The following is a 72,089-nucleotide window of genomic DNA, read 5'->3' on the forward strand; positions in this document are numbered from 1 at the left end:
AATGTAACATTCATCAATTATAGTAAGCCTACAAACGTAATAATGGAAGCACAATGTATGATATGAACCAGTTTTATCTTTGAATGTAAAATCATTCAATGTTGTGCACGAAGAGATGACCTTTTAATATAAATATTATATGCCATTTAATTATAGACCAAACAGTTTGTACAGGTCATAGTTTTGTATATCTATCTTTACCAAATAGTATGTACACGATTGTGTACGTGTACATGTTGTATGTTTGTTGTGGTGTTAGACATGATTGAGACTGTACATTGTATGTTGTATTGTGCAATGCTTTAAATCCTGAACGTTGTTATTGTTTTATAATACAAAGGTCTTGGTTTGTACCATCAGTGACATTTATAGGGAGGACTGCCTCCTTAGATACAACATCATGCCCCTTGGCTGCTGAGATGGCCACTGTGACTGAAGAGTCTTCTGTGTCAGGGACTTAAAGGACAAGTTCACCTTCATAAACATAAGGATTGAGAGAATGTAGCAATATTAGTAGAACACATCAGTGAAAGTTTGAGGAAAATCAGACAATCTGTTCAAAAGTTATGAATTTTTGAAGTTTTTGTGCAGTAACCGCTGGATGAGAAGACTACTGCAGTGTATGTATAACTTAGATGTCACATGCGTACAACAATATAAGGAAAATATAAAGAGAATTTCACAAAATTCCATCTTTTGAAAAAGTACACATTCCCCTGACTCGCTACCGACAAATGTTATGGGTAATATTATTCCCCCCGCCTTTAGAAAGAGGCAAGTTAAGTGCTCTTTTATTATGCGAAAAAAGTGAAAATATGTTAAATTTTCTTTTACATTTTCTTTATACTGTTGTACGCATATGACTCACAAGCTGTAGTAGTCTCCTCATCCAGTGGTTCCAACACAAAAATTTTAGAAATTGATAACTTTTGCATCGATTGTCCAATTTTCCTCAAACTTTCACTGATGTGTTCTACTATTATTGTTGCATTCTCTCAATCCTTATGTTTATGAAGGTGAACTTGTCCTTTAAGACAGTGTGTTCAATGTCGTGGTGTTTTCTGTGCCAATCAGCACTGAAAGCACACATGCTATGGGGTTAAAAGTGCAATGGGGATCATGTTCAAGAGTGCAGTGACTGAACATTGGTGCTGCTGATAGAGTTGGTGCGTGATTTATAGGTCGCTGGGTTCACTGTTCAGATCCTGTTTATTCCCTCAAGTGCAACTGTAGTGTACTACCTGTAGTACAATAATTGCTCCGAGGTTTTCAGAAAAAAGCATAAACCCATGAAAAAAAAAAAAAGTGATTGATGCTGCTCTGTCATCAAAAACACACAACAATGAGCCAGATATCAGTAATGGGAGGACTTGTTACTTCATAATTCCTTGGTACTGTATACATGTATAATGTGTGAGATTGTGTGGACATTCTGTAGTGTACTTCATTGCCTTTCTGGTGACTTTGTGATATATGAAACTAGAGCAGAGTATCAGTTGTGCCAATCATGCAGCAAATGACCTTCAGTAGTTGGGTTCATTTGTGTATGCCTGGTTTGTTTGGTTGCTTTTTACTTGTTGTTCGTGGCACAAGGGAAGTTTTATGACCAAAGAGGTGCAGTGTAGTCTGTTGTCAAGGTCATTGAAATAATATGCAAGTGTTTTGTAAAACCCATGGTATGAAAACTGAAAAGGGCTAGTTGGACATTATGATATTATTCACTAAAGAACAAGTGCATTTTGAAGAGTACAAACATTGTATGTGGACTTGTATGGGCTGTTTTGTAGTGCTGCCTTTCTTTTGAGAATGCAAAACGAAAGGGCCATTCTACAACATTGTACTAGAACGTTTACAGATGCCACCTTATAGTAAGCGTAATCCTTTACAGCAAGAGGGCTCAACTTTGGCCTCTTTTTGTGTGAAAAATCGCGATGTGAGAAGATATATTATGTGGGACATACTATTGGTGAAAGTCATTATTAAAGCAACTGTGCCAAAAGCCACCCAAAACATTGTGAAATTTGAAGAAAATTCCTGTGAGGTTTGTATGTAACTGGTATTTTGCAATGTGAATGCTCACTTTGAGAAAAATTAATTTTTTATACAATTTCGTCAACTGACTTCCAGATTCCTCTTCCCAACCACGACCACAGTGCAGGTCTTCATGGTGTTATAGCCATAGTATCATTGTGAAAGACTGCCAAGCCAATCGTCAATGTGCGTAAATACTGTGGCGAAAAGCCTTGCGATGCATCTCACGCGGTAATCTCTGTACATGTATCTTGCCGTGTGTATAGAAAGCTCAGCCACTGCAGATTTTTTTTTTTTTTTTTTGTATGTGTTTTTGATGCTCCACTCTTTAATATGCAGTAAGAACGTGACAGCCCCAGAGAAAGATTTGGCTGCGACCCTTTTATCCAAACTTGGCAGGCTCCCAGCCAGAGAAAGGTCATTTTACCATAGACAGGGTTCCCACATGAAACCACAATGTTGCACCAACAACAACAACAACAACAACAACAACAACAACAACAGTAACAGCAGCAGCAGCAGCAGCAACAACAACAAAAAAACCAACAAAACAAAGAAAGAGGTCAGGGGAGGGGTTTGAGAAGTACATTGTATGTATATGAAGACACAACATCATTATCTAGCCAAACAAATTCAAATGGTTTCAATCATGGTGCACATGTTGTACAGTAGTAGTACATGTATAGAGTTTTCTGCAAGACACAATATTTTTGCAGCATGAAATTTTCGCAAATTAGAGACGACCTTTTTCTCGGCATGAAATTTTCACGAAGTGCCTCTGGCATTCAATGCATATAATGTAGACAAGAACTTTTGTGTGCATTTTAATTTCGCGAATCTCAGCTCTCTTGAAATATATGCGAAATTAAAATGCACCCAAGCATTCCTTGTTTTACAGTATGCTGAACCGAATATCCAACTCCACCCTGCTGTGCCCCTCCATCAGTCATAAGAATGCAATGTACCAGTCGTCTTGCAGATTAACTCTTGCCAACAGAACATATCATGTACTTGTATACTGTGTAAATCTTCATGTGTTTTTGCATGCATTGTGATCCTTCACTCAATTTTCACATTTTTACCTCCGCCAATGGAGGAGGTTATGTTTTCGTTACCGTTTGTTTGTTTGTTTGTTTGTCCATGTGCAAATAACTCTACAGCTCGGGAACGGATTTGGATGAAACTTGCAGGAAAAGTTGAGAATGACACAAGGAACAAATGATTAAATTTTGGTAGTGATCCGGAAACTTTTATGGATTTTATGAAGGATTTTCGATATTTTGGCAGGTACGTGTAGGGTCAGTGAACTTGAGAGTTCAAGCTGCACATTTTTTAGGTTTTCAAACGCGCACTAAAGTGAGTGCTCTGATGTAGTTTCTGCTAGGGCGATGCGCGCCATGCAGTAGAGGGTTTATGAAGTACAGTGTAACAAAGGCTTCTATATTGGGAAATCGGGCGATTTTTCAGCATGCGTATACAATGTATGTACATTGGGTGGAAATCACTGATCACCATGGATCATCGGTAGAAAGTAGCTGCTTGGCGGAGGTCTGCGCTCTCAGAGTGCTTTTCTAGTTTTTTTTAATGCAATTCACAACATCTAAGTCGGCACTGGTGTTCATCTCGGTAGTACACCAAATCATCGCATGTTTTGTAAGATCAGCAAGTCTCTGTATTACAATGTACTGTAAGTCACAATATTTTTGCCTCACAAAATTTTCGCAAATTGGAGCCGACGGTCTTTTTCGTGGCATTAAATTTTCGCGAGTTGCCTCTAACATTCAATGCGTATAGTGTAGACAAGAACTTTCATGAGCATTTTAATTTTGCGAATCTTGGCTCTCGCGCAATTAAAATGCATGCGAACATTCCTCGTTTTACAGTAAAAGGTCATCTCCAGTGCCAAGATTCCCCAGGTTGTGAGAGAGGGACAAGAGACAGCTTGTTTAATGTTATGGCTTGTATTATTTCTTTTCTCTATTTTTTAAAGAAGTGAGACTGCTTTAAAATATTTGAGGACCAAAACAGTTGAAAGTGAACGTTGGTATAAGTCGGATCTTCAAGTGCCCCTGGCAGTCAAAATTGGCCACTTCTTTTCTGTGGAGTTATTGAATTATGTCGCAGTGAAAAAACAAAACAAAAACCCACTTGTGTCTTCATTTGCCACTATGAGACCGAAGACTCTGAAATCGCTTGATGTTGTAGTTTCACCCATCTTGTGTACGGTGCAAGGTAGGTTTAGAAGTGTTTATCATGTGATTTCTCACAAAATGTATGTAATCTCCTTGTACCTATTCACTGCTATCTAAAGTGTTTGAACATATAGTCACAGTAATGCAAGAGTGTGTAGTTCTATGATACAATGTAGGTTGATATTTTTTGCCCCCCCCCCCCTGAGTACAATGCATGTGTTTCCATGGGGACTTAGTTTACAAGTGCAGAAAGTATGTGCTACATTGCCTTGTTACGTGTTTTGATCGGTATTCACTTTTTTAAATGGATTCAAATAATTTCTTAGAAATCGTGAGGTAGTGAAGAACTACAAAGTCAAGCACTCATATTGCTAAAAGTCATTGCATGAAAGATTAGGCAGCGACTTTCTTCGTGATTAAATTGCTTGCGGCAAAGCAATTGTAGATTTGAGATGCAATATTTTTAGGAAATGTCACATGAAAGGAGGCTGTACTGTAATGCGTCTTTGCTATCAGGAGAATATGAATATTTCAATGTAATAAAAATGATTGAATTGAGGGATTTGAGTACTATTTATTCCATCTTGTACACATGTTTTTCTTTCGATAGTTATTATGAAATGAGTATAAAAAACCATTTCACGAAGAAGGGACAAGTTCAATCTATATTGATGATACAAGCACTAATCTTGAGTAGCACTGTCTGCATTCATACTGTGTATGAACTTAAAAAAAACCCAATATCTTGTTCTTTCTTGTTGTGCTGATGTTCTATGTCATGGTACATTGTATAAAGATTAAATACTGTTGTTGTGTGAAGAAATCTCAGCATTAGGACATGTGCAGTGTGCATACATATCATAGAACCTCTGCAAATAAGAAATTTAACATTGCTACAATTGTATGAAGCACTTTCAAGTTCAGTTGCACATGGAGATCATTAAAACTGCATCTACAAATGTAGATATATGGGTCATTCCATGAAGTTGGGTACACAATGGGCAGTACTGTTCATCATGTTATGTATCTGTTTTCAGAGGTCCCAACAAAAGTTATTTTAATCTAATATCCACATTGTCTGATTAATGAGGAGTGATAGAATATATTATCAAAAGGGCATAGTTGAGACTTTATGAAAATCCCGTTTTTTGATGATTAAAAATGTTATTTTTTTGTAATTTTTGTGTTTCTTTTGTGACATCAAAACATTGTTTGTGTTGTTTGAATATTAAATAAATACAATTTACAGTAAAGAAAAATGAGTTGTGTATTTATTCACATTATTAACTCTCATAGTCGGCACTAATAGACAATTCCCCAATGAAGAGGTTTTTCTTGGAAAATTACCTCTTATGAGATCATGTTACTATCGTAACATTTCGTGTCCGCGAAATGGTAATGAGGATTAAATATTTGCGAGTGGAAAACTGCAGAAATACGAGAGAAACATGGCAAGAAATGTCTTATATATGTTTGTTGTCAATGGATCTTTAAAACTGTGAAAAGAAACAATCGCGTTTGACTGCTTTTGGAAAATACGGAGGAATAAGGTGCTTGTATATTTTCTTCGTGTCCGTGGAAAAAGTTACGATGGGAACAATTCTCCACGATCCATTCGGCAAATGACGTACGCTCACGAGTTGACGACACATTGCCCGGGTTTCCGGATGATGCGACTTGAATGTGACGAGTGCGATCGGCTTGCAGACGACCGGTTAGAACAGCTCAAGCCGCTTTTGTGTTTCGTGGGCAGCTGTTACGATGGAAACGACGTGTCGCTTTTGACAAGGTAGGCTAGCTATCTTTCTCATGTTCTGACATGATCGTATCGTACTTATATTACACTTTATGATCGATATTTCGTAGATTATACCCACAGTTAACGAAATTGTGTGGGCAGAGCCTCGAAGAATATTTCATTAAAAAAAAAAACCACAATCGGCGCGAGTAAAGTAATTCGTAATGATATTGCATCTTTAGTCCCACTCGTGTCTTTTTATGTAAGTAAATACATGTAGTTGATTACACATGGAAGTCTGGTGGTAAACGACGACATCAGCGCCCTTTAGTAGTATCGAGTCTAGACTAGTATGACCAAGGAGGTACTACGCTTGCCTAGTACCTCCTTGGGGCTTGGTATGACCTCTTGCTGTAGTATAAGACTTCCTTATTGAGTTATCACCACATAAACCAAACGTAATTTATTGGTGAGATAGTTTGCTGAGAACAAGGTTCCACAAGGACAGGCGCATGCAGAAGAACGTCGCACGCTATTCTCGACGATATTTCCGTATGGGATGACCTCATCGAGAGTGTGACAACACGATGTCAATATGCAGGATTTATAGCACATTCTGAGCTAAATTTTAGGTCATTTAGAAAATAAAATATTTCACTAAGGAGGCTGACAATCGCTAGTTTACCGAAACTAGGGGCCCTCAACCATACAAGTTACTACTAATATGACACTAGTCTCTGTCTATCTTACAAACGGCAAAATTTGCACATGAAGTTTACTTCGCTAGTGTTTCTAAGTTTAAAAATGACCATTTAATCGCAGAGGGCACCCTTCAAAATACAATTCAAATAATGCCATTAATATACAACCCAATATAAATTTGAGGTACAGTGGAAACTCGATATAAAGATCAGTGTTCTACTGTTCTTTATAACAAGATTCCCCTGTATTAAAAAATGTAGTGTTCATATTTACCTAGAAGGTTGCCAGAATATATATTGTAATCTGCAAATCATATTTGAACTACATTTCAGTTTTAATTTTATTTTAATTTTAATGTTGTCTTTTCCCCCCTACAGCCCCCCCCCCCCCCCCCCCCCCCTCCTTCCAACTTATGATTACTTCAAGTTCAGGCTGGTTAAACACCGATAGACATGGCTAAGAAAAAGCCTTTCCATCTTCGGTTGCGATGTAGTATTGATTCGGAGGCCCGGAAGCCCTCAAAAAAACAGTCAACAGTAAAGTTAGTAAACAGTAATGAAGCTGCTTCCCGAACAACAAAGTGGCGACATAAGTTGAAGGCCAACAACCCACAAGAATACACAAAATTGTTGAAAAAAGCTGCGGAATATAACAAGTTACAGAGGATCGAAATGTCCCTAGCGGAGTCCACCTTAAAGAAGAGAAATATCTCCACTGAAGAGAAGGAAAAGTCTGAAAAGTTCCTAGAACAAAAGAAGCGGTGTAATGCGACTGCAGCTCTGCGAATGAGGAAAATGAGAGCAAAGAAAAAGGAGGAGCAACTACGGCTTCAATCAAACAAAATGAAACAAACACCTAGCACCAGAGCTCAAGACAAAAGGCAAAAAGAAAAATTACAAGCACAGGCAAGAAAGAAGCGAGAGAGACGAGCAGCAATGTCAAAAGAAGAACATGAGCAATACAACGCAATGCGACGAGAGAAATACAAGCAGAAAAAAGAAAAAGAAAAGCTTATGTGGATTGAATCGCAGAAGCTCAAGGCTCGAGAAGCAGAGCTAAAGAAAGAAGAGGAACGTTTGAAAGAAATTGCAGAGGCATTCGATCAGAAACATGCGGAGTTGGAAGTCACTCGCAAGAAACTCTCATCTGCAGGATGTGACGTGAGAAGTTCTTCGGCTAGAAGAAAAAGTTTGGAGAGAGTAAGGGCAGTTATGCCACAAGACCGAGAAAAGTGTGTTTCTACGATGATAGATCTATTTCAGAAGTCCTCTCCAAAAAAGCGTGCAGCACTGAAGAAGAGAGGAATGCACACTGGCCTTGAGGATGCCCATCATGAAGTCCAAAATCTCCTGACATCAAGCATTAGTGAGGAAATGGGCAGACTAAAGAGGAGCAAGAAGAAGAAAGACCTAGAAAAAAGAAGGAATATTGCTGCATCACTAAAGATCTTGAGCAAGTACCGACTTCAGAAAAAAGGATCGGCTCTCTTGCAGATGGGCCGCAAGATCATCTCCTCGGCAAGCAAGAAGAAGCAAATGCACGACAAGAGAAAGCTGTCCCCAGAGGTAGCAAGCGCAGTCATCTCGTTCTACGAAGAATCAGCCATCGACCTGCCTGATAAGAAAATGGTATCCATGAAGACCATGAAAAATATTCGATATCTTCAACAGTCAGTGGCGGCTTTGTTCTTGAAGTTCAAATCACAGAATCCAGACATGAAAGTAGGTGCAAAAACATTCTACAGCCTCCGGCCACATCATGTAAAGCTCCAAGGATCAATCAAATTCAGGGCATGTTTGTGCGAATACTGCACAAATATTGAGTTGAAGGCAACAGCAATTAATAATTTAGCACACAGTTACGGAATGAAGTCCTTCTTTGATGGCGTTCACTCAGTGAATCGCGTCACAATGTGTCCCAAGTCTGAAGGAGCGAAGACGTACATGCGACATTGCTCCGAGAGGAAATGCAAAGAATGTGGTCCCAAATTGTTGAGATCTTACCTGAGACCGCTGGTGGAAAAACACGGCCCTAAGCATATGACATGGAAGAAATGGATTCGGGTCAGAGTGGACGAGAATGGGAAGACGATCACCAAGCAACAGATTGTCACCAACGACGGGACAGTATCTCAATGTCTGGAGGAACTTGAAGGGGAGACGGTCACTATCAGTAAGCATCTGCATAGTGCGTCTTGGCAATCTCAGCAGTTTGCTACACTTACCAAGGACATGCCAAACAACTGGGTCGTCATGGTCTTGGACTTTGCAGAGAACTTTGTATGCAAGTACCAAGACGAAATACAAAGCGCACATTGGTATCACACAAACGTCACAATCCACCCTATTGTTTGCTATCACAGATGTCCAACATGTGATGAGACAATGCAGGAGTCACTCGTCTTCATAACAGGCGATAATCGACATACATATCATGCAGTGCACCAGTTCATGTCACAGGCAGTACAGCATCTCCGGCAAAACATGGAAATTGACAAGATCATCAGATTTACAGATCAATGTGCAGCCCAATACAAAAGTAGAGGACCATTCAAGGACATTGCTCTTGCACAGCAACATTACCAAGTTCCAGTAGAGCATCACTATTTTGGTGCCAGACATGGGAAAGGTCCGAGCGATGGGGAAACGGCTGTTGTGAAACGACAAGCTTCATTAGCTATTAGTTCTGGGCGTAAAGTAATGAACAATGCAAAAGATGTATATGAGTTCTGCCAAGATGAATTGACAATACAACCAAGCCAAGCCGAATGTCTCCACTTTCAACGGAAAGTGTTCTTCGTAGAGGAAATGAATCACAACAGAGATCACAAGGACGTCCAGACCATCAAGGGCACCAGGCAACTGCACTGTGTAAAGGGTGAAAGCAGTGGACGGCTGTGGACAAGGAACCTGTCTTGTTTCTGTAAAGGCTGTGTTCTCGGGAATCAGCAGTGTGACAGCAGAGGGACTGTAGATGACTGGAAAAGTGAAAAGCTGTTTGCTGCTACGATTGAGACATCTCATGGTAAGAACTAAATTAACCTTAATATTTACCTAGAAGGTTGCCAATATATATATTCATTTAGTATTATTGACTAATGCTAGTTATTTGTGATCCAAGCAGAAAGTTTTCAAACAGACCCATCTTATTCATTGGTTGTTTTAAAGTCAGTGGTTAATATTGTGGGTCGATTTAAAAAATTGTACAACTGCGATGTCTAAGCAGTGTAACAATGTTCAAGTGGATGAATAAACGGCCAAGAATATAAAAGTTTTGAAAATCCTGCCTTCACTATCCAGATTTCTATGAATAAAGAATGAACCATTTCAGTAACAGTTTATTCAACACTATAGCCAATGGGGAAATTTGAGCATCGTAAAACAGTCATTGCAAATTTACATTTTTGCAGTAGTATTTAAATTATCATTTTCACAGCAATTTTTGCAGGGCTTCATTTCTACACTATATCAGATTTACTAGTAGCACGTGGGACCATGTAGCTCAGATTTTTTTCAACTGGATTCATTGTTAACCAATGCCTTTAACATATATTTCTGTAAGTCCAGGGTTTTTGAAAGATGTTCTTAAACTTATAACTCATGAATTGCTGCTGCACATTACACCATTGTCTTGCCATACGCTGCCACGATGACCAAATGTTGTTCTATACTACAGAGTTAAATATGTGCGCACTATCTGTACATATTTTTCTTTGGATAGACCAATGTTTTTGTTCGTTACAGAGTGGTACAACAGCAAAATTGTGTAAGTGTGAGGTGTTCTTTACAGATACAGGTGATACTGAAGACCCGTCTTCCATGACTGTTGCAGATGATGACTTGGATGCTGACGGCCCGTCTTCCATGACTGATGCAGATGATTACTGGGAAAGCGAATCCTCCCCTTCCTCTTCACCTGTGAAACAACTGCATGTTACCGGTTTGTACAAATCAGTAATATCGCTGTTTATGTTTTCTTCAACCCTTTTTTATATTAGGGAGTTAATTTTGGCGATATGAAAAACAGTTTATTTGTCCCTCGGATGAAACATTTAAGGTAGCCAATGCCTTTTGCAGAGCCCACAAAATGCCCCAATCATTGTTTGAAACCAAAGATATTAGTATTTGGGCAATATCTGTGAAATTTCGAAATCAAAAGTTGTGTAGAATTCAAAAGATAACAGTTGTAGTGTAGTCGGCATTCAAGCAACAACAGTGCATTTATCGTTCGGGGACTGTAATATAATACTTAAAATCCAAATAATAATGTCAGTAGGTATACGAATGTCATAGTAAAGAATTCACTTATTTCTTTTTGCTGTATTTTTAGTGATAAAATATACCATGAACATGATCAATCGATCAAACAGGTCTGTAAAAGGTAGACTAAGTCTAGAATAAATGTAAGGCCTTATAATAAATATACCAAAATAATTTGAATCATAGTTTTCAACTTAACTCCATAAATAAAGTTGCACAGAGGTTTCACAATATTGTCTGCTTGAATACTGTAGTGTTCCCACTAATTCTGACAAATTTCATGCAAAAGTCATTGTCTACCATTAAGGTCTTTTTTATGTATAATCTTCAACTTTCACAGATAACGTGGTCATAGGTGTTCCAACTTCCCACCCGCCTTCTACGTCTGACAGACAGCTTCCCGTTGAAGTCCCAACTTCTAACTTGCTGTCTACTGGTACTGAGCTTCATGTTGAAGACCAAACCTCTCACTCGTCAACGTGTGACACACAGCTTCACATGGAACTCCCTACTTCTCACTCGCCATCTACTGCTGGCACTCGGGTTCATGTTACAGGTTTGTAAAAATTATTTTTTACATCTCAACTTTCAAAGTTCAATTCAAGATTCAAATAATTTACTATCATGCACTGAAGCATAGAAATCATTTCAAATTTTCTGATATACAAAGGAAAAAAATGGCAAGTGGTATAATGTTAACAAATGTACTTAAGATTTTACTTGTTCTAATCATTGAAATTGGTCCCTGCACATGTATTGATGTTCTTGGCAATTTAGGTTTTAACAATCATAGCGCACATGGATTGGAACCCCACCAGCATGAACCCAAACACATGCGCACACACACACATTTATACATACCTCACAAATGAACACACACCTGCAAATGTCCCCATTTTTAACGCTTAAGTCCACCCACACCAAAATACTGATGTGCACTTAAACACCTCAGTGACCTCACCCACTGCAATGCGTATGTATCCACGTGCACTTACAGCATGGAGTCAGCATGAACACACACGTGGGACACATGCTCACCTGCACCCAATTCTAGTCCCAAAATGTCTGTGTTATTTATGTTTAAAGTTAATATACCCAATTGCACATGCAATATATTATGTACATGTGAAGGGATATTTTTTTCCCAACAAGTTAATCACACCTCCACTTTATGCATATTTAGGGAGGCTGTTACAAGATTTATGGAGAGACATACCAGTTCAATTCTGTTCAAATGAGTTTTTCTGTGGATCAAAATTCTCTTTCAGAATAACTATGTCTGAATGCAGGAGGATGTATGTCTTCTTTCATATTAAAGATCACTGGAGATCCTTTTACTGATTATGTTACGTGCAGTACTGGTTATCTGAGAATTGTCTATTGGTGACAGTTTTCTTCTATTTTGCAAAAGCATTGTTACTTTATAATTTTAGATATTTTATCTTTATTCATATATACAGCTTATCGCCAAACTCAGGACCTTCAAACTGGGGATTTTGTTGCCGTTGTATATGGTAAGACGTGGTGGGTCGGAGAAGTCCTGGAGCTGAAAGGAGAAGATGCACATATCAACTTCTTACTCAATAAGGGTGATAACAAGTACTCTTGGCCAGACAAACCGGAGCAAGACTGGATTCGGAGAACTGGGATCTTTGCCATCTTCCCCTCTCCACCAATTCCTGTGTCCTCAAGACATCTTGGATTTGAAGAAAACACTTTTCGTTCACTGGCAACTAGAATCGACACATTCATCAATCTTGAAGAATAGGATTAGTAGGACAGGATGCTGCATTTTAGAACAGGAACAAGTATATGTGAATTAAAACAGCCTCAGGACAGCTTTGGCATTCTTCAAATTTTCTACAATGTTTTATTGGAAGAGTATATGTAAGGAATAAAATACAATGTTTAATGGTGAAAATTCACCTTCCGTATCTCATTCCATTGTATGTTTGCCTTTTTTCATTCTTCCCATGAAAGATATTAAAATTAGCAAATGCCGAAGCTGTTTCGATCCTTTTATGTTATGAGGCACTACTGGCCAGGATCTCCTGCACATCATTCAGTGTAGAGTCTTAGTGCTGTAGTATTCGGTTATTTTAAAACCCAGTTAACCTACTTCAAAAATATGGTTGTGTTTCGGTCATATAATGTACAAATTTTTATACAGGTTGTACATATTCCTTCATTATTTTGCAGGTAATATTTATAGTGATAATTTTACTCGTAATTCTATTTGTAATAATATTTTCAGAACATAATGAGAATCAAAACAGTTATCCAAACCCAAACCATTTTGACCAAAGACGGTTTGGTTACTGCTTTGTTAACCTTTTTACTACAGCACTAGTGTAGACGTGCAGGACTGCGCTGCAGTCATCAGCTGAGGAGCTAGTAGCATGTGGCCTCAACTAGAACAAAATGCAAATGAAAGTATGGGTTATTTGGAATTTTTCATGTGAAAAATGAAGTTTGAATTCTGAATCAAAACATTGATTGAAAAACAAACACACATGCTCATATAAAAAACTGTTGACAACTCATGAGAAACAGGAAAATCTTAAATCAACAAGATATTGTTATAATTCATGGTTTAGGAACTTAATTTTTAATTCATTTAATAGAATTGATATTTGTATGCTAATCAGAAATCAAGTTTTTATGTGACATTACTTTAATACTAAATAGAATGACACAAGTTAACAATACAGGGGAACCGAGAACAAGATTCTTAAATTTCTTGGGACCATCAAAGTTAGATTGCTGTATTGAATCCTTGATAGTATCAGGGCTATTATACATAAGTATTATGAGTATAGGGAACTTCATTATAGTGAGGTCCTTAAGACCATATAAATTAGTGTGTTATATTGTAAATATGTTCTACTAGTAACACAAAAGAATACAAAGAAGTGGGACAAGAAAGATTACATTGTAGTAGTGGAGTTCGTCAGATCAGTGTTCTACTGTTCTTTATAACAAGATTCCCCTGTATTAAAAAATGTAGTGTTCATCACAACGGTGATGGCAAAGAAATTCAAAGTTAGAATTCCTGTAATAACTTCAAAACTTGAACAAAAGCAAAATGCAGGCACTATGTGACTAAAATTAAAAGTATTGTAATAAAATAGTATCAATATAATGTACATGCAAGAATATGGATGTAAATATAAAAGTCACTGTAACTTGAAAACGCATTGATAAACCAATACAAGAACTGGAGTGCCAAAAATATTAGTAAGGTAACATGCAAGAAAATGTGAATATGAGTTGTAACAAAATCTGAAGATATTGGGAATTTCATTTTGAATTAATGAATAAAATTATAATTCTGTCGTTCAATATGTCATTGTGATAGGCATGCACATTAAATTTGAGCCTACCCAGACTACATGCATCAAGTTTTCTGTAATCTGTACATTGTGTAGGAGGAAAGATAATCTTTCAAAGAAGGGTAAACGATTGTAATTAATTAAAATTATCCATGTGATTGCTTATTTTTGTTCAATTAAAAGCTGTTCTTGAAGAAAATCAAACAAAAATAATGAGATACATGCATTATTTGAGTAAAACTAGCAATTTGATGTTTCACGTGTAACAGGACGCCGGTATCTTGGTGTCTTTGTTACATGTGAAACCACCAAATAAACTTTGGGACAAATACATTATGATTATAAGAATAAAATTCTTATATATATCTTTATATAATTATTCTCAGTCATTACTTGAAATTTAAAAATGTTGAAAGTCTGATAAATCGAAAGACAAATTTATTGTTTCACATGTAACAGGACACCAGAATCTTTGTGTAATTGTTACATGTGAAACCTTAAAATGAAGTTTGGGCAAATAGTCATTTTGTATATGTGTCCGCATCTTTACTCTCCGATCTTATTTAAACATTAACCTGTCCTCTTATGCTTCACTCTATTTCCTTTATTATTCATGCTACATTTAAAAGAATATTAACAAATAGGACACTATTTTAGTGTTTCACATGTAACGGGACACCGGTATCTTGGTGTCTTTGTTACATGTGAAACCACCAAATAAACTTTGGGACAAATACATTATAATTATAAGAATAAAATTCTTATATATATCTTTATATAATTATTCTCAGTCATTACTTGAAATTTAAAAATGTTGAAAGTCTTATAAATCGAGAGACAAATTTATTGTTTCACATGTAACAGGACACCATAATCTCTGTGTAATTGTTACCTGTGAAACCTTAAAATGAAGTTTGGGCAAATAGTCATTTTCTGTATGTCCGCATCTTTACTCTCCGATCTTATTTAAACATCAACCTGTCCTCTTATGCTTCACTCTATTTCCTTTATTATTCATGCTACATTTAAAAGAATATTAACAAATAGGACACTATTTTAGTGTTTCACATGTAACAGGACACCAGAAAATCTGTGTAATTGTTACATGTGAAACCGTAAATGAAGTTTTGGGCAAAGTAGTCATTTTTGTATGTCATTTTGCATATTTATTTTCTGATCTTATAAACATTAGCATGTCCCCCTATGGCTCACCATATTTCCTGAATTATTCATGCTTCATTTCAAAGAATATTAACAAAAAGGACTATGTTTCAGTGTTTCACATGTAACAGGACACCGGAATCTTTGTGTAATCGTTACATGTGAAACCTCAAACAAGGTTTTGGGAAAATAGAGTCTTTTTGTATTTGTTAACCTTTTCACTTTCTGATCCTATTTAGGCATTAGCATGTCCTCTTATACTTCACCCTGTTTCCAGTATTAGTTGTGCAGCATTTCAAAGATATATTTACATTAAGATTGAATTTCAAAATTGACCCCTAAAACTGTCTGCAGACCTTTCTAATAAGAAAATGTTGTAGGATTTTTAAAATTTTTAACTTTCGATTGGTATTTTTTGCTGTTGCTGGTGTGGAAAGAGTCACAACATACTTTCCAAATATTTCTTGATTTATAAATATCTTGTGGCAAACTAAGAGAAAAAGCAGATTTTCTTCAGATCAAATTGGAAGGTTGGTGTCCCTGTTACATGTGAAACAAGTGGGCGTTATCTTGAATGTGTGATGATGTGTAGTGGCTACGCTGCAAGATTCAAACTTCTAATAGTTTGTTTGATATACTCCATGTATCTATGTTTCTTGAGATGACAATAACTAAGCTCTGCATTAGTTTTGAAATTTTGAGCCTCATGTCACACTTTGTGTACCCAACTTCATGGAATGACCCATATGTCTATGTAATATTGAATTCAATTTTTTTTTTTTTTTTTTTTTTTGGGGGGGGGGGGGGTAGGGCTACTTATTTTAGAGTTTACGGTTAGGGTTAGGGTAACATTGATCTCGGTGTCCTATACTCCTCGGGTAATGTGGAACCCCGGAGTCCAACACACTGTATACAATGTACATCTGTAGCCTACATGTAAGTTAGTGGAGGGTACATACGTTGGCTGTATGGAACTATTTCCAACATGCATTTTTGTGCTTTGTCGTCATGCACGCAACATTACTGTAATTTTTAAAGCTTACTTTAGATATGTTAGAGAAAAGTTAAATCATGAAAGAAATTGATAGCATTATTGATTTTGTTTATTGTCTTATTTTTTTCCTGCCACAACTACAGGCCGTCAAGGTTTGCAGCCTATACTCTCTTCACCTATCTTGTACACAACCGTCTGGGCAAAGGAGTGCCAAGAGTGATACCAGCCTGTGCTGTGACCAGGATAAGGGATGACTTCCCGGAGCAGTCTGGAACATTAAAAAGAGTGAAGCACTACCACAGCACTACAAATGTGACTTCAGCTCAGTGAAGAAAGCACTGAATGGATCAGTCACAAAATTTCAGAACGGTCCCTTCTGCCAGGAGTTCATAGGGAGACACATGGACAAACGTCTGGAAATGATCATCTTGTCACAGTGCACCTCACACCACTATCATCACTGCATTCACAACCGCCCAGCACCATCTGCACAGGAAATGGAAGTCTTTCCTAACTTTCCCACACCCACACCCTCTAAAGAGCCTGTGCCCCGTTGCATAAAACAGTTACCGCTGCGGGAAGTCTAAAATTTCAATGGTAAGTCACAAATCAGCGGTAAGTCACAAATCAGCGGTAACTTTCCGTTGAATAAAAAGTTACCACTGATTTTTTGAAGGTAAGACTTCCAAAAACAGCGGTAACTTTACCATAGTTCTCAGGGGTGTGGTAAGTCAGCAAAAACTGCGCTTTCCATGTCATTCCATCATGGCAGCCATATTAGGAGAAGCCGTGCTAGGAGAAGAGAGCGGATTTTCCGAGATAGGAGGCATCCTCTGGACCTGTACACCGACGAGCAAATGCTCAAGGTGTACAGGTTCAGCAGGCATGGATGCCTGTCTATAATCGACCGTATAACGGAGAGACTAGAACATCGAACACGAAGGAACCAGGCAATTCCACCTAGCCTTCAAGTGTTCACAGCACTTCGCTTCTATGCAGGTGGCTCTGTCATGGATGCAACAAGTTGCATCCATGGCATCCACAAATCTACAACATCAAGAACAATTAGAAGAGTCTCTTTGGCACTTTGCGACATCCGGGACGAGGTAAGAAAAAAAATATGATTAATTTCACAATCAAATTTGTCTACAGAGGTCTACCATACTCTATTCTATCATTAAGACTACTGCCTATGGAGTATGATACATACTCCACTGGCCACAGGTGCAGTACGTTGTTGCGTAGGTAACCCTTCGCCGATGCCCGGGCGGGCGGGCCGGGCGGGCGGGCCGGGCGGCGATGGCATGGCCTACTACTAGGCTAGAGTAGAGAGTAATATCAACGCCAGAATGTATGCGCCGAACTGACGTCAAAGTTGGCAAACTCAATGCAAACATCATGCAGCATGATGCTATATTCATAAATTCAATTATATCGTACGTAGCAAACTACCTTTTATCTCTCGAACAATATGATACACCTAGTAGTACTCGTACTTCTAAGGGAAAAGATGACCAGCACGAATGCTGCTTCACTGTAGTCCCACATGTGCCCTTTTCTGCGCGTCTATCTATCGAGCACACCATACCACCACACCACGGTCGCGATCGTGTTGACGTGCCGATCATCGGTACAGTCAGGGAGGTGAGAGGAACCTCCCTGGGACAGTATGTCAATCTATGTATCTGTGTACACTGTAGTAGTAGTTGGCCTGGGTAAGCGAGTGGGCTCAGCTCCGTCAGCCCAGCCAGCCAGGGGACGAACTCAAAGTAACTTTCTCAAATTGATAACTGCACCCTGAGAGAGAACTGATGATGAAGTTAAGATGTTTTACCTCAGAATAACAAGTACAATATCAACTGTAGTCCATCCTCAATCTCGTCTCTCCTTTATCCTGTTAGCTCAGCTTGTAATACGTAGCTCACCAGAATTTATCGTCCCAGGAAGTTGATTGAGTGAACGTACAGCAGCAATGCACGCACGTGCACATTAGTTGTTTACACGTTGTCAATACACGTACCGTGGATTGTATCCACAGCTACATGTAGCTAGCACAGTACATCTCTTTGGTGAATCGTCACTTCCGCACAGTGCTTTGTGAACTTTGAACTTTATTTGCATACAGTACAAGGTCACAATCTAGCCCCAACTCCCACCCACCCTGCATCAAAATGTCAATAGTTTTGCATGGTAAACTATCATCAGTGTTTTACTATGTACTATAAAGTAAAGGTCGTTTTGGATGCACAGTTTACTTCATTGCATTTAATAGTCTGTGAGACTGAAAAGTATTAAGTACCGTACATGTAGAACTCAAATACACTTTGAATCCCAACATTAACTGTGTCATTTTTTTTTTTTCAGTTCAAACTTAATCAGTACAATTATTTACATTCATTGTTGGCTAGCATTACTGTATATTGAGTGTCCTTGGGATTGGCAATGTGTATACCAAATGTGTTTGCCTTTCTAGAATGTATATAACCACATGGGAACCAGCTTGACCTCATCCCTGATATTAAAAAATATATACAGAGAAAATATTGAAGAGTACTTGGGATGAAATAAATATTAATATAAAAAAAAAATTGAAGGAACACTGTTACATGTACAACAACTTCACACCTTTCTCTTGTATAGATCATAGTTAACTTTATTATTTGTTTATTTTAAAAAAAAGGTAACACCTGTCACATGAGCGGCTGGCCTGAAGAGGCCTATGAGTGATAATTATATGTCAAATATATTATTTAAAAATATATATATAAATCTAAAAAAAAAAAATATATATATATGCATATATACAGACATTAGCAAATCATTTAATTAAAGAAAGAGAAAACGTTGGGCTAGACAAAGCATGAAGGTGTACATTATTCAGTTGTGGGAATATAATTGTTAGCGCACATTAAAAATGAGGTTGACAAAACTGGCAACAAAAAGGGGGCATCCAACCCATATTACCCCTAACTGCATTGCTAGGGTTATATTTCCCCACTCTAAGATAGAAATGACATCCGCTCTTAAAGAAAAAAAAAAAAAAAAAAAAAACATACAGAAAACCATGTGTTCGCATTTCTGTTTGCTTTGCTGACAAGTGCATGTGTTCTGTGTGGTAACAAGTGGGTCTGTGAATGAATAAGTTGGGCATGAACATCAAGAAAAAAAAAATGCTAGCTATTTAACAGCATTGATCCCTACTTCCCTTAATCTGAAACTACATCAAGCAATTACACATCTGTTTGTATTGCCATTACCACCAATGTAATAACAGTTTTGCCATTATCATTAATGTAATCATATCTAAACTATGAATGGTAATTGTGAAATTTAAAATAACAAAATAATGTGTTGGAACACTGCAAAATAACAGGCTCAGTTAGTTTTCTCAACCCATGTCAATATAATTTGACCTTCGAGCACAATTATTAAATACATAAACTCTATTCTGGATTTATTACATTTTCATTTCAGGTGATTCGCTTTCCCACGACCGTGGAAGAGGTTAGGCAGAGCCAAATAAGATTTTTTCAGCTCTCCGGCTTTCCGAATGTGGTGAGTACCGTAGATGGCACTCATGTGGGATTGCACGGCGCCCCCCTAGGACTTGATGAGTATGTTTTCGTCAACAGAAAAGGAAACTACTCCATTAATGTTCAACTGATGTGTGACAGTTCCTACAAGTTAACCAATGTGGTGGCACGATGGCCGGGTAGCACCCACGATTCCAGGATATTGAGGGTATGTATAATTTCTTCATCATCCTCTTTACTCAGGAAATGACACTCATAGGGCAAAATTTACAAACCATCCAAACCATTCATCCTCATTTCAGAATGTCAACCACAATCACTTGAAATTCAAATGATATACAGTATTCCCCCCCCCCCCAAAAAAAAAATACAATCAGATTTTTGCATTAATAAATCCAATATGATTAAATTGTCTAAATGCTACTTCAGGGTCTTAAAATATAACATCTTAGCTCTACTTTGCAGAAGACCCCATTCCATTTGGTTAAGCAGTCACAGAGAAATGTGGATTGTTGTAAAGCGTGTCATGAGTCTTCCAAGTTTAGCACTTGGATGATCTTAGTGTGAACACAATACACAGAACTTTGAGGGAAGAGACTCTTGACATGCTCTACAAAATTCCTTATTTCTCTTTGATCACTGAAGCAAATCAAAAGGGGTTTTCTGTAAGATGTTGGCAATGAGTTTTTATAGTTCTGTATCCTGGAATTGTATTTGGATTGATTTGCTATTTTTAACGTTATCATTGCGGAGTGTACCGTTACATTTTTTGGGGGGGACATATGGTACATATACTGTATTATTGTCTGATTCATTAAGTCTTAAATAGGAAATGCAGTACACATATAAGTTGGTCTGATAAGAAAGATTAAGATTTTAAGAGTCTAATGGTAAAAATTTGACTGAAGCTGAATGAAAATAAGCAAGTTAGGACATTTCAAAGTTTTGATATTTTCTCCAAAACAGCTCTTGTATATTGAGTATGAATTTAAAATTGCATGAGCTTTACCATGTCATACCCTTACAATTGTCCATTGATCTTGTACAGAAAATAACAAGAAGTAAATGTTTCTGTGATTAAAGTCTGAAACACGACATTATTCCCGCTTGAATTACTTCAGAATAGTGTTCAGTTAGAAATATGGGAATTTGAGCCGTGGGCATAATTGCCTTTAGAAAATCCAAAAAAAAAAGAGCAAATGTCAAAAATTTATGGAAAAACATCATGGTAAGTTGTAAGGAAATGCATGCACTTTAAAGTCATGATAAGTTATAGTTTCTTACCCTGAAATTGTATCTGGATTGATTTGGAAACTTCAGTGTATTGTTCTGAAAACTGGAAAATACCTGCTATTTTTTTTTTTTAAGGAATTACTGGCCATAGTGACAAATGGCAAACTTAAGGTTAAAGTTGGATTGAAAATGCTCAATTTCCTGCATAATTGATTTGGGAAAAAATTAGTCATCCACGTAAATGAAACCTACTTTGAAAAAGTAGACACTAAACACCTTTCTGACATGTCTTTTTTTATGAATAAATTTGGCGATAACGTGAAACTGTGATTTCATGTTGTCAAGAAGCAATTAATGATATAACCATGCAGTATGATAGAGGGAAACCATTTGACATAGCAAAATTTCTTGTTATATCAAAAAAATAAAGATGTTATTTTGTCATTTTGCATTGTCTTTGTCATCCAACACGAAAGCTACTCAGTTAGAGTCTACGTATTTGAAGACATTGTTTGAAATCAAGAACAGAATTAATTTCTGTATACACGTACTTTATGAGCGGTACATTACGTGTAGTAGAAACCCATACAAGTTATGATATGCAACAGTAGTGGGATTATGCTTAAGTTGACAGATGGTTTGCACAATTAGCTAATATTATTAGTAATTCATGTCATTATTGATATATACAAACAACTTACTTCCTTTTTAATTATATACAGAAAAGAGAAAAAAACTCAGATTTCAGCCAAGGTGAGAAGGTGGCATTGGTGGAATATGTCGGAAACCACTGTGCTGACCAAAGCCAAAGCAGGCTATTGTGGTGTCAAGGTGAGCTTAAAGTTATTAGTAAGGTTTATGTCCACATGTCTTCTCTTGAGCATTATAAAAAGAGTTATCATGGATATTTCAAATTAATTGCAGTGTAATCACGTTTAACAGCATGTTTCCACAGGCATTCAGGTAGCCAATATGCAAGCCCAGTTCCCATCAGGAAGAAGATTGAGAGTGGTACAGACAGTACTTTGACATTGTGATAGTCATCATCTTCATACGATCTTATGATGGAAAAAATAGAGAAAAGTGGTGAATTATGAAAAGATTGGTTTTAAATTGGTTCACTTTCCCGATGACTATAATTGCTACCTGTGAGATGGCTTGTTCTGTATAATGTACCATTTCAAACAAAATTATTAAAGTGGTTCAGTACCTCTGACAACTATCAAACTGACATGGAGAACAGGAATACATAGAACACTGAGAGACCATGGAAGGCGATGGACACCAAAATGAGGGAAATGTAGGAAAATAGTGATAAGGGCACTCGGCAGCAAGCTGCAAAAGGATACCAGAAGATGTCATTTCACTAGCAAGAGTGGCAGATACCTAAGCTCAGGACCAAACAATGCCAGAGAAATAATTCAAAGAAGGCTGTCATTCTTGACCCTCCATGACTTGGATGTTGAAAGCAGAGTGAGCCACCATGCTCCTACAGCGAGGAAGGTGAAATAATCCCAAAGTGCCGCCACAGACAGACAGTGCAAGAAATTTGCACAGCACTTGAAGAATGTGGTTAAGGCAACCAAGGAAGAAGTAGAAATTGAGACTAACTCAAGAAGTCCTCCATGTGTATAGAGCGAACGTGTAGATTGAGTTCTTCTGGCCCAGCTGGTTGTTTTGAAAAATGGTCTGGAGGCAAAGTGTCAAGGAGGACTGTTGATGATTACAAAAAATGCTCCAGTGGAGAAGGCTGTATTTCTAGTGATGGTGCCTTTTGGGAGAAAGCACTCTGTATGTAAAGTGCTCTGGAGTGTTGAGATCATTGGTAAATGTTCCTGAATTGTGCCTGTTCTTCTGAAAAGTTTTTGTTGTTTCTACATAGATGTGGATGCATGTAGAACAACAATGCTTTTCATCACTTTTTTAAGATCTTTATAGTTCCAGTCATGTTCTTTTATAGTAATCTGTTATCCCCTCTTTTTTTCTAATTTCTCTATAGGTCATATGGAAGCATCTCTATGACCCCTCTTCTGCAGGAGACAAAGGATCATTGTACTCTGCGAGGAATTTCTTAGAAGCCCGAAATGTCACAATCGACCAAATGAAGAACATCAATGCTGCATATCACATGATCTACTAGAAAAGTACACATAGGCATTTGTCCTTGCTGCAGCATTGGATTTCTTTGGGCTGGAAGATGTGGAAGGAGATCAAACCAAAAATGCATTCTCCCTCAAAACTCATCACAGTTACAAGCACTATGCAGATCTAGTAATGTCATCTTTCGTGGATTCATACATGTTTCCAAGGGAAAGCGAAATGATTCCTGCAGTCCAGTCATGGATATTCCCACACTGCAGTAAGAAGTATGCATCAAGAAAAATGCTGATGAATCATTTGAAGACACAAACACTCTGGTGTGGATGTTCTCTCAAATAGTGCTACAGCACCAACACAGAATGCAATCGAAGACCACATTTTGAACTATTCTCGATGTGCATTGGGCCTAGGAACGGTTGCACTTACGACTTCAATGATGCCAGGCAGATGGGAGATGGTGATTGAATCATCTGACTCCTTAAGAGACTGCTTTTTTATTTCAAGGCAGCTAAAAAGCCAAAATGACTCTAGACGGTGTCCTGTTACTAATCACTCGTGTTTTATTTGCTTTGTGAAAAGACTCAGTAAATTCATCAAAATGAATGCCACGAACAGACAGTTTGAGAAAGAGAAGGACACACCAAAGATTTTGAAATACTTTTCAAATTTGGGTTCAGAGAAAACATCCCCAGACATGGAAACAATCGAGCATGAGGATGATTTATTGAGGCAAGCTGACAGCATGGAGACGGAGAACGAAAGCAGCAAGGGGCTGACGGAACTGCAATCGGGTGACTCAGATCACATTTTGAACTATTGTCCTTGTGCATTGGGCCTAGGAATGGTTGCACTTGACTTTAATGATGCCAAGCAGATGGGAGATGGTGATCACATCATCCGACTCCACAAGATATTGCTTTAAATTTGCATTTCAACTACGGCAGCTAAAAAGCAAAAACACAGCTTACAGATTCTTAGACTTTTAGCTCAGGTTAAGTGCTTTCTCACACCAAGGCTATCATATGAGCTAACTTGGAACCGCTTTGTCAACACAACTGGTGAAATGAAATGCAACGTAGAGGTTGATTGTGCATTTGAGCATCGCAACAGGGCACTTCAGGAAAACTGCCAAGGACTTTGTGGGAAAGTTACTCAGAAGAGTGTTACAAGATCTGTGGAGCAGCTACGTCACATACTGGTGAATGTCGATAAAAAGGTAAAGGTGTAAAGGGCTTCATCGAGATGTCACCTCACTGCTAAACCCAATGTCATCTCTCTTGCTAAGGAGCTCCATGAGGCATGTATCTCAGAAGAGACTGCAAATCGTAGCATTCAAGGTTTCAAAACTTTCCGGTATCTTTCTTGAGCACCCTTTGGGTACCAGAGCTACAAAAATGGATTTCAGCATCTCTAAAATCCTTGTCGTGGAAAAATCAATTTACAAGCAATTGAAAGTTATCAGGAGGAAATGAAATAAACACCTACATGTTACATTGATGAAAAGAAGCCAAGTCTGATATCCATGGCATTGATTAGTACTTAAAGGCTGTTAGTGTCCTGTCGGCAGACTCCTTGGGATACATCCTACACATAGGATTTCCTCAACAAGGTGGCCTACAAGATGGATTGGGGAGAGGGGGGAATCAACACCCAAATCCTGCTCCCTTTTCCAGTACCATCTCCTTCCTAACCACTGTTTCCTAAGTCTTCCTTTGCATGTACATTGTACAGTGGTGAGATGGAATACAAGGGTATCATTTCTCGAATTTCATAACCTTTACACAAATGATCATAGACCTTGCATTCTGAAAATGAACAACATATAATAAGGAAATAGGGCACCTGTTTTGGATGGGTGAGTTTGCAGATGCTGCAGATGAAAATGCTACAGAGTACTTTTATTGTTAATCTTTCAACATCCGTCTCAATGTGCAGTGACCTACAAGAAAAAAAAAATCAGACCTTCTTTTCAATGCCTACAGAGTCAACACCAGGATGCTGCAGACTTTGAAAAACCAACAAAATCAAAAGACACTGGATCCACCTTCTTTGCAAGTGGAGTTCAACAATGCACAGATGTTGGAGACGGGATAAGAGTGAGCCACAATCACACAGCATCAGTGCAGGCTTTCACGATTTCATTTGTCAACAGGGAATAATGGCATAGTCGCTTATTAATGGGTTTCTTAAAGATCTCTTACAGTGGTTTTTATCCATCAAATTATCTTACATTTGTGTAGAATGCATTTAACATGATAATATACAAAAGTAGAAAATTTTCACTGACAACAATTTGATTATCAAAACATATGTGACCGGCGACAACGGTTTCAGGCAAAAGTCGGGAATTTTGAAAATTCATTTTTTCACTAAATCACATTGCCCATTTCCTAAGCTTTGCATTGATATAAAACACTTGTATTCTTCGGCACCATTAGTGGGCATAGAAAGAGAAATAAAATGCACTTTTTAAGTTGTTCGCCTGACAAAATTGCGAGAAAACAGGCTTTGAAGATTCACCTCTTTCTCAAAGACAATGTCCGAGCGGCGATGCGAGGGGATAATCACCCATCCGTACGATGGTGCCAATCGATGTTAAGCTCCGCCTCTAGCAACCACATCGCCTTCTGATTGGCTCACTGAGAGAGTCAAATTTCCCGGGCACCTTCCTCGGAGTTCAGCGTATGGAGCCAAAAAACAATGCGTTTTGCTCGGGTTTGTTTACAGTACATCTTTCAAGATGGCGAATACGATAATTGCAAGCATGGTGCACATGTACATGTGTATGGTGCACGCATTACGCAATGGCATCCACACGCCATGACCGTGTGCATGTCCAAGGCAGACAATTGCTAGTGCTGGCAAGGGTCACGCTTCCTGTTTGTTTTGCTTTTACAAGACATGCATATGTTGCTTTGTTCGGTGGTGCTAATTAAATTAAAACAAACAAACAAATAAACACACGACTCGTTAGTTTGGTGCGATCTTGACGTGTAGTATTTGAATATATAGTCAAATGTGACCGCTCCTTTCCTCTCATCTAATTCCATTGAGTCAGTCTGCTGTCATAATTTTTACTACATGTACAAGTAGACAAATTTGTGAATATCTAGTTTTCTTTTCACGCGATTATGTCATGCTACATGATTTTTGTTTCACTTCCGTTGTCGAACATTGCGGTAGAATAGTTTGGATAGAAAGCCAAACGAAGAGCACGCACTACAGAGCGAGCGTATATAAACCACTATAGCAAGAGCAATGGAGCATGTAATCGTGCACGCGTGGACAAAGCATTCCCCAAACGCTGCAACTGGTGTCTCCGAAAGCCGAATAATGTAAAATTTAATGTATGCGACGCACCAGCCAATCGCATGCGAGACCCTGCACCGTAGCAACACTGGGGATATTAGCACGGCGTTCGAAAGAAGCTCGAAACTGACGAGTGCGATCCAACATACACTTTGTAGGGTGCTTAAAATTCCATTTTCGATAGGAAAAACCTAGTCATATGCTATGAAATTTAGTGTAGATGTAGAAAACATATCAAAGATTCGATTTCTGCATAAAACCTAAATCGACAAAAATAATGGTCAAAATCTTTGTACCCCGCCTAGGAGGGAATTTGCTCTTGCGACTTTTGCCTGAAACCGTTGTCGCGGGTCACATATGCTGTTTCTAAGCATTTAGGAAGGTGACGACAGGTGTTCTTGAATATTTTTTTTTTTGATGAACATGTGACCTAAGCTGGAGATAACATGGACCTCAGATGTCATTGGCCATACCTGTGCTAGCTAATATTAATCATCTCTAGATCAGCAGCTTGGCTGGCCGGCTCGCGCAGTGCAAAATTCAAAAGTGGACATTAGACTGGAGGCAGAAGGCCAAGGGCTAGGGTGTGACTAGAAGAGGAGAGCTGGCAGGGAGTATGCAGTGGGGAACTGTCAATGTGTCTGATACCGAGCAGGGGAGATCGGAAGAATAAACTTGAAATTGAAACGGTAAGGTACATCACCAGTGCTGTATGAATTAATCAGCGTCTGAGTTGACTCTACTGGAATGATAGAGAGTGAGGCGAGATGCGAGATTGAGATAATTGCAATGACATGACACGGGATCCATACTGGAATCCCTGAACCAGTTGTGAAAGTGTTACGTTACATTATCTGGATAATGTGGACGACTGCAGACTGCATCTGAGTTACTTTGTGTTCAACCTACACATGAAAAGAATGTCAATACCCAATATTGAAAAAAATTCAGGTACACTTTGATTAATGACCTTTACAAAGATTTCATCACAAATTTCCAGATGAGCCACCAAAATGTACTTTCCAATTCATTCTATGTTTGAGCATCCTCAGTTGCACCTATACCAGATGTTGCTAAATGTGAGGGTGCAATTGCCAGCTCCTTAATATTACATATGTACATAGCTTGCACTTGAAGTTTTTTGATACCAAATGGGATACAAGTTCTAGTGTTAGGCAGGCAGTTAATAAATCATTTCTATAATTCAAATCTGCACACTTTCCTCCCTGCAAAAACTGCAGCAGTCCTTAGCATGGCTGGCTCTATTCCATGGAGCTCCTGAGTTTGGTGTGTTCTTGTTGTGTGCCTGCTTGCTGTGGGCTGGCTTAATTGTTGACTAGCTTGACAAAGGGACATCAGCAGAAATATCAACTTACACAAAAGTTTACAAAATACAGCCAAAATTTTGGACTTTTTCATTGCATTAAGTTACATGATTTGTCTGTTGTGTTGCCTTTTGGAATTTGTTGACTTACATTGTATATACAAAGTTTAGTGTAAAATGCAATCATCACTCAAATGAAAATCAGCTAGATGTTAAGGATAAATCATCAAGATCACCTTGATAATCTCTGTCTTGGTCATGTGACTACAAACTCTCCCTCGTTTCATAAACCATTCACTTTTTGTAGGAAAAGACCCAGAGCTTCTTTTGATTTAACTAACCTTTGAATATGTACAAGGAATATACCAATACTTTTTAAAATCTCTCTGGAAAACAGTCCATCCTTGATTTGATCTTAGGTAAGCAAAGTCAAAAGATGGTGCAGTTTAATATCAGACAACAACATTGTAACAAAGAATGTATCCACAGCAAAGACATGTTAATGCCTGCTGGGGTTAAGAAATATATGGTAAACAATGAAGCTGGCCATAAGTGTCATCAAAACAACTTCAGGCAAAACTTGCACTTGACAGTGTTTGCATTTGCTATCACAACATCATACCTTTTCTTTAAAACTATTCACAGGATGAAGTCAAATCAAGGCAGTGGGAGAACTAGAAATTAAGTGATCGTTGCTCTTTTGATTTGAGCGTATCTGTGTCCTTATTACATAAAAACTACTGGAACATACATTTATATCATTAAATGAGAATAAGCTGTGCGCACTCATTTGGAAATATTTCCTCAGCAACTACAGGCCACTCCCATTGTAATGAAATTCTTAGTAACTAGCAGTTTTTGTTTGTTTTTTTTTTTAATATAAAAATCTAGTTTATCCAACCAAAGAAAGTATATAAAGATATAATATATATCCATAAATACAATTTTTCATATTTATCATATTTATCATTTATCATATTTATTCATCATATATATTCATATTTTTTATGTTAACAAAAACAATATATCGTTGCTGGGGCGACAAGACCTCGTATCTACACAATGTCAAATGTTCAGGAGAGCCAAAAAACATGGTGGCCAAAGCACTGTGGCAAATGGGATAGCCTTTCCTTTGACATGCCCTGGTGGCTTCATTTTTGGAGTAAAACAGTTGGGATTTGGACAGGACATCACTTAACCCATTTTCACCGAAATTGCAGATACAAGGTCTTGTCACCCCAGCGACGATATGTACTTTTATCTAATGTGAAAAAAATGTATTTGAAGTACTGTAGGGGATAGAAAAAATAAATAAATGAATAATATGAATAATTTGGGACCTGCATTTTCATTCTGTTATACCTTTATTTGCTATAATTGGACGGCAGTGTATTTAACTACAGCTTATACACCCTCAACATGAAAAAAAAACCAACAACAAAAACCTATAATTCTCCATTGTTCTAGATCGTTTCAAAACATCCACTGATCTTCTGAATTCAGCAGAGCAACGGTACTCTTGCTTCACAATATCACATGAGTGACGTCATGGGATTTCATCAATTACATTTTACCCTATGTATGCCACGATAATGCCTGGCAACAGCTACGTGTGTGAAATTTGGGCATAATTGACTCACTGGCACAAGAAAGGGTTAATGATGAATTACATTTCACACTGACCCACTAGGCCAAAGACAACATGAATGGCAAAATCATACCAGTGGGTCCAAACTCTGCCGAGCAGAGACTTGCCCACAATCAGCATTTCACTTCTCTGTCTCACCCAACGGCAAGTTGATTGCGGACTGTGGATATTTCAGAACGGAATCCTATGCTATTCCCTTGGTGATAGTTTCTTTGGTACTTTTCCTCTGGTGATAGTACATCTCAGACTGGGAGTGCTATGGCCTTCTCTCTGTGTAGCTCGTCGACCTCGGACTGGCTGTACCCCAGCAGGCTGGTGAGAATGTCTGCCGTGTGCTGACCCAGGGTCGGGGGAGCCAATCTCCCCTCTGGCTCTATGTTGCTGTACCTCACAGCATGGCCTGGTCAAAGAATCAAACAAGACCCTTCACGTCAATAAAAAATGTGGACTCATTGTCATAAGATATTTGCAATGTAAAGGAACATATCTCTCAGTATACAGTATGCACTTAATTACTATCTGTTTGCTACATGATGAAGTTCTGGGAGACTTTATAACATGTATCAAAGAACTGGACTATCAAATAATGATAAACAGTAAATGACAGTTTGTTCTTAACTTGTTGATAGGTTGATTTTGCTACAACACACATTCCCATAGACACCTGCCTGAACATACTTGGGACTCGTCTCCAACGGGTTAACATTATGAACATTCAGGCCACAGTACATAAACCTGAACCAAATGATTTTGGTAAGTCTATATCAGCACACTTGAGTTGAGGACAAGATCTGGGAAGAAATTATAGAATTTGCAAACATCTGTGATATATGGAGAAGTCTTTTAATCCCTATTGAGGTGCCACACATCCAATATTATGTTTGATTTATTAATGCTGCAGAGTTTAATGGTTAATACAATATTTTCCGCTACACACTATTCAAGTGTGACAACTTTCATGACCTCAAAGTTCAAATGCACTCCGTTATTCTTCATGGTGTCTCCAATTGATATGGGATGTGCCTGGTTATTAGTCTCAACAATCCTTCACAGAATGAAATTCCATTACATCCCCTGGAATCGCACATGCTGCGGTAATGTTTCCCACTAGAGTAAGCCAATGTCTGGTCTTGAGATTCCTGTAAACGCTCAGTGCTACCAGTCTAGTGTTCCAATACGGTGGTATATCCACATCTTCTCCACTGACGAGACCCCAAAGCACCTGTCAGAGAACACATCTCACCCCTGGGTCCTTCAGTGCTAACATTCCCCGTCCTTGTTACATTTAATTATGTGTCAATGCATAGTAAGTGTTTCCCTCCAGAGAATGTTCCTAATCCAAACTCCTCTCACATATTGTGACTCCAATGACTCTATTGCAGCATCACAGATTCTCTATCATTTCCTACCAATGGGCGTTCTAACTCCTGCACCCCTCTCTCCCTCCATCTCTCTCACAGCGAGACTCCAATCCACGCCTTCAGCATACCTGGTACTCTAATGTTTCCCACCGTAGGGTGCTCCATCTCAAGAATCATGTTGTTGTGTACGACTTGGGGGTCGCTGAATACCTGGCTCATGGTGTTGATTGGTCCATAGGGGAAGCCACACCCCTCCAAGGCCTCTAACCACTCCCCAGTAGTCCGCTCCAACAACCTTTCATTTATGAAAAAAAAAATATAAACAAATGATGCAGACAACAGATTTATGACTGGTGTAAAGCTTCAAGAGAACCCTCTGTAAAAATAGGTCATTCTCTCTACAGTTCATCTTGTAACAAATCTTCTCTAGAATAGGCATTAGCCCTCACCAAATATCCACTCTTGCAGTGTTTTGATTAATGTGCTTTGATCACTGATGAGATTTGACATCAATAAACTGTAAATCATCTGACTGTGCCCTGTTACCACGGAAACATTCTTGCAAAGTTTACAAGAACATGTACTGCATCTCACGGTATGTGAAGATAATATTACCCACACAATTGCCATCAAGAACTTGGAATATCCGTCTCAATTCACTGAAAATCTCATAAAGTACTACATCACTACACAGAAACACTTGTGTTCCGGTCCCTTTGCATTTGTTGTTTATCAAAGAATGGTGAGCTTGTTACATTTTGAGAGAAAATACTCACTTCATGTGGAAAAACCAAAACAAATCAGTTGCACTATCATCTGACCACACAGTTTCAATTATTCCCAGAGAATGCCACAAAAAGAACTTTCTTGATAATTTTCCACAGTCATTTGTTTAAATCTGGGCCACATTTCATTAAAAGAATTGCTACGATAGCAACTCTTGTTGGAATGGCAAGTGTCCTGGTAATGACAAGAATCCTGCTCCCTTTCCTGATTGGCTGTTGCTACAAAAAGTTGCTATTCAAGCAATAGTTGTTATGCTGTCATCTCTCATAAAAACAGGACCCTGATTTGTCGGTTCTTTATCAAGAAAATAAACTTTCTCTTCAGAGGCAAAGTCATTTGTAAATTACATAGGTGCAAACATACACACATACATACACACACACATTACACATACCTTTACACCCAATAATATCCGACTGAAAAACCGAGTACACTATCAAGAGCCTTTCAATCTCAACTGACGATACTCCTCCATACAGTAACTCTGAAAACTATTTTGGAATACACTGCATACCTCTTGGACAAGATGGGCAGCAGCTTGTCTCTGTTAGCAACTCGCTTTGCATTTCTCTGGAAGCTGGGGTCGTCTGCTAGCTCAAGAAGGTCTATCCTCTGTTGGTTAGAGTGTACACAAGAATTCAGGCCTGTTAACCTCTGTGCAATGCCTACTTGCATGAATCCATAAATATCCGTTATGAGACATAGTTAGGATGAGGGAGAACATAAAAACAAACGAGAAGTGATGATTGCTACTACATGCATATACCTCAATGTCATTTTCTGTTACTTCTGGACGATGAACACTTCAAGCGAGACATATCAGGTAAAATGTCCTTTTTTCCCTTTTGCGTTCAGTTATTTGTTATTTCCTAGCTCACCACTCCCCTGATCACCGTGCTTCATGCTTTTCAGTAATTTCCAGCCTTGTGAAGCATAGTCATATCGAATTAAAAGTGTACAATGTTTTTAGCATCTTGAGGTTGAGCCTTGCAGAAGATGCCCTCTATGCCACTATCCATGTCTGTTTTCCACCTCACTGACCCATAGTAATGTTTGTCTGCAAAACTGGATGAGACAATGCATGAATCTCTGACACAACCTCCTATACAGTTACCAAGATAAAATATACAATTTTTGCTCTGAATTCAACATTTTCCTATGCTGAACTTTGGATACTAAAATTGGTGATTAAAGCTCATAATTCCTTCAATTTGTCAAATGTGTTGGCAGAATTTTGTTTGCCTTCCATGAAGTGATTATCATTCACACGAGAAAAGAAAATCAAGATTATCAATGGTGACTATGATGAGTATCATCATATCGATAATGACAACAGGGACACTACATCTACTACATGTACTTCTACTGATACAAGTACTACAAATACCATTACTTATCACCATCACCATACTATAAAAATGATATAAATAATTAGCAACAGTTTAAATGATTACACTCTACAACACAGTTCCATACAGCATAACATAGAGATACTGTAAAAGTGGATATTTTCGCGTTACTAATTTTTCGCGCTCGGCCGGATAAGAAGAGTTTCGCGTGTTTTTAATTCCGCGGTATCAAGACATCAACTACAGGAACATATGGCAAGCAGAAATATTCGCGTGCTTTTATTTTCGCGCTAGTTTCTGATTGCGCGAAATGCGCGAAAATTTCAACACCGCGAAAATTTCCACTTTTACAGTAGGGGGAAGGAATCATAGAAATGGTGAAGTCTTCAGGTAGTTTATAAGAGGTGTGAGTTGAGTCAGTATGTTTGACGGCAGGGTGTAGTATTGGGTGGCTATTGTCACCTGGTTTAGGTATCATATGTATACAGAGAGTAATTAAAAAAGCAGGAAAAACCTCACCTTGCAGAGAGTCCTGAAATGCTGATCATTGCCAGCCCCGATTATCAGGTATCCATCACTGGTTTTGAAGGCCTAACAGGGAAGGTAAATATGCAATATGCAATATGATCTTTTGAGTCATTTGGGTCACTCATTCAGTTACACCCATTACGCTTACACATGGCCTCAAGTTTTTTCCTCCAAATTCTTATAAATCAGAAACTGGATCTGAAACTGAAACTGAAAGTAACAGATCCACTTTCGGATTTACAAGTATTTGGACGTTGCACTTCGACTGGAAGATTAATAATTTACATCAGCTCATTCAACATCAGGAGGTTACTTGTGGATCTTCAGAAATATTTCATGTCAAAACAACTTACTGCCAATCTAGTATCAGTATCTTTTTTTTTAAACTTGTGTGCCATCCCTGCGTGTCATAATTTCTGCATCAGTTTTAAGGTATTTAAATTTGTTATATCCTAAGATTGCTGTCAGATCAGCTGCATTGTAAAGCCTATTAGTGCATTGCAAAGAATAGCAAAATACAGCCCAAAAAGTGGATAGTGGTATCCTCTATAAAAAAAAAAAAAATAATGTGATGCAAGTCAAGTCCACTCAATCATAAGTGCAGCCAGTGGGTTTTAGACTGTTATTAAAATCAAACGAGAGCATCCAATTCTCACCTATCCACAAAATAGGCCTATACATCATTTGTTTTATAAAATAGGCCCGTAAATTCATGAAATTCAACCCTTTTCCCCATGTGTCTGGTACATCTACAACAGTAAACAAGACTTGAGCCGTTCATTTGGATTTTACGGGACGCATGGCTCAGTGTGGATCAGTAAACCTCAATGCATGATAACTGACCAATCAGACTGCAGAGATTCTCAAGCCCATTTTACAATTTAGCAGCTGACGCTGTCATGAAGCTCATGAAGCGTTGGCGCAGCATACCTGGTAAGGGACAATGCTCTGGTGCTGCGTTCCCCATCTCTTAGCCTCTGTTCCAGCCATCAAGTAATTTGCGGCCAGATGAGTGAGCAAGGACACCTGATTGGAGATCAACAAATCTTGGCTGAACAAAAGGGGTGTGCTGATGAGACTTTGGTGAACAAAAGGGGTGCATGGACGAGGCTCTGGTGAACAAAGGAGGTATATGCAGATGAGACTGGTAAACTATTAGGAGTTGCACAGATGAGACTTTAGAGAACAAAAGGGGTGTACAGATGAGACTATGGAGAACAAAAGGGGTGTACAGATGAGACTATGGAGAACAAAAGGGGTGTACAGATGAGACTTTGGTGAACAAAAGGGGTGTACAGATGAGACTATGGAGAACAAAAGGGGTGTACAGATGAGACTATGGAGAACAAAAGGGGTGTACAGATGAGACTTTGGTGAACAAAAGGGGTGTACAGATGAGACTATGGAGAACAAAAGGGGTGTACAGATGAGACTATGGAGAACAAAAGGGGTGTACAGATGAGACTTTGGTGAATAAAAGGGGTGTACAGATGAGACTATGGAGAACAAAAGGGGTGTACAGATGAGACTTTGGTGAACAAAAGGGGTGTACAGATGAGACTATGGAGAACAAAAGGGGTGTACAGATTAGACTATGGAGAACAAAAGGGGTGTACAGATGAGACTTTGGTGAATAAAAGGGGTGTACAGATGAGACTATGGAGAACAAAAGGGGTGTACAGATGAGACTTTGGTGAATAAAAGGGGTGTACAGATGAGACTATGGAGAACAAAAGGGGTGTACAGATGAGACTATGGAGAACAAAAGGGGTGTACAGATGAGACTTTGGTGAACAAAAGGGGTGTACAGATGAGACTATGGAGAACAAAAGGGGTGTACAGATGAGACTATGGAGAACAAAAGGGGTGTACAGATGAGACTATGGAGAACAAAAGGGGTGTACAGATGAGACTATGGAGAACAAAAGGGGTGTACAGATGAGACTTTGGTGAATAAAAGGGGTGTACAGATGAGACTATGGAGAACAAAAGGGGTGTACAGATGAGACTTTGGTGAATAAAAGGGGTGTACAGATGAGACTATGGAGAACAAAAGGGGTGTACAGATGAGACTATGGAGAACAAAAGGGGTGTACAGATGAGACTATGGAGAACAAAAGGGGTGTACAGATGAGACTATGGAGAACAAAAGGGGTGTACAGATGAGACTTTGGTGAACAAAAGGGGTGTACAGATGAGACTTTGGTGAACAAAAGGGGTGTACAGATGAGACTTTGGTGAACAAAAGAGGTGAGCAGATAAGACTTAAATAGGTAAATTGTTGTGATAGCCATAATTCCTACCAGAATTGATAACATTATTTTGATGGAGCAAAATGCAATATGTTGAATGAGGTTTGTCTCTTGAACAATTAAATGACAAACAGCTGAGAAGTGGTAGTTCTTGTGCAGGTGATGATGTACAATTGACCATGTATAATTCTAAAATGTGAGATGCAAGCATCCAGCTATGGCTGGGATGCCCATTAAAATTACCAGGACAATCAACAACAATTGTACCTACAACAATCGTGGCAAAGTGTATCGAAAATAACAAAATTTGTTACAAATTTAATGAAAAATGATCACAGTTAAAATTGTTCAGACAGCAGAGAGGGGTGATGACACGGTGACATACACTAGAAACAAAGATGTATCAAAAGCTTTCCAGTCAAACACCATGAGCAAGAACACCTGGTCAGAGAGCAATGATTACTGGCATCATTGTTATTACTAAATACACAAGGTTAATCGTTTCACACAACCAGGCTCCCCTATCCACATAGCAACTTTACACTGCTCAGTAAAATGTGTAAGGACTTTGGTACAAGTGAGACACTAATTGGCCACACACATGACTGTTGTCAGGGATGAAACTGGGACTAACAAGAGCGTCAATCATGGATGAATCAAAGATTAAATATTCAAGGTCATTATTCTCACCCTGCAAATTTTGACCTCCGAATAGGACTACAGATATAGAGTATAACTTCACTTGCACAGTACTTGCTTCATATCAGTTGGAAGAGTGCAGATGAGGTGGTCATAATACACATATAAACATTGCTATCAGTCTAGTGGACGCTAATGAGGGTCATTAGGAAAAATATCTTATTTGCCATCGAGTAAATTGTGTTTTCCCTACCAGAAAGTCAAACATCAGCAAAGGATCACCTATGTGATGGTGACTAGGAATTTCTCTCTTAAAGGAATGAGTCAGAGATTGATAAATGAATGTAATCTTTGCAACTAAAAAATGCAATTTACTAGCCAGACATGGTTGACTCATCATCTTGAATTAAAATGTTAATTCTGTGCATGGTCTGAGTGCTCACTACCCTTATCAGATCTTTAGTTTGGATTTAGTGACTTACCCTGTTTTAAAGAGTAGTCCCGAGTATACTCAGAGAGGTGTCTATGGGAAATTGGTGTTATAGCAAAATCAACCCATCCTATACGGGTCAAAAGACAATATGATTTCAATAGGTTCTACTCAGTGTATGATTTAAAACTCAATATTCAATAGCTTGGTCTTATAACAGGTGTGAGGGTCCAGTTTGCCACAACTGGACAGAGACTGACCTGTGTGGAGAGCAGGTTGGCGTCTATTCGCTGACCTTCGCCCGTCTTCATCCGGTGCAGGAGTGCGGCCAAGATGGCCCCCTTGGCGTAGAGCCCTGTGGAGAGATCCGTCATGGCCACACCCACCTTGCAAGGGTCACCTTCCTGTGTTGTTGGTATACACAAGGTCAAGGGTAAAAATGGAATTGTGACATCAAGAACTCAATACATACACTCAAGATGAGGGCGCACAGATATGAGTGGAACTCGCTCAAACACACGAATACAGGTACTAAGTGGCATGCTTGAATGTAGGAAACTACACACTTGCTATAAAAGCAAACAAAGTTAAATGGTGGTAAACTCTGGGGTAAATAGTGTCCTATTCATTAATCTTCACTGCTAAATGACATACTGCACAACTAGAGTCAACTGCTAGGCCTTTATTGAACAGCTCTACACATTGACTTCTTTTTTTCTTTTTTAGGTAGGGGGTGGGGGTACTCTTCAGTCTGTCACAAAAGACAACATACATCAAAGATCAATGCGCACACAAGCAATTTCTGTTCCCTTTATTGATATTTCATTTAATACTTCAAAGATAATACAGACACAATTGTAACATTTCATACGAAAAACTACAAACATGCAAAAACTTTGCCTGATCCTAAATTATCACCTGTTACATGTACATTGTACATGATACTACAACACTTGTGTGTCCATTATGTCTTGTTTATGCAACAAACCTGGTCTATATTCTTGTACTTAAAATCTATCTCACCTGAGGTCCTGTGATATTCATTAAGCCCCCCATGCCCGACGCCGTCAAATCGTAGCCACCCCTCTTGGAGTATGGTCCACTCTGGCCATAACCTGTTGGGAGGGAACATTTCATCAGCTGTCATCGTCATAGCAACAGAGCAGCAAAATTCTTATCTGTTCACATTACCACTAGGCTAAAACTGGTATCATTCTCAACAGAGCAGAATAGCAGCACTCATACATATTTACATTACCTCAAGACAACTCTGAGTTATTTCCACTATCCCGCACTACTTTAAATGTTTTTTACATAAAACTGAAATCCTCTGACATCAAAAAAAGAAATTGAGGTGGATTACAAAATACTGTAAAACATGATACAGTATATTCGCGGCACAACATTTTTGCGAATTGGAGCCGACAGCCTTTTTCGTGACAAGAAATTTTGGCGAATTGCCATTTGCGTTCAATGCATTAGTGTAGATAAGAAATTTCACATGCATTTTAATTTCGCGAATCGTGGTGCTCACGAAGTTAAAATGCATGCGAACATTCCTCGTTTTACAGTAAAACACAATTTCTAATTCATTTAAAAAGTTCGCATACAGTCACTTGTATGACATTTTGACATTGGAACATACACATGTAAGTGGGGTCACTTGATAAGAATCAGCTCTAGGCAGTTTTTGTCGACAAACCATTTGATTGCATTTTATTCCACTCATATTGTAAATTTAGATCAAAACAAAGGAAGTTTACATCATGTCATGGGGCAACACCCAAATTTTTCAATCAAGGAAAAAAAAGTAAGAATATGCAAGTACTTTTTTCCTATTTGTATACCATTGCAAAAACAAAGGGACCATAATTCAGAGTGCCTATAAGAATGTTCCTTGTCATCTATCATTAAAAGTTTGATACAAAGTGGAAAGCATTAATGAGTTCCCTTCTTTGGGTGACTAAATTACCTGTGATGGAGCAGTAGATGAGGCCAGGGTTAACAGTTTTCAGCTGATCGTAGCCCAATCCAAGCTCCTCCAACTTCCCTGGGATGTAATTTTCCAGTAAGACGTCACTTACACCAACAAGCTGAGGAAAGGAGAACACAGCAAGATGAGCAACTCACATCGAGTAATTCTTTGCCTGTTTTGTGTCACAACAAGTTTGTGGTCTAAGCTCATCTCCCATCTTAACCCGTTGAGAACAAGCTGATTTTGCTATAACACACATTTCCCATAGATTATACTCAGGACTGTCCTTTCCTAACCCACAAACTGTATGATTCTACAATTCCTAAAGACCACACTGTGTTTCCTCCCTTCCTATGCTAGAAGTGGAGGTTCCTTTCTCTTCTCTCTCTTTTTTTTTTTTTTGTATGGTTTTGTGCTAGGTTGACACCATTTGCTAACTATTGCTAAAGTCACCTGGCCAAAAGAGGACAGCATCATTTGTCCAATTCCTTGTGTGTGTGTGTGTGTGTGTGGGGGGGGGGGGGGGGGGGGGGACCACATCAATACCCCCCCCCCCCCCCCCCCCAATCTTGATTGAAAGTCAAGTGGGATCTTTAACTAGTGTGAGTTGTGGTTCTGTGGAAGGAGGGAATTTCCTCTTCATGTCCTATCCAAGGGACAGGGTATTCTGTCTCTTTCTCGAAGGGATGACATATGATTAGAAATGGCATTGCTCTGCTGGTCTAGGTCGAATTAAAGCCCAAGTTATTTGACTGCTAGGCTAACACACTACCAACTGAGTCACCTTACCACCCTGTTAGAGTTGAAATAATTTTTCTTACAAGGGAGTAGTATTCCCAAATATGGTACTTCATGTACTGTGTTCTCTGTGGGGTCAGAGTTTTGTGCAGTCAAATACAACATCTACTGCATATGTGCATGCCGAATATTTCGCATGGTTTTTAGTTACGCGATTTGGGTGGTATACGTGAATTTGAAAACACATGAAAACATCAACTCTGATCCCGACATGAATGTCATGTGCATGCCTACACTTCTCCATTCAGTACTGTATTTCACAATCGGGACTTTAACCACTCATAAAATTGTAAGGAAGTCCCAATTTGTTAAAAATTAGACTTGCTAAATATATGGCATGTATTCCTAACAGAAGTATTGCACCAGATTACTACATGTATATTTCAGATCATCTGCACTCAAGGCTGACATTCACACCATGTTCATGAAAATCCCAAATTAATTTTGAAGGTCTTGTCTGCAACAATAGCATTGCTTGGCTTACTGCAATGGAGTGAAAGAAAAAATGTTGTTTTCTTCATGAAGCTCAAAAAACATTACAAGAACATGAAACTTTAATAGAAAATATTGCATGCTATTCATAGCAAGCATCAGTGATCAATCCATACACCATATAAAAACCATAATGAATTGTGGCAAACTTTAATCTAAAAGAAAGTCACTGTAAAGCTTACCTTTTGAACAACTTTAATTCCTTCCGGGTGCTTCAGATTCACAGCCAGACTCTGAAATGTAACCAGAAACTTGATCCTTATAAAATCCCTGAAGAAACCTCATGAATCTATAATGTTCATCACTCAGAACTTACGATCACATTGATAAATGAATATTATGGGCACAAAGGAACGCATGAAAAAAAAAATTAAATATCTTTTATTCTTCAGTCAATACTAGTGATGCAATCAGGAAGTGTCTCAGGACAGCAATATCCATACATTCAGTAAATGCCACTAAAAATTTTGTGAAGCAGATTTCACATATTATTATCTGATACATAATGTACAGGTTTGTTTTCTTTATTATGAATGTCTGCTCTGTCATAATAACTGCAGAGTTGATCAATTATCAATCTGTTTATAATCACAATGTTATTGCCAAACTCTACATATATGCAAAAGAAAATACCCGGGTATGGATATAGTTATATATCAAAGATTTGTCACAGGAACTTAAATTCATATCAACATATTACCTTTTTGTTTCTGTTGATTGAGAGAAAGTAGCAACTCTCCCCGGCAATGAAAGGTGGGCCCCACTCTCTTGTTTCATCACCTACACCTGTATGGGAGAAAGACTACATTTTTAGAGACAGTTTTCAGCATGTCAGCATCATGGGGAAATTTCAACAGGCAAATCAGATCCTTGGGTTGAGTTGATATCACTGTTGGCTGGACAATGACATTCACTACTCAGTTTCCATATAATTTCCATTGTCACTCTGATTATGACATGATCAAAAAATCTTTTGTTCTGCACTTCTTCACTTCGGGTTTGAAAGTCTATGTTTACACTGATTTCAAACACCTGACATGATTCTCCATTGTATCACTAGTATACATTCAATCTTTATCTGCTAGACTACTTGAGCTTATAAGATAAACCCAATCACCTCCACATATTGGATTTTGGGTATGATAACCTCTTTCAAACATTTCTAAATTTTCTCTCAAACTCACTACATATTTGGTCTCCTTCTTTATTCACACCCAACCTAAATTCCAGTACCAGACAGTGTCTCACATTGCTGGTAATTATCATTCATAAATTACAGGTACATAACTTGTCTATTCAGACTAATTGCTTTGAGCTGTTACTGATTGTAAAACTTACTGTAATAAAGATCAGATGGTCTAACTACAGGAAGAGTCTATCAATTCTCACCTGGTCTCTCAACTTTGATAATTTCTGCTCCAAGGTCACCAAGAAGCATTGAACAGAATGGGCCAGCCAATACCCTGTGGGCAAACATGGAGAATAAGCTTTTCAGTGTTTGGGGGCAAACAAAAACCCTACATTCTTTCTTCCCTGATAAGTTCACAAATGAACAAAACAGGTACAAGTTACGAGAGAAAGTTAATCCCACCTGTGAAAATAATACTTTTGATGAAGTGCACTGATACAATGTGCTTTGTAGAATGAAAAAATATATTAATGTCAATTGGAATCCTGAACAATCCAACATATGCTGCCATGGCAAAATTTCATTTTATGTATACATCTGATTTTTGATCTATCATTGATAGATAGCCACCCTTATTATTTTAAACAAAATATATTCTCCTTGCCAATTACTCAGTTGGATATAATACAGATATTGAGCATGAATGATAGAATGATGCTGGCAATGCAAGTCACATTGGTCCTGTCAACTCAGAAGAAGAACGGTTTGATTACAATCACCACAATGTGTCAAGAGCACAATTTTTCTTCAGTTATTTTTTTTTTTTCATTCTTTCCATTTTTAAGGCAAACTTTGCTTTCATTCTTAGGTTTTTGACTTCCCTCAGTTTGTAGACAGAAATCAGCAAATATGATGAGTGAATACGAAATGACATGCCATATCCATCCTCATCTATTTCATGTCAATGGTCACTGGAGAATTTTCCTTTTGATGATCACTCACCTTGTCATATCAACAACTCTGATCCCACTCAGTGGATTTACTGCCATCGATGCTGCCGGGAAGAAAAAAAAATTATATGCCATTTTATCTTTATGGTACAGAACTTTCATTTTTCCCCTATTTTCTTTTATTTCAGTGGATATAAAAATTCTGATATAAAAGAGGTCAAAATATTCTATTTTCTAAAATTTATAAAGTAAATATCGATAGTAAAAAGCTGTGATTTGAGTTTTACAAGCACTACTTGATTGATTCTAATGTTGTTAGTTTTACGAGCAAGGTATAACTTCTCTTGCATGTTCCGCTTTCCTAATTGCATGTTAAACCTTACATAATACAATTACAAATGTCACATGCGGAATGTAAATTGTATCACATCTTGTTGCTACCCATGTGAATTAATGCTCAGGAAAATCTGGAAAAATCAAGACTGGTTATCTAGCGTTAGAACTCTATTAGAAGAAAAAAAAAATGAATGTGTCGTAAGTTCGTATTGTTCTATTCAAACCTGAATGTCAAAAGACAAACAAGTTCAATTTCCATACTGCTAGATGTATGCAACAGTTTGACTGTAGTGTGAGTGTAGGCCTTCTGACACAAATGTAATGTTGACGTAGACGTAGAGTGACTAACGTTAGAATGTCTAGACATCGGGGTAGACCTAGTGCAAATTTGACAATGTCAGTACCTGTTAAGATAACCGCAGCAGCGACCCCATACGGACAAATACGTACCGTACTGTGTTACAGCGCCCCGCGACGGGGTTACTGTTAAGACGGCTTCAACTGATGAGCAAATGTCTTCTTCTTCCAGGTGAAGCAGATTACTGACCTCTGGGAAGCGTATTTTCGTACTTTTTCCTCCAAATGGACATTTACAAATAAACCGCATTTAAACATTTGAAAAGTGACACGTAAAATGACAAATGAATGTGGACTGTTTAGCTCCTGTTTGTCTTTCACACTGCGCAACACATTCAAACCAGTTCAGTTGAGGACTAGATATTCTATATCTCACACGTATTTGTACGTGTGGGGCTAAATAGGTGCCAAAGGTGGGTGCTTCTGATCTTGCATTGTCTGTAACGTCAAATCGCATTTCTGTATCTAGGAACAAGATGTAAGGACAAAAAATGATAGAAGTGGTGCCACTTAAACTACACTCACCATATTGCCGTAATGGAATGATGAATTTCATGTTTGTCGAAAAGAAATTACATTCGTGAAGAGTGACGTTAGCCAACAGTCAAAACCTGTTTACCTGCTGCTGCAGCTGCCCAAACACAGGAGGCAGCTGCAGGATCCAGGGCCCACACACGGCACCACACCACCGCCAATCTAGTCTAGCTTCTGGACTCTTTTTACTCGTAGCAGTGATCGTGTACACGTCAAGCCGTATGAGGGCGTGACACCCGAGGATTGCGATACGCCGAGTCTCTCGAATATCGCAATCAGAAAGTTTGCGCCCTCTCTTGGCACCAAGGAAAAGGGGACGGAGCCCAGACTAGATTGGCGGTAGTGATTTCTCTCTATTTTTTTTTCAACTTTGTACAAAAGAATAGGGCCCAATAGTGGCCATGACTATTCGTATCATAATTAGAAATGTTCTTGATTTTGCGATCTTGTTTGTGGCAGTGCAACAGGATTTGGTAAGAGAGAGGTATTTCAGTCGGCTACACTGTGTCCGAGTGAATCCATAAACACTTTGAAGATCGAGGCACTGATTCTAAATATCAAATTGATATTATATGCAAATTGACAGGGTATACTACGACTGCAGTCGACTGTTTGTTGTACTTGTGTGCCAATCCTATAAGATGAAGCCTTGAACTTCTGGAACCCCCCTTTTTTTAGCCAAGTATAAACGTTAAGTAGGTTTACAATCGGATTTCTATATCTGGAGAACAATAATTCACAACACAACCACAATAGTAAAACTGTCAGCATAGGGCCTGAATACCGCCACGCAATTTCAAATAAAAACATCCACAAATCTTTCTGAGTGTGGGATCTGACGCTGAAATTACTAGTAATAAGTGATTTCATCGATAAAATATGTAGCCATCAAAGCTTTATGTGTTATAAAATATAACAGGTTAGAATACAAAAACACGCTTTGATTACGCGAGCATAAAAGGTTTCCCGCGTTGAGCTTCACAAGCTTAGGAATAGTATTTTATCAGTTTTGATTAAAAAAAAAAATAAGCTGGTATTTTCTTCAGACCTAATTTACCAAAGGAAGATAAAGATATCACATGTTTGATGGAGAAATTACGTGGCAAACCTTATACACGCTATGTATCCAAAAATTGAATAGGCATTGTTTTCCCGAAGGTTCGTTAATCTGAAAATAAGAGAAACTTTATTATTTTGAAGGTTTGATAGCCCCCACCCCCCCCAAAAAAAAAACAACAAAAAACAAACATCAAACAAACAAACATATGAAACAAGGTTCGTAAATCCAACAAATGGAAAAATTGCATACTTATAACCAAACATTCGGAATTACTAACCGATATCGTTTTATATTAACGAACCTTCGGGATTGCAAACTTTTTTTCTTTATATTTCTTTTAGGGGCCGCTATACAAACGAACATTCGGAAGACCAATCCTTTAGTATTTTAAACGAACCTTAGTTTTGGATTACTGAACCATCGTAATAATAAACCCTGAAAATGAACCTTCAGAAAAACAAACTGTAACCAGAAATAAGAAATTTCTGACTCCAGAATTATTCAGCATTTAACAATCCCAGCGGATCGATTATTATACAAGTCTGATATTCACATTGCATTATAAAGATGATGCCATGTAACCATCAGGAGGTAAACTAGCTGTAATCATCAAGAAGGCAAGAGAGCCTCCTTGATATAACAGACAAACTCCACAACACCATGCTGAAGGGCATAGATATAAATCAGACACTTGCTTATATCGTATAGTGCAAAATAGATTTATTAATTATTCATTAACAATACTTTATGATACCACAGTCTACGGGGTTCACCCCTCAGAACAACACGACATGATAACAACATGCTATGGACTCCTATAAAGTTTATCTAGCTGCCCTAGATTTTTGATCCTTCATTGTTGGACGATTTTTAAAGATGTTCATTAACAGCATGATTAAAGGAGAAATATCTGGTATTTCCATTGAAACATAATACTAGTACGTTACCGTTAAGACAAAATTGCAATATGTCGATCGTGTCCCACACTGCGCATCATCAATTTTTATACTATCCACGCAGCTGATGTTCAATGCATATAAATGCAATTTTACTAATAGCTGGGCTCGAAAGTAATATCATCTTAGTGTTAGATGCACCTTATTATACCCCTGTTCAAATTATGTTAGATTCTTTGAAATTACAATCCGTTAAACATAGACTGGAATATAATTATAATGTATTTATGTACAAGATTTTGAAAGGCCTTGCTCCCGAATATCTAAGACGAGTTTCACCTCAGCGAACTAATCCATACTCTACGAGATCAGTCTCCATGCACCAACTATATCTAGCTAAACCCAAGTCCGAGTATAAAAAGCAGTCTTTTTCATACACAGCAACTACCCGTGTTTGTTAAATCCTCCGCCTCACTGCCCCTTTTTAAACGCAATGTCCGCAACATCCAGGTGATTACCAGCAGTAGTTAATTTCTCGTTTCTTTGAAAGTTGTACACATGATTGTATTCTTCCTGTCACCTTTCTTTCTCTCCCTCTCTCCCTCCCCCCCCCTCTCTCTCTCTCTCTCTCTCGCTCTATCTATCTACAGAGGCTCTCCACTTTTATGAAATGTATTATTGTGTGTGTTTGTATATTATTATTATGTATATATTTTATTGTATCATAAATGTGATTTGTTCCAGCAGGGCTCCCTTGGAAAGCAGGCCTTGCGGCTTGAATGGGACTACCCTGCTTTTATAAAGAAGACAATAAATAAATTAAAAAAAATCATCTGTGATGTGTAAATATTTGCTAAACCATTTACTTCCGGGTATTGCTTTCCAATAGGTGATCTTCAACCACACAGACAAGAGAAAGTCCACTCCCATTTAAAAAAAAAGAGAAGTAAAATGCATGTCTTTTCAACAGTATGGTTTTGCGGGAGGTAATTTGCTAGTCGTATCTTATTCAATTTTGCCCCCATTTTTTTTTTTTTTGGGTGTGTGTGTGTGTAAATGAGAATGACCTGTATATCCTCCTGCATTCACATTGATGAGCACGAGGCCCACTAAAAAGAAGTGTTCGCTTTCAAAGTCATAAGACAATTTGAGTCGCTGTGTACCTGGGTCTGTGAAGCATTCTGCTTCTCATCATTACAATGTCATGCTGTATTATCATCCTTCGATCAACGCGGCTTAATGTGTAGCATTACAAGTTTGTTTCCTTTTGCTCTGTTTTGCTTTACTGCTATATAGGTCAGCACTAACACCTTTACAGGGAAAATAGATGTGTGTAACACTCCTGTTACCGGTAGGCCTACTTCAAAATCCATTCAGTTAATAAAATTAAAAGAATTGGCATATTGTTATCGCCACGTATCAGCACATGCCATGTGAACATAACAGCGAGTATTGTTGTGATGGTTAAGTGTGCTATTTACAAGTACATAACGACAAACCCTTAAATCTTAAGTTTCGGCTAATAAACATTATTTCATTATCAGAAAAAAAACTAGTGAGCAATAGTTTATTGTCGAATAAATGAACCTTCGGAATAACAGGCATAGCTTTCTGATTAAAGAGCCTATCAGTTTGGAAGAACGCACCATTTTAACCAGCACCATATTCCTCACGAATATAGCACTTTCAGCATAATCTCTTTTAAAGGCAAGCCACAAGTGTTTTGGTAAAAGGACGCATGGAATAATGTTGCTTTTACGTTTAGATGAAATAGTTTGACTATGAAAGTTCTTACTATGAATAAATTCCCTCAGAGCGTTTGTATAAGTTTATAATTGGATGAATCCTGCGAGTTATGTTGGTCAGGGAGTGAGTTTTCGTAACGTATACGTTTCCCACCTGCACTTTTTCCATGGAAATGAGATAATAAAGTTACTTTAATGTGTTCTATAGTGAGATATGGGAGGAGTTGCTTGCAGTTGAGCTATAAGGCTGTCATAATCCTTGAGGAGAAATCTCATAGCAGGGTATCACTTATGTTTCGTTGAATCTTGAAATACCTTATGGAATTCGTCAGTGAAATCCGTCTGTATTTGACTCGATCTACTGAGTATATAAAAAAATAACAAAAACACGAACCTCTTCGTTATCCTACCCGCTGGCGCAATCCAATGAATTTCACGTGCCTTTGTTGACCATGACAATTTTTTTTATTCCTATCTACAATCAGGCTTAAGCCTGATTGTAGAGACAGAAATATATTTTGGCACGATCGACTATTTGAATCTGGTTCCTATATTGGATATTTTGTATATGATAATGATATTATTACTGTTATTTATTATCATTATCATTTTTTTTTTTTTTTGGGGGGGGGGTCTTGTTTTAAACATCTTGCTAGAGTTGCTTTACCAAAAATATGACTTCTGTGGCACGGGATCCCTTAAATCTATTTGAATTTTTTCCAGAATGGATAATATTGTTGAATCATTATTTTTAGAAATTTACATCCCAGGGATTAGGAATATTGTGGTCGGCATTATGTACAGACCTCCAAACTCCAATATCAAGGATTTTTTAAACTTACCTTTCAGATTTGATAAAATCCCCAGTTTTTAAAAATAAGGATTGTTTCTTCCTCGGCGACTTCAATATTGACTTACTCAAGTTGGAAAATGATACTGCCGCACACGAGTTTCTTCAAACATTTTTGTCCTCTTCTTTTCTTCCGCTTATTTCGAAACCTACGCGTGTCACTGATCACTCTGCTACTCTGATCGACAATATGTTTTTTAATACCCTACCCCTTATTAATTCTTATATAATTCTTTCAGATATGACAGACCATTATCCAATTATGACTCATTTTGCGCTTAAAACCTCAGTTAATAATGTTAAATTTTTTTCATCTCCTTTATTGAGTCGTAGAGTCTCGTCTGAAAAGCTAGCTAGTCCTGATGCGGTTCTCGAAACTGTTGATTGGTCAAGAGTATTTGAAAGTGATGATATTAATTTGTCTTTTGATTATTTCATGGAAACATTTAATTATCATTTGGATAATGTAATTCCGAAACAAAAAAATAAACCAGATTATAAAAAGACACCTAGGTTGCCGTGGACTACAAAATCAATTCTTCGGTCGATTAACAGGAAAAATCGATTGTATTATAGATACAAATTGGAAAAAAAATGAGCGATCAAAACGTAAATATACACTTCATATAAAAATACTCTAACTATGATTTTACGTTCTGAAAAGAAAAGATATTATTTTAAGCAATTGCAAAGATATAAGTTTGATATGAAAAATACTTGGAATGTGTTAAAGCAAGCTATGAATGTTTCGAGTAAAAAATCTGGTTTCGACAACATTAAGTTGAATGATGAAATCATCAGTGACCCTGTTCACATTGCAAATGCTTTCAATTCTTACTTTTCAAAGATAGGTGAAAATTACGCCCAAAATATTCCTGCGTCAGAGCATCATTTTACTGAATATTTAGGCCAGCGCAATTCCAATTCTGTTTATTTTACTCCAACTAATAGACATGAGATTATTGATATTGTATCTTCTTTTAAGAACAAGAGGAGTTCTGGGTATGATGATATAGATAATTTCATTCTTAAAGGTGTTATATTTTCAGTTGCTGATCCACTTGTTCATATATTCAATTTGTCAATTTCTAATGGTGTGTTTCCTGATAAGATGAAACTGGCCAAAGTAATTCCATTATTTAAGAAGGGTGATAAATCCGATGTCAGTAATTATCGTCCAATTACATTATTATCATCGTTGTCCAAAGTTTTAGAGAAACTCATTTATAAGAGAACTATTGGTTTTTTGAAGTTGCATAATATTTTTACTAATTCGCAATTCGGTTTTCGAGAGAAGCATAGTACAACTCATGCTCTTTTATATTTTATTGATAAAGTAGCTCACGCAATTGATAATCATTCTCATTTAATTAGTATTTTCTTGGACTTCTCCAAGGCCTTCGACACTGTTGATCACGATATTCTACTCCACAAGTTATCACATTACGGAATACGTGGGAAGGCTTTGGAGTGGTTCAAGAGTTATTTGGAAAATAGAAGACAGTTTGTTATAATCAAAGACAATTGTTCAGTAATAAGAGAAGTAAATTGTGGTGTTCCGCAGGGAAGTTTATTAGGGCCACTGTTATTTATTGCTTATTAATGATTTTTGTCAGGCATCTGAAGTACTTTCTTTCATCCATTTTGCTGACGATACCAATGTATTTTTTGCCCACAATGACGCTAATTTTCTTGTTCAAAAAGTTAATTTTGAATTACAAAAAGTGAGTAATTGGGTAAGAGCCAACAGATTATCCTTGAATGCCGAAAAAACGAAATATATGATTTTCAGTAATACTGTTGATACTCTGAGTACATCTATAGTTTTGAATGATGTTCAGTTAGAAAGACTTTCACATTTTAAATTTCTTGGAATTATTGTTGACGACAAACTTTCCTGGAAGTTACATATTGATTATATATCCAACACAATCTCGCGTTATAATGGCGTTATAAATAGAATGAATTCGTATATTCCACAAAAATCATTACTTATGTTATATTCTTCATTGATATTGCCTTATCTTAATTATGGTGTTTTAGTATGGGTTAACACTCATCAGAATCTACTGGATAGAGTGTTCCTTCTACAAAAGAAAGCTCTCCGTGTCATCTGTTATCCTTCCATACCCTCCCACTCAAATTTGTTATTTTCCTCCAATAAGCTATTAAAAATTAAAGATCTGTTTTTATATAATTTGGGGCAATTTATGTACATGTACAGCAACGACTCACTCCCGTCCATTTTTGCTTCTATGTTTCAAAGAAATCAATCATTCCATGAGTATCCCACTCGACGCTCCAATGAATTTCATTTACCTCTTTTACGAACGATGTTTGCTAAGAACACACTTATTTACACTGGCCCAACTTACTGGAATTCCCTGAATAATGATATAAAAAATGCCCTCTCTATATATTCATTTAAAAGAAGATTAAAGTTTTCTTTATTGCAATTTTATGATCCCACAGAATTGAATTAGCCTGTTGGCTTATTTCAATTCCTTTTCGAAGAACTTGGCTTACAAGTGATATACTGTCACGTATTTTCTCGTCTCTCTTGTCCTGAGACACCTACAGAGTAGGTTTGATTTCATTTATATTATTTCTGCATCTATTTCTCTATACTTTTCTATATAATCGTATCCTTTTCACGCATCCCATCATTTTTTTTCAATGAATTCTGTCGAGGATCACTGGATCTGTTTTGTCTTTCTGTCCGTTGTATTGTCTTCCTGTTATGTTCTTGTCTCGTTCTGTCTTGTCTATGAGTCCCCCTTTATTAGTTTCGTCGTCCCAGTTTCGTTTTATGTTTACTCGCCTGAGTATGTATGTCTGTTTGATACTCTATCTTCTTAGTGCAAGCTTCCAGACTTTTTTCTTTTTTACTTTATTCCCAGTCTTTCTTCCCCTTTTTGCATCAGTTCAATTTCTATTGACATTCTGTACTTGAGGGGCCCACATTCTACAAGCATTGTCTTTTTAGTGGGTCCCTCCATTTTTCGATGTCTTACGTATTATATCGTCTTTATCACTTCAGTCAATTTTCATTACAACGTATTTCTTATCCTTTGCAAGGTTCCTCGATTATATTTTTCTCAATTTACTTTGTTTTGACTATGCAACCTTATTCTCTGTTTTACCAAAGAAAGTGAAATGTTTATGTTCTTTTCGAAAAATGAAATAAAGCATGAATTGAATTGAATATTGATCAGAAGTCATGTATATGAAGATCACATATTTTAGCGGATATAGTGGGATTGACCCTTTTACCGATGTCATTCTGTTATTCTCGGAGGAATCAATCTAAAATAAAGTCTGTAATCTTCAATAAGCCTATGATGTCCAATGAAACATTTTTTTTTCATCGTATTATAAAATTGTGGAGATATACAGCTCCCCTATTTGGATGGAGCTAGCTACGTTTCATGAAAAAACTTCTCTCTCATAAGACACACAGACTTTACTTCTCCTGTATACATAATATAGCTTCATAATTATGAGAGTATTTGGAATTTCCTTGATTTTATGTAACAACTTTTATATGACTTCATGAAATCATGGAATTGGCAGCTTGTCTCTCATCATGCATAAAGAAAGCATAGGCCTACATAATGCAGTATGAGCAGGCGGTCGAAGTGGGCTCAACTTCACAACAAAACCCTCTATTTGGTGGACATTGCTGTAGTGTATAGTCAGGGAGGTGCTATAGCACCTCCCTGGTATAGTGGAGGTGGGCAGCACTATACCACACAATACCAGTGGGAGTGCGATCAGCTGGTATTCTCATTAACAAGTAGTAAAACTGTCTGATTGACTGCGAGTCATGAATATTCATGACCACTCTAGCGTGAACTCTTGACCCTGCTCGATCCGGCGAAAGTATTTTACTGGACTCTTTTTTCTCGGGTATCGCAGTTCTCGGCGTATCGCAATCCTCGGGTGTCACGCCCTCATACGGCTTGACGTGTACACGATCACTGCTACGAGTAAAAAGAGTCCAGAAGCTAGACTACCGCCAATCAGGCGGGATCGCGCATCGGGAGCAAAGACCGCTCTGGTGCATAGATGAAGGTGGTAGGTGGTGAGCACGTGCCTGCGCTGTCACTCAAAGGGGGCGGAGTTTATGAAAATTCATGTTTGTCGATATTGTCTGTGCGTGTCATAATTGTACTGTACATTAATCAATCGTTAAAAACTTGTTCATTGGTCTCTTCTGCCCTTGTATGAAAGTGTGGACAGCATCCATCTATAAAATCCAGAGTAACAGAACCTGCAATAATCCCTTGAACCAGCTCTTACATAAAGCTATACCTTAGGAGATTTTTTTTTTCAGAAAAAAAAGAAGATTTTGCTGATGGAGCCTCTTGCTCGAACAGACTTTACAGTATTAAACACTTTGAAACTATATCAGCAGCGAGAGGTGACACCTCCCTGATGTCAGGGGCCACGGAACGTTTATTAGCGCGCGCGCGTGTGTGTGTGTTTGTGTGTGTTGCGTGTGTGAAAGTATATAGCATGAATTAAAAAAAAAAAGGGCCCCAAGTTTGTGACACCTTACATGAGCACGAAGTAAAAAAAACAAGAAACAAAAAAAACAAAAACAAAACAAAACAAAAAACAAAACAAAAAACACGGCCTACTAGGTTTCAGATATAGTTTGTGCAAGGCCTACCCATGTTCCAGCTGCAAATTATCCAAAGATGTCCCAGCATAATAGATTCTTTAATTTGCTTTTTTCATCGCAACCATACCAATAAGGAATTTTATAACGGTTTGAATTTCGCCAAGTCAAAACTGTTGGGTATACCTGTCTCCAAACGATGCCAATGACTTTCTAATTGTTTGTCACAGCAGCATACCAACAAGGATTAAGTATAAACGTTCCAGCAAGGGAGGTATCTGGGAAGAGATCCCACCTCCCTGTTGTTTCCAGCCTAGCAAACGTGGTTCCCGTGGTTCTAAGTCTCTTTGTGCACGGCTGGTGTTCATGTTCAATTGGATTTTCACCCTGCATGGGCAGTTAAACCTCGTGAGAGTATTATCTATACTAGAAATAGAGGAATTAATTTTAGGCTTTTGACTGATTTCTGGAAACCTCTAACGGTCAAAGACATAACATCAAAAGAGTATTGAGAAGAGCAAAACCCGTTTCTATGTTCCCGCAAGGATTTTAATTGCTACTTAATTGTATCCGAACGATGTCACGTCTCTGAAGCTTAAAGTGTGATTGATGATTACTCGGCAGGTATATATAGACTAAAGTTCTTGTGATTTGCGTTTTTCCTTTGCTTCTTTCCAGAGTTATATGATGTTTTCATGCATTGACTTGCATGGGTATGTATTTTGACTTCGACAGAGTTTTCGTTACGTACGTGGGCAGGTGCTCCGCATTATATATTCTAGAAAAAAGTATTTTATGATGTAATGTAATATCATATCGTATCGTATAATATGTTGCAATATATAACATGATACTATGTGATATAATGTAAAATGTATATATCATATAATATGATACGATATAATACAATTATATGCATTACACATATACATACAGGTGTTTCCAGCATCAGGGAGACAGTGTATGTAAAAATAAGGGTTGTCAGCTATAAAGCATTTATTGAAAGGGATATCAATAGCTGAAAAAGAATCAAGAGATAAGAAATTTGACTCCTTAGAAGGTCTTTCCGTAATGTACTGCTAACCATGTAATTCTTCTCGAAGTCACATCCAAAGATAACCTCCTCTACTTTCTCTTTCTTTTTCTTTCTTTCTTTCTTTCTTTGTTTCTCTCTCACTTGCATGATTAGGCCTATTATATATAAATGTACTTGTATATATATGTGCGTGTGTGTGTGTGTGCGTTTACCTTTCAAACTTCGCTATCCAAGTAGAGTTATCACTACAACACTTTCTTTTTTTTCTAATGTGGGTTGGTAAATAACACGAACACCGCAATCGCTTATACCTCTATCAAAACAAAAATTTATTATACTTGACGTGGCCATCATTCAGCGAGCTCATATGAGGCCAGAGGGTGGTGCAGGGATGAACATAATGACACGTACTCAATTCGCAATCAAAATACATAATATATCAAGTTTATGGAGAATATACCGCAAGGATGAGAACACTACATACTATTTTTTTTTTAAAGAGCGAAAATTGAGGCGCAGTTGGGTTGCGTCACATAAAAACCTTCGAGTAAAACTAAATTGATATAAATGATGTAATCAGAAACAACTGTTCTGTAGCCTCACTTCAAACATTATGCTTCTTAATAATGTAATGTAAATACCAGTTTTATACTATATAAACCTACAGCAGCTTATTCTTATGCTCAGTTCAGCTTTATTGATGCATCGCATATTGTCAATCCTATATACAGAATACAAGATTCAACAATTAATGAAGAGCTTGCTTCTAAAATGCGCTAAATCCATCATTTTCTAATGGATTTAGCGCCTTTTGGGAGCAAGCTCTTCAAATTTGGCGTAATTAAGTGAACTGTGTGTGTTATATAATCACGTTTACATTGAAGTGCAGTGGGACGAAAGTCGTACAAAGTAAAGATATAGGGCAATGTCATATTGAAGGTACTCACGCAGAGGAAACACTTTCAATAAAGTCTTGAGGAAATAATTTAGAATGCTGGGGACCATCTTCATAAGCCGAGCTTAACTAGGAAGATTGCATCAGGTAATGCTGCAATATGAAATACACTATCACTAAGTACGCTCTATATTGTCACTCACTGAGTAAAAATCAAGTAACAATCATTGTAAATACAAGTCCGGGAGAGATCATACATTTGATATTAAACGTATCAGGGGATTTGTAAATCAGATCACTTGAATGCAAAGTTTATCGAAAATTACAATAAACAGAAAATCAACGACATTTGAATCGCATCCTTTAACCGACTATTTTTGGTTCGAATCCATGCTCTTTCCTCCGTTCAAATCACTTCCTGAGACTTAAAGATCATTGATAGGCATACAATCTATTTCCGAAACTACAGATGAGACGACAGGATTATGGATGATTTCTCAATGAGTTAAAATACAAAATATACAAATCATGGTTCTTCAATTGGAGGAAATCTTGTTGCAGTACATCCAGATCTTTTTCCTTTTTGGCCCTCGCAGTGTTGCATTATACCTGCAGGAAAATGTCACAAAAGGATCATAAATCGTTGCCAAAGAAAAGTAAATTTACAGAACAAAGTGCCAATTGAAAACAGAAATGTAATAAACATGTTCATCTCGTCATCTGCGTCTTTCGTAATTCTATCTATAGGTGGTGACTCCATGGGGTTAAGCTATCTGGGAGTAGGAAGGTTTCTTAGCTAGTACCAACAACACTGATACGGTAACATGGTAGTACATATAGTAACTGAAAACGATAACCTTGTTTAAGCACGAATACTGTAACTTACACACACTGTGAATAAACTCACCTCGATCAGTAGACATTCTTTCTCTTCATGAGGACAGTGAGGCAGGTGATGACGGAGAGGATGAAAATGACGACGAGAAGAGCGTACGTGGTCGATGATTTCTGGAGGGCCCCTCGATGAGGGCTAGCTATGGGACCTCCTATTGATAAAACACCAAGGTGGACAATGGTAGCATTTGCTCCATCCTGGTTTATTTACATCAGTCCCTCACGAGTGCGTAGTTTACAGATGGGACTATCTCCTTTTTTTTTCTTTTTGGCAGAATAAGATGCTCTAATTTAACAATAATAATAAAACACCATTGTCTAATTCTTTATTCAAATTGTCGATTCAAGTTATTTCCTGCTTGGATGGAAGCCTTTTTTTCGTTTGGCAAAGCGCTGCATAACGTCTGTTTACAGAAAAAAAAAAGAATTAAAAAATCATACCGTTATCTAAACTCATTTTGTGGTGCGGGTAACATCAGACAACATGCAGTGACTAACAAACAAGCATACCATTGCTTGTAACTTTCAGTGAAAAACTCTGTGACGCCCTCTCGTGTTTTTCTGCTTTAGACTTATTTTCTTATTCTGTATTGGAGTGACTTGGGGCTATCCGATCTCCATCATACAGTGCACTCCCGTTGTAACGAACACGGTTATAACGAAATTCTCGTACCAACGAAGTAAAATTTCGTGTCCCAAAGTTATTATCTAAATATTTTATTATACCTTCCAGTTCGGCTATAACTGATTTCGATATAACGAAAGAAAACTGCCGGTCCCGAGGACTTCGTTATAACGGGAGCGACCTGTACACACAAGTTAGATACGGTCAGTAGTGATTTAGGTGGTTGAACAGTGGTTCTTTCCTTCACCAACATGGTAAAGGGATCACTTTTAGGCTCTACATACTGTCAGATTTGCTTCAAGAGGGACAGCCATTATGTTATTTCAACTTACCGGAAGGAATTACTGCCCTGCAATGTTCCATCCATGACAACATGTCTCCAATTCCGTTTTTCGCAGAACACGTGACATTGATGCAGCCATCGGGGAGTGGAGACAGGATTGCTGAGGCACAGCTGGAGGAGGACAAGGTGTCGTTATCAGCTGTAATGGTGTATATTGTGTGGAGATGTGGGTAAGGCTGGTCAGAGAGGTCAATATGACAGGTGATGATTAGAGTTACCAGGTTTCCTTCACCTCTGATTTCCGTCGTCTGGATCCTAAGGATGTTGCGATCAGGATGTTCGGGGCCCGGTTCTAGAAAGAGAGTATAGGATAGTGAAAAAGGAGAAGACTTTTAATACTTACCAGGGAAGAGCCTGTTCAGTATGACGGTTGCTTTTCATACTCTCAACAGGGATCTAGTAGCAACATGAAAGGTGATTACAAATCGGCGCTGTTCAGATGTCGATTGTTCGGGTCTCAGTACTTCAAAGATGTCACAATGTTAGTACACTAGCTGTCAAAAGTTTTGACTTCAATGTAAACTCACGAGTAACATATCAATTCTACAAAGTTTGTATAGAACGGCTATTGATCAAATTATTTGACATCGTAAGACCGCTGCCGAATGACATTAAGAACTGTAAAATCTGCTTCATTTCTTGGAGAATCTAAATTGAAGAAGGAAAACAATTTAAACCATGCAAATTCGATTTTTTTTCTCCCTTAACTATTCGTTGTAGAAAAAAAAGGTGCCTTGTATTTACCTTCCTGGGAGGGACAGTAGGTCTTAGTCATTTCAGTCTCTCCGTATTCATTTATACCAGTACACACGACATCGATGCATGTGTTGGGTTGAGGGTCTATCGTCACCGTAGGAGAAGCTGAATCGGAAATGACGCTATCGTCGACTGCAATGAGGTACGTGTTGATTGGTGGAAATGGTTGGTCTTCTGGATCCACGTGGCAACTAATAATGACACTTGTTCCATCATTCTCTCTCGTCTCCAACTCCACGCTGATGATTCTGTCTGACGGCTTATCTGTTGGACATGCATTGGTCGATGGGACATTTAAATGGCGACACCTAAGTTGAAATATATTCGCGTTAGACGGATGGAAAGTGGGTCTGATATGGCTTTAAAAATGCTAAAAATTTGTAGGAGGCTGACCTTGACTTCTAGACGTTCAGTAAATGAAACAAAGAAAAACCGTTAACAAAGGTTATCACTATAACCGACAGCAAGCTATACAGTGTATGTGATATTTGCTGGCTTCGTTTATGAGACCATGGTGAAAAGAACGGTGTCAACAAGGATGATTTTATGATGATGATAACCTATGCTTTCAATTTGATTTCACATAGTGAGTGACATCGATGACAACCTGAATGAAAATGTATACGAGAGCTCGTTCGCATACGTGAATACCTTGAGGACAGTGTGTTTGCGTGGCTGAGGTCGTTCCAATCCCGTTCGTCGCGGAGCACGTGAGTTCGATGCAGGCGTTGGGGCGTGGTGAGAGGATGGCTGAGCCGGAGCTTGATGAGGATAGAGTTGTAGTCTCAGTCCCGATGGTGTAGGTGTGGAGGTAAGGTGAGGGCTGATCAGTGAAGTTCACGTGACAGGAGATGACCAGATTAACCAGGTTATTCTCGCCTTTGATCTCTACAGCATTGATGGATAAGATGTTCTCTCTTGGAGGGGTACCGGGACTTGGAGTGATACATGGAGTAATGGAACGGGGCACGTCGACACCACCTGTTAAATGATTTTGAGTGTAATCGCACATAATTATTGGTTTCAGACTTTACGACAGATAAATCATATTGAAGGGTAATCATAGATCATAATACTAGTGCTAAGCGCACAAGTCAAACCATAAAATAGAAAACATATCATTGATGAAATACAGCTCTAGAAATGTACATTTCAAGCACATTATGAATGAGTAATATATAGGGCTCTTATTGGATTTTTTTACCAAGATATCTCAGAGTTAACGATTTTTCTCTTCTTTTTATTTAGTGTGGTTTTAAGATTAGAATTTCAAATCAGAATACAGCTGAAATATGACTTTTTTAATCATTTCTATGTATGAAATGAGTAAGCAAATGTGAGAGCATTACAACGTCAACTTGCTGATTTCAATATTCACCAGGACTGGTCAAGGAATGTTTTCCGAAAAATGTGAAATTTAAAAATGTCACATCTCCCCTATTTCTTATCTGATTTTTGTCATTTTGTATCATTCTGTAGGGAATATTTTTTCACTTTCTATTGAAGTTCATTTATTTTTTGGGGTGGATTTTCTCTTTAAACCAACATAGCCTAATCATTTACTGTACACGCTAAGGCATGCACAAACATGACCCTCTTGCAAAGATCAAGAAATGTCAGTTGAGATATCATTTAACATGGACGTAGAAAATTAAGAAGTGATTTTTTTTTTCTGGCATATCAAAGCATTTGGCTGTAAAAACCAATGGAAATAGATAGCCAAATGACAAAGATTTCATGTAAAGGGGGGGGGGGTGTTCAGTTTGATCATCTGGCAATTAATGTATCGTTAATGTTCTTGGGCAGGAAAGCGGTAAATCAAATTTCTTCTAAAAAAACGAGAAAGAAAGTCATGTCAATCCCCCCCCCTTATTCTCAGCCTGAAAACTAATCCCTTTCATAAGGAAATCTGGATGAATCTTGTCGGATAACATTGCGGAAATTCTTTTGTACTAATACTGAACTAAACCTTCTCACTTTCCATGTGTAAGACCCATAACGAAACTTTTCTAATGACAGTATCGGAAATTACACAATGTTTTCATCAGGCGCGTATTCATTGTGTTAACGTCGGCTGTCCCTGTACAATCAAACCTGTCAATAGCAACTACCCAAAAGGGGAATTGTTTGTAGTGGCCGTATGCGGCAAATGACCGCTATTAGATAGGTAGCCGCTGAGGCAAGTTTGACTGTATTAATTATTTGGTTTTTCTTCTCAGACTACACCTGCTGTGTAGTTAGGCCTGCTATCAATGAAAACATGAGAACATTTTCTGCGCTTCATTACAACTTCCACAAGAATTTCATGCATAGGATTGTGTTTAATTTTGGTCGTAGCTGCACTGTGAAAAAATGCACTTATTTTACACAACATTTTGATTAGTACAGAAATTGGGGAGATGGATTACTTATCCATCATTCCAAAAACATGAAAAACACATGAAAATATGTATAATGCGTAGTACATGCTGATACTAGAAATAACAATGTGTGAATCGATATCATAAGCAAATTTGATAAATTCACCTGTAACCTCCAGAGTGGCAAAGCGCACAACACCCAACACTTGACACTGAAGTATATCACCGTTGTTTGCTGTTGTTGGGGTGAATGTCAACTCACTTCTTATGTCATAGTAAGTGAAGCGATCAACTCCGTAACTCAGGCCTTCGTTAAAGTCCGCGTTGGCAAATATTGCGGCCGCAGCGCTCTCGTCTCCTATGCAATTAAAGTTAACGTATTCAATACATTGTATACTTCGGTACATAAGCACAGCGTCTATTTGATTTGTATCGATGATTTGATTAATTCTCTGAATGCCAGTTCAATTCAATTCAATTCAATTCAATTCAATCAGGTTTATTCATAATACTGCCATGGCAGCCAAATAGCTGAATTGCGGAGTAGTACAACTGTATACACAATGAAATATAAAAAGTCATTATTGCATGAAAACAATATATAATGATCATATACACTTGTACATATTATATTCATAGATAAAACTGTGAGGAAATAATAGGTTTACTTCACGCTGTAAAAATACATACTTAAACGGCAACAATCAACATGAATAAAAATATCAATCACTTATTTATCATTGACCATATCAAAAGTATAAAAATCATTGCATCACTTATGAGTATCGGGTACATGGGTTGCTATCACATGGTGTACTAAAATATAACCTGAACCAAGTGATAATATTAACACTCCTGTTATTCTGTATACCGTGTGCTTTGAATTGTGGCATAAACCAATCAAGTGACAAGTGAAACACTAAGATGCACACTCATACCCTCACAACACACACACACACACACACACACGCATTCACGCCCACACACATAATACACTCGTACATATATATTAATAGATACAACTGTGAGAAAATAATAAGTTTACTTCACGCTGTAAGAATACCTCCATAAACGGCAACAATCAACATGAATAAAAATATCAATCACTTATTTATCATTGACCATATCAAAAGTATAAACATTATTGCATCACTTACGAGTACCGGTTACATTTGTTGCTATTACATGGTGTACTAAAATATAACCTGAACCAAGTGATAAATATTAGCGCTCCAGTTATTCCGCGTGCTTTGAATTATGGCATAAACCAATCAAGTGACAAGTGAAACACTATAGATGCACACACATACCCTCACAACACACACACGCACACGCACCCACGCCTACACACATATACACACGTATACAAACGCATACACACACAGACACACACATTCACACATATACACTTACACACACAAACGCACACAAATAAAGGGTAAATGATTTCGGATGTGAATATATAATACAGAAGTACATGAGAGCGGCAAAAAAAAAATCCAGTTTGTTGAGTCTATAAACAAAGCTGTAAAAACTTCACAGTATTTTCAAAAAATATATCAGATTCATCTTCAATATGTTAACTTCAAATTGCACATGTTACATTGCATCAGAAGCTTGAAATCACTTGCAATCACTCCTAAGGAGAGAAAAAAAAATACAAACACATAAATGGACATAGTAAATTCCGTGATTAAATCCATTCAGTTCGTGTTGCGGTAATAATAATACAACCAAACAGAGCCACACCTACCGTGAGTATTTCAATTTATATGAACTTGTACTCGCACTCACTCATCTATAATAATGAAGTATACATGTGTTCGATCTGGTACATACGTACAAACAGGCAAATAGTAGTTCATGCACACAGGCACAATATACCCGTTATACACGCTCAAACACATTCACGCCCACACATACAGGACATAATGTGCTGTACACATAAAAGGCATACACATACGCATATTATACTTTTCAGAACATACAAGTATACGCATAATCTACCCAAGCAGTATACAACACAGACACACACGTATACACCCACAAGTACGACATAATAGTTTGCTTGTGCCCTGAGCATGCGCACAGCGGTGTAACACATGCATAATAATGATCAGTGCATTTAAATACACATGCTATGGGGTAACAGAAAATAAAGCAATATACGGCAAAATCTTTGATACAATTATTTCAGAGTCGGTTAACAATTGGTTAAAAACATAATTACGGCTGGTTGATGAGAGTAACAAAATATGGTATTGCGGAATCTCGGAGTCTATTTGTTCGGAATCTAAGTTGGGGGATAGGCTGGGTGTGTCTCGCTGTCCGTATGCCGGGATTTCGAGTTGGGAGTAGATGGCGAAGACCTGAGGTAGGAGCAGAAAGTTTCAAGGCAAATTTGCGGGACAATGTAGTACGGCGGTGAGCTAGGGTAGGTAGGTTTACGAGGAGGAGAGCCTCGTCATAGGACGTATACTGCGAACCAAGTAGGATTCGGAGGGCTCGCTTCTGCACGGACTCTAGCTTGGTAGCTTGATCCTTTGAGATGCCGGCGTTCCAAACGGGAGTAGCGTACTCCATCACTGGCCTGACATAACACGTGTATATAGTTAATAGGTCACACAGTGGGAGCGCAAACTTTTTGAGTAGCCGTAGCATGTAGAGTTTGCGATTGGCGTTTTTCAACATTTCCAAAATGTGAGTATGCCACTTGAGATCTTTTTGGATATGGACACCGAGTAGTTTCACACAATCCACTAGTTGGCGAAGGACTTCGTTGTTGATACAAACGAGTGGGGGGTCGGGGTGGTTCCGCGAGAAACAAAACTCCATTGTGACACACTTCTTTGGATTTAGATTCATGTTATTCATACGAGACCATTCACAGAGATCATCGACGGCTTCTTGGATGACAGGTCTTTGTTCGCTTTGGCGACGTTCGACGAGCGTTAGGTCATCGACATATTTGTAGATACTCAGGGCAGGACTGGATTCTGGGTCGTCGAGACAGGCATCGTTAATCATGGCCAAGAAGATAATGGGACCGAGCTTGGTCCCCTGAGGCAGTACACCTCCATGTGGTGAAATCCATTCCGATAACTGTTGGAAGTATCGATCGGACACACTGCTTCCGGTCACTTAGAAAATTAGCTATCAATTGCACTACACATGGGCGGACATTCATTGCTAGAAGCTTTTGTATCGCGATACCATGATCGATATGTGATCGAACGCCTTTGCGAAGTCGGTGAGGACTATTGTAGATGAAGATTTAGGCTTGTCAGCGTTGAGGTAGAGCTCATGTAGAAGACTCACTAGGCAATGAGATGTCGACATGCCTCGCCGATTACCAAATTGATGGCTGTCAAGGGATGGTTTCATGTCATCTAGGGTCCATTTTGCGATGAAGCCCTCTGCTAGTTTGGCAAAGTGGTCTGTGAGAGAGATCGGTCTAATACCGTCGATTGTTGCTGGCGATGTTTTCGGCACAGGGGTAATGATTGCTCTCTTCCAGACGTCAGGAAATGTGCCTTTGCCAAATGCGCAGTTGAGAACCTTGGTCAAGGGACAACTCAGTTCGTAAGCAAATTCTTTGATGAGACGGGCGGAAATACCATCTGGTCCACCGGATCGCGATTGTTTGATCGATTTGAGTTCGCGATACACCTCCCATGGTTGTATGAGTGGCACGGGGTGACGAGATGGTAAATACGCTGGGAGTCGGCTAGGTTTAATTGGTATGAGGTCTGCAGAATATGAGGCAAATCGGTCATTGATGCGTTGAGAGACCTCGATATAGCTCTCTATGGGTCGACATCAGGTACAGTGATTCGAGTTGGCTGGATTTTACCTGACGTCATCGAACGTATACCACGATACCACGCAGCTGGGTTGCTAGTTTTCAAGTTTTGAATTTTTGTCGAGTAGAAAGTGCGTTTCGCAGTGGCTATTTCTCGGGAGACTTTATTTCTGTAGTGTTTGTAGACAGCAGTGTTGCGACAGCTGAATGCTTTTTGTCTGGACTTAATCATCGCTTTGATCTTAGGTGTCATCCAGTCTTTGTCTGTTGGGTGTAACTTGACTCTGCGCATAGGGAAGTATTTCTCAATGGCGGTGTGCAGCGTAGCGTAGAAATTGGCGCATTGTTCAGATACGTTGTCATCAGTGTTTATCTCCTCCCAGTCATGGTTAGAGATCCATTGACCGAAAGCTCTGATGCTGCTGTCTTTCATTGGACGTGTCATCCGTGTTTGTGAGCTGTTTGAGGGAGGGGTTGGCTCGCGAGAGGTCCACCAAACGCTCGAGTGATCGCTTCGTCCTAGAGGTGCGAGAATGTGCGGATCATTGTACCTGGCGTGAACATTTGTGACGATCTTGTCAAGAATGCGCTCACCTCTTGTTGGTTTATCAACTACTTGTCGAAAGTTCACGTCGCAGAGAAGTGGGTTCAAATCCAGTTGATTAAAATCACCAAGGATGACAATAGCTGCATCTGGGTGTTTGGTCAGTATTTGGTCCACCGCAATTTGCATATTATGATCGATCAACTGGGCAGCCATTTTTCTGTCCGGTTGCGGGTAGTAGATGATGGCGACAAATATGGAAGATATTTCTCGCGGTAGACGGCAGGGCTTAATTTGTAACCACAGCACTTCCAGGGGTTCAGGGGGGTGGATGAACGAAACAGCCATGGGGTTTTGTTCACGTTTGATGTAAAAGGGCCACACCGCCGCCTTGTCGAGCTTGTCTACATTTTGAAAATAATTCATAGTCCGGTAACGAAACAAATTCTGATGGCAAATCGTGTGTGAACCATGTCTCGCTGACGGCTATGATGTCTGCACGTAGGGTGGAAGTAGTGATATATAGGTCATCAAGTTTGTTAAGCAATGATTGAGCGTTACATAAATAGAAAGATGGAAGAGTGTGGCCAACTGTCTTACTGTTCAATCGAACAGGTGTGAGATTTTGTGTCCTATGAAGGGATAATTTCGGCCGGTGAGCATGTGCACGGTGACAATGTTCAAGACACAAATTTTTCGTCTGGTGTGGGTACCTCCACGTCTTCCACGACGTCTATAAATGCCACATTCATGTGCAGCAAAGTAGAAATCTCTAGGCAGTTGTAATTTGGCTGAGGTTCTTAGTCTGTAGAGTTCCGCAACTGTGTATTTGTAAATACTCTGAGTTGAACTTACTCTTTGTGAGCGCTCCATCATGGCCGCTACCGTGTGATGACTGTGTCTCACCATTGGTTGCACTGAAACGTCGGGCAAGTGGTTCAGCGTGCTCCCGCACAGCAGTGACATGAGAATCGTGATGGCAAGCAGTTGGCAAGAAGACATTTCGAACATGAGATAATGTACATCAAATGTGGCACAGTTTACACACAAAGTCTGACAAATTCTGTTACTTCAGTGCAGCAAACTGAAATCGTGAAACAACTGGATGGAAAAAGGTGAAAAAAGTCCAAAATCCCTCACGGAGCGATAGCGGCGTCAGCTCATGACAGCGCCCTCAAGATAATGTTATTTCAAGTACTGTTGTACATCATTTTCTGCAATTGCATTAATATTGTACAAAATAACAGTTATTTAGCTATGTTTTCACAATTATCATCGTTTTCATCAATTATACAATACATCTGTTATATAATTTCATGAGTTACATCTTAATTTACATACAGAAAGATTGCTAAGAATACGCACAAAGATTGACTGTTTGGCAACAGGCAATAACATTACAATGAAGAAAAACAAGGGGGTCTAACATGATGCTCGTGGAACAAGGGCTAGGAAAAGAGAAAGAGAGGGGTGGGCCGGAGGAGAGAGAGGGAGGGAGTGCAGGGGAGGGGAGGGGACGATATCGAATATCTTGACAGTACACTGACCATTATCGCATGACGTCTACGAAAATGGAGACTGTCGATATGTATTCATAGTGAAAGTTGAATCCAATTTAAGGATAGGCCTACTATTAATTATAATACGCCTTCAGTATGATTGTACTCTGTTATGTTCATTGTTTTATTACATCGTAATTGCAGAGAGTAATATGAGTGTTTCGTGCAGATTTATTCATTCTTTTTAGACTTGGACAATACCGACTTCTTCATTCTTTCAGAAAGAAGAGATACTAATGAATTCGGCATTGGTATATAGCTCGACAAAAGCAGAATCAATGCAAAACAGCTGCACATGCTTATATAATCATATGTCGTTCGAGTCATAATTTTGTTCCAAGCCAACGCAAATTTCAAACACGAGTATTATTATGTTCCTTTCTGTAATCTGGAATCAGAAATACCCCTGTGTAGACTTGAATGACACTGGTAGAAGAGGTCAAAAAATTCAGGATGGGAATATTGATACTGATAGGGTAGGTGAATTATATAGGTCGGCATTATAGATAGTAAGTCATATCATATCTTTGTCCAAGTCCCAGGATATTGGAAGGTCCATAAATGTGATTGAATTTGCTACAAGCGTTATGCGAAAGGGACAATATCATTAAAGGAAACCAAAACCTAAAGAGAAATGCGGATTGAGTGAAAGAAGCAAAGTAGAACACATCGGTGAAAATTTGAGGAAAATCGGACAATCGATGCAAAAGTTATTAATTTTAAAGTTTTGGTGTTGGAACCGCTGCATGAGGAGACTACTAAGGGTTATGATGTCATGTGTGGAGAACTATTCATAAAGAAAATATAATGGGAATACCACAAAAATTCACTTTTCTAGCATAATAAAAGGACACTTGACTAACCGCTAGCAGAAAGCAGGGGGAATAATTGCTACCCTTAACATAGTTGGTTGATGGAATGTGTAATTTTCATGAAAAATGATTTTTAGTGGAAAATCCCTTCATATTTTCTTTATAATATGTTGTCCATACATACGTCATAATCTCTAGTAGTCTCCTCATCCAGCTGTTCCAACACCAAAACCTTTAATATTCATAACTTTTGCATCGATTGTCCGACTTTCCTCAAAACTTTCATTGATGTGTGCTATTGATGTTGCTGCTTTTACTCAATGCACATTTCTCTTTGGGTTGAGGTGTCCTTTAATTCAAAACAAATAATCGTAACGACATGCTCTTACAACATAATCTCCTGTATTCTTTCTGTTTCAATCATATATTCTAGCGAGAAACAGGCTATTGTGTTACAACACTGACTTCTTGGGATGATGACATTTGGTAACACTGTAATGTACAGAACAATCCAACTGGCATCATAGAACCAGTGAAGAGAATTAAGTCTTTTGCACTCACACATACGCACAAGACTTATATCTAATTAGTAATACTCACGTTCTCCAGCACACCTTACGCCAACATCATCGTCGTGCCCACAGCTGTAGATGTATACATTAGAGGCGTAGCATCCCCACGGGTAACGATGGCACTCTAACAGGGAATTTTTATCCAATGTTGGGCAGTAGATTCCATGGTCTAACCAGATAGGACCGGATCCTTGTCCGAAATGGGCATCGGGATAGACTGAGGCAGCCGATGAGTACCCAAGCTGTCGGCACACCGCGTTCCCCTCCTCAGTACCCCAACCCCAATCACACGCCGTGCCCCAGACCCCGTCACACAGTATCTCCACTCGCCCTTCATGTTCGTCAGTTCCTCCGACAAGTCTCACTGATAATTGGGGAGAGAACATGAAGTGTGTGTGTGTATGTGTGTGTTTAATATCGCCATGACAACTCATATACCCCCACATAAACAACAATAAGAAGTACACAATTAACCAAAACAAGTAAATAAATAAATAGATAAATAGATAAGACGTTGTCCATCCTCTCGAACCAGGGTTCGCCCATATAAACGGCCAAATTATTAAGGAAAACAAACAAACAAACAAAAAGCAACAACAAAGAGTTAAAACAAATAACCATTCAAAAATTGAGCACTTCACCTCGACCCCAACACCCCGCCCCTCAACCCAATGGCCCATGTACCTTAATGCCTTTTACTTTTAAGGTAACACGTTGTAAAGTATTGTCCGAGATGAATTAGTATCGATATTTCTACGCGAAAAGAGGTACATGACATTTAAGAGCATCGCCCATGTAATGTATTAGGTGTGATGATATGCGTTGCTTTCAAACTGTGGGCCCATCTACGAAATTATCAGAATAGATCATCAAGAAGCTTCATATCCATCCAACCGATGACGAACAGCTTGAGACAGAAGCATGTACCAATGCTATGCTAATATAACAAAATCTTGTAAAAAATATCTCAGGTTTAGTAGTTGTAGGTAGACCGACTCCTCTTTGCAAATGTACAAGCATGTTTAAGTATTTTATAAAACAGAGAGTAACACTTCTCGTGTGCAATGACTGCTTTACAAACGGCCATGCTGTTTGGGAGGAATCTGATTTCGTAAATTACACTCGAACGCATGTATATGAGCAACTTGCTCTTTCATGATGACATTAGATTGACTAAATCTCAGTACACTTGTAATCCGTGTTATTTACCATATGCTTTAGCATTGAATTAGTAGAACAGATGAATCAATATACATGTAGATACACGATCAGAACTTCCATGGACTGAGAAACACGCAAAGATCAACGATCTACCCATTCGCTTGTGTGTTAATCTGCTTCTTTGGAATGAATCCATATTTTTCGCTGTACTCACCAGTTCTACCATCCCAAGGCCGCGAGCAGTGACTTCCTTGGAAATCGTATAGATATTAGCACTGCCGATGAGCGGTCTTTGCCGTCTGCAAATTCAATGTTTCTCAATCCCTGTTCTTTGGTCCCTCTTTTTCTGAAAATATCATGGAAATATGATCAAGAACTTAGTCATAGAGCTTCAACTTTATCTTCTGTACTATAATATCTCGTATAATGACCTTATTTCGTTTTGCACCATACCTTGCGTTGGCATATACATCTCTTGATATTGTGAGACAAGCGTCTTTGCGAAGGTTTAACCTGTGCAATAATGGATACATAGACACCACATAAAACATAAAACCACATAAAACGGGAGGAAGAAAAATCGGTCCTTAGTGTACCGGAAATGATCGTATTTTATGTTCTTTATGGTTTCCATGTTAGGTGAACATTATGATTTATGTAAGGTTGGTTGTAAGCAGAATTTGTTTCGCAATGTTTAGTTGATCTAATTCGTATTTTCATTTTGACATCTTCCTCTCTATAACATCCGCAGAGAGTCCGATGAGGGAGTGACAAATTTCTGCCTTTCGGAGCCTTACATCAGATCGAGGGAACGTGCTTGGTATTTTCGTATATTCTGGTCAAACGAGGTGAACCATTGTTTCGATATTCAGACATTATCTTCTCAAGAATATCCCAGAAAGATCTCATTTATTCATTTCACGGTATTGCTCTATCTCGGTACCGTAAATTCGATTTGAGAGAGTGTAGTGATCTATCTGCGTGAAAGTTCATTTCCGTCACACAAAATTATAATCGATGGCTCGGTGTTTAGATTCGGATGAGGAGCGGATATTCCATAATGATGAATCATCTCCTTCGGTTCGAGTCTTCCAGATATCTTCTCGGGATGGAACTGAAGGAGGAAGTTTTCTCTTTTTTTAATGCGTTTCATTTGACTCAAACTGTAGAATTATGTACGAGTTTTTAATACCACATGCTTTGTATTACTGTTTTAGCATTGACGTATTACTTTTATTACATGAAAGCAACATGACCTCATTATTATTTTTTCAAAGGGCCGCGTACGAGTTGTATATAACTTTGACTATAGTGCATATTACTTTAATCGATACATTATCAGCAACAACATTTAAGCTGGTAAGGCATGCATTATATTCGCACGAAATTTTCACCTTCTAAAACTGTTATCTTAAAAGTATATCAAAATTTAAGATATTTCAACTTTTAAAACTGTTTATCTGTTTGCTTTCCATGTTAAATGCAGACAAAGTAGAATTTCTGTTCTATGACATTGATGGCTAGACGGTCGCATATATATTGCGATCTCATTGTATATATTTGGAACGCTATGTGTGTTCCTGATATTTTCTCGTCGTATTGTTGTTTAACAAAGCCAAAACATAACAAAGCAAGCAACGGTTATAATGTATGTCAATCATAAAGGGAGTTTTTAAAGGGGAGCACTTTTTTCATGAATTAGCATTCAGCATTCATTATGAATGTTAGTCAAAGTAAATGAAGTTGGCAAAGCGAACTTCTTTCCATAAATAAGTGTACCACATCTATTTAGGGTTTTATCTATAGATTAAGAAAGCTTCATTTTGGCTTAGACATTACATTGCTTATTGTGCTTGTGCGCGTGTGAGTGCGTATATTGTTGGCTACTTATTTCATAGGAGGGGAGGTGCATTCTTTATAATATTAATCGGAAGTCATTGAAAGAATGACTGGAAATGCACAGGTTTGAGGCCATCCGTCATTAACGCCAATTAATGAATCTGCAACAACAACAACAACAACAAAGATTAAAAAAGAAGAATCAGAAAACACGTTCAGCTAATTGAAAAGTGAAAATTTGCAAATATAGTAGGCACTGAATCTATATTGAAAAATAATTTTCACTTCAATGATTGCAGCTAATGGCAGAAAGAACAAAGTAAGAATTTGACAAAATGGTTCCGTCCAAGAAATCGTGATTGATTCAAGTTAATTCGTGCCATTGATTTGTCCTTCTCGAGTAAACATTGCGTTCATCTTCTCTAATATAGGAACACATTCTGGTTTATTTCATTGAGCTTGACTGTAATTGAAAAGGGAATCCCGCTCGTCAACTGACGTCACGGGTTTGAAGGACGATTCGACATTTTGGGCAACGTTCCAGAGGAAGGATCGAAGAATGGCAGAAAATGATACTAAAATTCAGTCAGTTTTTCAAGAATATCATGAAAATGGCAAGAAATATGGCAAAGAATGTTATGAATTTAAGATATGCATTTCTTAAGGAATGTATTCTTGGGCTTTCAGATTTACAGAACCTATGTCCAAATTTTCTTCCAGACCCTCTAGGAACAAAGTTGATCAGGCTATCTACTGTGCTGTGTGTTTGCACGCCATCTTTAATCTGTACGCCATTTAAGTACCAGATTACGTGTTACGAGCCAAAGACTTTATCGGCTGTACAGATAGCTGTAACTTCCTGGTTTGGTGTCAGAGGGCTTGGTACTTCAAGAGTCACGCTGGTTCCACCTGAAAAAAGATGATTAGAAAAAAAGAATGACAGATAATAATCCGGCTTGAACTTCAGAAAAAAAAATATCTCCCTTGAGATTCATTGTGCAAATTCCTTCATTATAGGAACTCTATGTAATCGCTCAAGAGATCAAAAAAAAAAAAAAAACCCCAAAAAATCAAGCATTTTCCAGACATATTGCGCAGGTACTGTCATGTGAATGACAATTTCTTGTTTTCTTGTTAGATATCTTTATCCTATACATTTATTTTCGTTTAACCGAGGGGTATTTGTGGCGATATACAATCCCCTGTAGAAAAGAGATACTCACAAGAAAAAATATTGAAAAAAAAATAAACAGTGATGAAAAGGAAATTTAGGCATTAAATTCACGGCTAATTTTGCTGTAAAATGTATGCATGCATGTATGTATGTATGTGCATGTGTATGTATTTAAATGCAGATTGAAGCTGTTGTGATGTTCATATCTTACCAACATGCCGAATGACGATGGAAAACATCCCAAGTAGGGCGAATACTCGTTTGTCAGTCATCATTCCTGGACACCGGTGAATCCTGTGGGTGACACATAGAAGATAGTAATTTAAACACTATTTAAAGACCTAACGAAATGAATTCAGATTTCGTTTGCTAAACTTATCACGGATACACATCATCAAAGATGGAGTGAAATCACACAAGTCTATAGTTCAAACTGGAATATATGTATGTTTACGTATATATGTATATATATATATATATATATATATATATATATATATATACATATATATATATATATATATATCTATATATATATCTATATATATATATATATATACATATATACATATATACATATATACGAAAATATACGAGAATGTTACACGACATATAGAAGCTTTGGCAAGGTTGACCGCGGCCTGATGTCCGTTTTCTCGGCCGACCTTTTATTCGATCGAGTGGATCGAGTGTGTGTGCAGACCAGTCGACCATCGCACACTTTTCCTGCAGAAGATTACTCCGCGTTATTTATTTGATAGTTTCAGATATTTGCCCAACCCACTTACACATCAAGCATTACATACAAGTATGTACGTCTGTCAGCTACTGCCTCATTTTGTTCTCTCACCATGAAAGCAGTTTTCGAGCTTTCCATGTGCATTTGTGTGGAACTATTTTATCAAGTTGCGTCATAACGCAATGATGACAATGTAAAACGATATCGTAAAGTACGTTAGTTTGATACATGAACCCTTGTTTCCTGTCTGATTGTAGCAACGACTAAAGTGATGTGTCATAATACATTCTGGTTTCATAATTCAACACGAAATATATTTCTTGTTACATTG

At 38.2% G+C, this 72,089-nt stretch overlaps 2 protein-coding genes across 2 annotated transcripts; one reads left to right on the forward strand and one right to left on the reverse strand.

Annotated features, from left to right (window-relative positions):
* Positions 1-7,067: 7,067 nt before the first annotated feature.
* On the forward strand, positions 7,068-12,720 carry LOC139720682 (uncharacterized). Its single transcript, XM_071632039.1, has 4 exons — positions 7,068-9,687; positions 10,453-10,602; positions 11,263-11,478; positions 12,383-12,720. Exons 1-4 carry the CDS (start codon positions 7,116-7,118, stop codon positions 12,688-12,690), a joined length of 3,246 nt encoding a protein of 1,081 aa, XP_071488140.1. The 5' UTR covers positions 7,068-7,115; the 3' UTR covers positions 12,691-12,720.
* Positions 12,721-29,309: 16,589 nt separating this feature from the next.
* LOC139720686 (succinyl-CoA:glutarate CoA-transferase-like) lies at positions 29,310-43,629 on the reverse strand. Its single transcript, XM_071632041.1, has 13 exons — positions 43,464-43,629; positions 42,298-42,349; positions 41,556-41,629; positions 40,867-40,952; positions 40,349-40,399; positions 38,874-38,994; positions 37,925-38,016; positions 37,162-37,305; positions 34,511-34,606; positions 33,572-33,643; positions 32,218-32,315; positions 31,046-31,212; positions 29,310-29,956 (listed from the first exon to the last, which is right to left on the reverse strand). The coding sequence occupies exons 1-13, from the start codon at positions 43,492-43,494 to the stop codon at positions 29,799-29,801; spliced, it is 1,242 nt and encodes a 413-aa protein (XP_071488142.1). The 5' UTR covers positions 43,495-43,629; the 3' UTR covers positions 29,310-29,798.
* Between the last annotated feature and the right edge of the window lie 28,460 nt (positions 43,630-72,089).

The sequence above is a fragment of the Diadema antillarum genome, unplaced genomic scaffold (assembly GCF_040938485.1).
Source record: "Diadema antillarum isolate AM-2024a unplaced genomic scaffold, OU_Dant_1.0 scf00000131, whole genome shotgun sequence".
In the NCBI taxonomy this organism is placed as follows: Eukaryota; Metazoa; Echinodermata; class Echinoidea; order Diadematoida; family Diadematidae; genus Diadema; species Diadema antillarum.

Bases quoted from the DNA above. Each gene is read 5' to 3' on its own strand.
- LOC139720682 (XM_071632039.1), top strand. From the start codon at position 7,116: ATGGCTAAGAAAAAGCCTTTCCATCTTCGGTTGCGATGTAGTATTGAT. The intron at 10,603-11,262 runs GTTTGTACAAAT...CAACTTTCACAG, and splicing joins GAAACAACTGCATGTTACCG to ATAACGTGGTCATAGGTGTT. The intron at 11,479-12,382 runs GTTTGTAAAAAT...TCATATATACAG, and splicing joins CACTCGGGTTCATGTTACAG to CTTATCGCCAAACTCAGGAC.
- LOC139720686 (XM_071632041.1), bottom strand. From the start codon at position 43,494: ATGAAATTCATCATTCCATTACGGCAATATG. The intron at 38,995-40,348 runs GTAAGCTTTACA...TCCTTTCCTCAG, and splicing joins GAATTAAAGTTGTTCAAAAG to CTTGTTGGTGTAAGTGACGT. The intron at 34,607-37,161 runs GTCAGTCTCTGT...ATCTCCAATCAG, and splicing joins CCAACCTGCTCTCCACACAG to GTGTCCTTGCTCACTCATCT.